We start from the raw sequence: 72089 nt of genomic DNA on the forward strand, positions 1-72089 counted from the left end.
ACTCTGTCACGTCTGTCACATGTGCTCAGTGTGAACCTGCTTTCATCTGTGAAGAGCACAGGGCGCCAGTGGCGAATTTGCCAATCTCGGTGGTCTCTGGCAAATGCCAAACGTCCTGCATGGTGTTGGGCTATAAGCACAACCCCCACCTGTGGACGTCGGGCCCTCATACCACCGTCATGGAGTCTGTTTCTGACCGTTTGAGCAGACACATGCACATTTGTGGCCTGCTGGAGGTCATTTTGCAGGGCTCTGGCAGTGCTCCTCTTGCTCCTCCTTGCACAAAGGTGGAGGTAGCGGTCCTGCTGCTGGGTTGTTGCCCTCCTACAGCCTCCTCCACGTCTCCTGATGGCCTGTCTCCTGGTAGCACCTCCATGCTCTGGACACTACGCTGACAGACACAGCAAACCTGCCATCCTGGATGAGCTGCACCACCTGAGACACTTGTGTGGGTGGTAGACTGCATCTCATGCTACCATTGCAGTGCAGAACCACTCCTTTATTGGGGGTGTCTTGCTAATTGCCTATAATTTCCACCTGTTGTCTATTCCAGTTTGATTTCACAGGAGTGTGATTGACTTGGAGTTACATTGTGTTGTTTAAGTGTTCCCCTTTATTTTTTTGAGCAGTGTAAATTCAACTAACTGTACTGATTAATCCAGTTAATATGTTATGTTAGCATTTTTGTGAAATCAGAATAGTTTATTTAATTTACAGTGTTTCTTGCTTATTAGCAGGGTCATGACACTCATGCAGCATGCTAGTTTTGTAGTACTCGAGACCGGTCTTAAGACCACTTTTTTATGGTCTTGGTCTCATCTCGGACTCGACCGCATTTGTACTCGGTCTTGTCTCTGTCTCGGACATTGAGAACTCTTATTTCAAGACCAGTCAAGACCATAGCTTTGTGAATATCAATAAATTGCACTGTCTGATTTATTTCTTAACATCCTAACTTTGATTGGATGTAAAATGTATTGCTTCAAATGCAACAAATAACCCTAATTAAAAATGTGTTGTTACCGTTATCCCCGCGATGGTAAACATGGAAAAGGAGTGTTGAATAAAGATGCTTACGTTGATTTCAGCTATTAGTGTTTGTATGTGGGTGTTTTAATGGGAATGTGGATCTTTCAGATCAATTTGAGAAGTACCTATGACCTCATTCCACATTTTATTGTGTGTCATATAATGTGGGGAACTGCTCTTTGTCTTGACTCAGTCTCGGCCTCCCTTGGTCTTGGTCTCGACTTGGTCTCAGCCCCTAGAAGTCTTGGACTTGTCTTTGTCTCTATAAACTCTGGTCTTGGTCTTGACTTGGTCTCGGTTTGGGCAGTCTTGACTACAACACTACAGCATGGCTTTACGAATGGAAATCTCAGTCTGACGGTTGATCAGTCGGTCACACTAATGTCTCCCTTAGGATTTGTTGTGATAACTTTAGTTATACCTGACTTTCCATACAGCATCATCATCTGGTGAAATACTTTGGTTCATAAGCAAATGCCATGCAAAACTAATGAAATTCCAATCAGCCCCAGCTGTACTTTGGGTGTAGTGCTAATTAGCAAATGTTAGTGTACTAATTTACAAAATTAATACGGTGAACATGGTAAACATCTCTTTAAGAAAGGAAGCAGTGCGTCTAATGAGTATTAATGCTGTTGGTGAAACCAATGTGTGACGCAGATTTTGAACAAGCTTCTAAAAAGCATAGGGAGGCGTCACATTGGCCCCTGTAAACGGGCACTGCACTAGTTACACCTAATATCAGTATATTAGCATTAGCATTTGACTCAATACACCACTGTTCCTAAGTACAGCCTTACAGAGCAGCTAGCATGGTTGTAGACTCTTGTTTTACCAGCTTCATGACTCCAAAGCTATTAAAGTGAATTATTCCAAGAAAGGAACATCACGCTTAAGTTGAAATGCTTACAGCTCATAGTCATCCAATACCTGTGGTGAGGCGTTGTGAATAGTACAAGCCAAAAGAGGTGGGGAAACAGTGCCTCAAGTCATGCAACGAAGCATGACACCCATTTTGATAGGCCAATAAACAGCTCTGTAAACATTATGCTTGATCAGTTTACATAAATTTCACATTTATTAAATAATTAAACTTGTGGTTTTCAAGCATTTCACGTCATAGGATTTATATGATGTAGTTTTTCCAAAAATATGCACATGCAATATCATAAATTAAAACAATCATTTGTCATCAGATGCAACCAGCGCTTTATGGAGGCAATTATTTTAGTCATAAGCAAAAATATAACCTGTTTTGACAGATGCACTTAGTTTGAAATTCTCATGCTGTATTTGCTGACGCTTTTGCTGTGTACCTTTTCTAGCTTTGTGGCGTGGTTCAGCTCATTTCACATTTTAGTTGTTTTTTAACTTATGTCAAAAAAACTTTCACACATCCATCTCTTTCTCCAGCATACTCTTGATTTTCCTTATTTTCCCCATTCTGTCTGCACCTTCCTTTGCTTCACTACATACACTCCATCCCTATACTTCTCTGTTTCTCTCCCACATACTGTTCATTCCCCATCCCTGTCCTCTGTCATACACCTCTCCATGTCCATGATTTTATTGATTGTAGTGTTTCTGCTATGCCTTGGGGATAACAGCAAGAGGTCACTGTTTATGATAGCAGGGAGGTCTTTGTGCATAGTAAAGTGTGTGTGTGTGGTTTGTGCGCGAAAGACCAAGGGAGTGAATGAGTGTGAGTTTTACGTGTATGTCGTTCATTGCAGTGTGTAGAGGTAGCTGTGGCTGACTGATTAGACCCTTTAGTGAGTGTACCCACCTCTCACCAGCAATCCTTCACACTGACAGCTGGGCTGTTGAAATGTATGCCTCCCTGCCTCCGAGTGTGTGTGCTGCTTCTTTATGAGCATTTGTAAGTGTTTGTGTGTGTGTGTGTTTGTGTGTGTACATACATTTTTATGCAACCTTTCACTGTTTTTTACTGTATAATTTTTACATGCGTTTGGATGAAACTGGATAATGAGAATGAGTCTGATTTGACTCCAACAGTCATCACTTAACTATATGTTTAATGTGGCAACTAGGTGAGTGTCTTAATGTCAGGCTAATGACTTCCACTAGACACTGAAATTTGCATGGTATACTGATTACTGTTCCATTAGGGTGTAAAATATTAATTATGTGGCTGGGTAAAACTTATTTACTATATAAGTAATAAGGAACTTATTAACTTGCTATTAGCAGTCCTAAAATATTAAGAAAGTGTTAATCCTCTAAGACAACTCTGAGACATCAGCAGAGACTGGAGAGAGATCTCAACACCAACACCAAAGATATGTGGCAGGAGATTAAAAATAACACAGGCTACAAAAGCAATGACACCACATTACCAGATAAGCTAAACACATTGTATCCCTGCTTTGATCCCTTCAACAAAGAGTCAGCTGAAAAGCCTACTCCACCTCCAGAGGACCAGCCACTGTCAGTATCCACAGCAGATGTGAGAAGAGTCCTGCTGAGAGCGAATATGAGTAAATCTGCTGGGCCTGAAAACATCCCTGGCAGTGTATTGAAAAAAGGTGCATTTCTGAGGGAAAAAGCCAAAAAGCATAATATGACCTGTTTAACACCTTTTATGCTCTCTTTGATCTCTGAGAGTTAATATATGGATCAAGCTGCTGGGCCTGACAACATCCCTGGCCGTGTACTAAAAACTTCAGTCAGCTAGTTGGTGTTATTACTGACATTTTCAGCATCTCACTGTCACAGCAAGCTGCTTCAAGACAACCACCATCGTTGCTGTACCTAAAAAGCCTGCAATGTCTAGTCTGAATGACTACCGCCCTGTGACACTCACCCTCATTCTGATGGTGCTTTGAGAAACTGTTTTTTCGGTACACAGACAACAACAACATTGCCAGCCTCAACCCTCACCAGTTTGCATTCAGAGCCAACAATCTGAACTATCAAAGACAGTTGGGATAGACTGGCGTCCACACCTCCTCCACTGCTGGAGGTGGTGTGCTCAACACCAGAGCTCCCCAGGGCTGTGTGCTCAGCTCCCTCCTGTTCACGCTGTACACCCACAACTGCAACCCCCAACATGAAGAGAACTCTGTTGTGAAGTTTGCAAATGACACCACCATCACCAGCCGGATTTCAAACAACAGACTTCATATCAGGAGGAAATTGATAATCTTGCAGTGGTGCACAGAGAACAACCGACTCATCAATGTCAGCAAAACCAAGGAGCTCATTGTTGATTTTAGGAAAAAGGAAGTGAGGATACACACTCCTGTCTACATCAGTGGAGCTGAGGTGGAGCAGGTGAACAGTTTTAGTTTCCTGGGAATCAGCATCACAGAGTACCTGACATGGTAATCTCACATCACCACGCTGTATTTCTTAAGAAAACTTTGCACTTTAAACTTAACAAAGGAGCAACAGAAAGCATCCTGACTGGAAACATCCGAACTGGCATGGGATGTGCACAGCCCAGCACAGGAGAGCTCTGCAGTGTGTGATTAAAACTACTCGTAAGATCACCGGTACCTAGCTACCGAGCAGTGACATGAGGGGCTTGTGCAGATCCCAAAGGACACAAAGACAGTACTCACCCAGCCTCAGCCTGTTAACCCTGCTGCCGTCTGAAAAGAGATACAGAAGTATCTGCACCACCAGACTGCAGAGCAACTTGTTCCCCCAGGCTGTGAGACTCTTTAAATTCATCCTCAGCACTGCACCATGAAAAATAGTTTTATTTCTGTATATATTTTACACATTTTTGTATGTGACGTTATTTGTAAGTAGTATAAAGGGAGCTACAAACAAATGACAAATAAATTGACCTTGCAGCTTGTACTATGCACCTGAAATAATGCATGTGTGTCAAGCTAATGCACTACATTCAATGCCAGTGCAGGGAATGATTGTGCCCTTAATGTAGAGAGATGGAAAGTAAGCATGTGGAGGTTGGGTAATGGATGGTTGTATAGTGCATCGGACTTTAATGTGAGAAATCACAGTGCACATCATGTCACAGACCAGCACTTAATGTTTGTTTTTGTTTTGTTTCTTTCCCTACCTTAACCATGCTATATAGTACTTACCATGTGCATTGAATTTGTGGTTTTGTTGAATCGTCCAATGTCAGCGTCTGCCAGAAAGGGGGGGACATCTGTGTCTTTGTGTGCATATTTCTGCCTATTTATTTAAATACTTAAATAAGCAATATTTAAATATAAATCTGGGCAAAATTTTGTATTACAGTCAATAGAGAGATGTAACAAAAGTCCCCATCCACTGGGAAAATGGCTGTTTATGGTCAGCATCATAACCTTTAAGACATGGGTGTAGTTGAAAGATAATTATAAGTAACAATCTTTGGTGTGACAACTAATGCAGAATAATGAAAAAGTCAGTGATGACCTGCTACAGTATTTCTTAGACTGGCTGAGAAATAAGGCTAGAGAGAGGGTAACGTACATATTAGCTACTTTTTACAGCTGAAAACTCAACACAACTGCTATAATCCCATGCTAAACAAGAAAATAACCAACCAATGTGTTGCCACATTTTATCACACTATATACATACTAGTATCCTTCACACTGACACCTACTCTGGGATCTTTGCATGTTTTTGTTATCACAGATAAAATCTGATGTGGTTTTGTTGCCGAGTGTTGTCTGGGCTATAGTCTGAAATAGTGCATGAATGTAACTCTGTATTTAGATATTTCTTTCAGACTCATGATGCTACTTCCTGAGGACAGATAAAGAATGAACAGATAGGTATCTTAAAAATAAGTAAATAAGAATGTTCAGGGGAATGGTAAAAGTGGTGATGGAGAAGGTTGATAAAGCAGTTCATTGTGTGTGTGTGTGTGTGTGTGTGTGTGTGTGTGTGTGTGTGCCTATATGTACAGTCTACACAGCAGAAATACTTTTCTTCCTCCATCTCTCTCACACATTCTTTTTCTCACTCGCACTCTTTGTATCTAAAGCACCTCTCCTACATAGTTTTATTTTCCAGATGAAACACCATCCTGTTATTCATCTCAGACTGCAGTTAATTTCCTCTTCATTAATGCATATCACATTGTTATGTATGACTTTCTGACTGGTAGGAGGTATAAGGAACCAAAATAAAACCACAGCAGCCTCACATGTTTTTCTCCCCCAGTACTGATTTGCTCTCACACCACTGCACATTTTTACTTTTAATTAGCCTCCTTCCCTTTGTACCCCATTAGTATTCCAATGTTAGTGGCTATTTCATATCCATTGCAGACTTTGCAAATTATGCTTTTTACTTCAGGCGGATTCAAAACAACAACAACCTTTAATCGGTACGGTATGGTGATGATAAGCCATTGTGTCTTACCATCATTCCACACTGGAGAAGGTGTGTCACTGTATCTTTTTTTTTTGTGGTCTTTTTCTATATTGTTACAACACAAAATTTAACACGAAGAAATAATGGTCAAGGTTCCAAAGGTGAAACTATGCATGTTAAACATATAAAAAATTCACATAAAACAGTTTTCAATCTCTTAAAGCCTGTACAACCACAACCAAACCATTTTTGGGGGATTTAAGTTATTTTGACACTGGACTGATTATGATGATGATTTAGTAAAACATCTTCATCCAAAGTAATGCCAATCGAAAAATCAGGAGAGAATGAGATTTAACCCTCACATCACTGTAAACTTTCTTTGGATTGGCACTCCAATTTGAAGACTCATCAGCAGACAGGTATAAGCTCATATTAGTCCCCAAACCACTCAAAGTGGTTAAGATTAAGCCTGCAAATCCTTCACACTTTCTGATAAGGTTTGCCAACAATCAGGATTTGTCAAGATGGTCAAATCCGATTTTAACTGGCTAAATAATCTTCTAGAGTGTCTCCAACCTTCGAAAGAAAGTCACCTAAAATTAAACTTTTTTTCCCACACAATTTTAAAATGGATTTTGCAGGAGACATTTTATTCTTGCATGACAGTGCATGTACACTTTGTGTGAACACATGCACTTGTGAAACCGGGTCTCCATGCTACAAATTTGTTTTGCCTTTTTGATTGTAAATGAAATTAAGTGTCAATTTTGATTTAAAATGTTTTTATACCACAGACAAGTTGTAGGGAGGTGGTTGGAGTGAATGGTTTTAAGATTTTGAGCCCTGTGTGTTGAATTTTTAGGCAAGAAAAGTACTTTGCACGGAAAAACCTCCAAATCCTAACATTACTTACTTCGTCGTTTATTGCTTCTTCCCCTTAAATGTGACCCAGTGGAAATCAAACTTGGCAAGTGCTCTACTTCTGCTTAAAAATTAACTCCCAATAATCAAATCAAATCATTTGGAGTGTCTGAAGAGGAATCAAGGACAAAGTTTTAAAAAGTGTGAGATGACAGTCCTCATAAAAGGCCTTCAAATAAAGGGTTTGAAATACCACAGATAAAACAACCACAATAGCTTTCTACAATATGAATCTGTAGCAAATAACATTTTAATGTGGTAAGCATAATTTTGCCCAAAATTAATACTAATTCATTAATAATACCATAATAGTGCAATGCCAGTGAAATGTCCAGATAATCCAGGGACAAACTTTGACATTGCCTGTGATGCAAAAACACTTTTTTCAGTCCATGGTACTAAAATGCCAGAATGATGCCGAGGAGAAAATATAACACTTTGATATTGCCGAAATGAAAGAGGCAGAGAATCAGTTTTGTTTGATAAGGCTCTCACAATTTTTTTTCCTTTTGAAGTAGAGGATCCATTTAGCAATGGATTATTTTCCTCTTTTGTCTGTGAAGCAAACACATTCTGTCACTTCTCATTCTGTCTCATTTAATGTCCCTGTGAAGGAGGCTTTTGCAGTGTGGCTGTTTGGCACATTGTCTGGTCATTTTTCAAATAGAATATGAGCTCGACATTACTCTCTGTATGCATGAGCAGGCATGCTTTTAGCAGCAATTAGGCAAGTTCACACTTCATGTTGTCTTTAATTATGACAATGTTTAACCCTGTCTCTTAAAAAGTACTTTCATGTACACCTAATTTGATTTTGAAAACACATTTTGGAGGAAATGTTATACCGTCTGGATTATGTGGTTTTATCAACATTGTGGGAAACCGCAAAACATTCATTCACATTGTATTTCGTAAAGGTACAGGGACGAACTCCAGATCTACGTCAATGTCTGGTCAAACGGCACTGACTGAAGAAACCTAACATGTTTTTGATGGTGAGGGAAACCGGAGCACCCGGATGAAAACCACACAGACACAGGGAGAACATGCAAACTCCACACAGAAAGGCCGGGGCAACCGGGGTTTGAACCCATGACCTGCTGTGCTATCCACTGGACCACCATGTCTCCCCATTTAATTAGTTTTTTCCTTCAATATCCACTCCTGCACAATAAAGAATCATTCAAAGTTTCATGGTGATATTTGGCAACTCAAAATACTTTAAGCTAGAAATTTAGAAAAAAGAATTTGGTCTTGGTTGAAAAAGTTTGGCTTCAAGCTGACTTCGTGGATGATATGGGACCCACTGACTTTTATGGAAACACTTAAAGGGATACTATGCAAGAGTTTGTTGATATTTGAGTCCAACTGCCAAACAAACATTCCCCTCTCTTCACTGCTCCTTCGGAAGCTCCTCCCCCGAAATCCATGGACACACATTGCCATGGTAACCAGTCCTACTCTGCTGAAATATAGCAGAATCCACAGCGTCTGCTGTCCAAGAGCACGTTAGCCTCAATAAGAGGGCATGTTTTGGCAGTACTGTAGAAGGTGTGACAACAAGCCTGTCAATGTTTAAATATGTATTAAAGCAAAATACTTTTCTAAGTCTAAGACACAGAGTCTAGTTTATTTATCGGTAGGATTATCGAGAGTAACTTCAGTAGTTACTAGTGAACAAACATCATCAAACAAACAACATGTAAGCTCACAAACGCAGCATCCAAAACACAACAGAGTAAAAATAGCAAGTTATTTGAAGTAGTTTTTTACAAAAATATAGTGACTGACAAGAGTTGGGAAGCACAGGGGAGAGTGTTTTTCTCCAGGGCCGAAGTCAGTGCTAACTTTGGGGCTAACCTCCTTCACGCTTCATTCAACAGTTGGCAAGCAACACACAGTAGCTCCTCTTTATTCTTGAGATGCTGCACTCTTTTCTCGCTGGCCACTGTAACTTCTACTGCACATTTACTGCTGAACAAGCCGTATTGCTGACCCATTTCTCTCTATTCACTGGGGCACCCATTCACACACGCCATCCGTCTATTCCTGCTCTACCACACACACACTGAGCTAAGCTAACAAAGCTAACCAGCTGGGATCATCACAAACATGACAACAGACAGATAAAACAGTATTACTGACCCTGTCGTTCATGTGGAACAGCAAAGTAGGGCTGAAACGATTAATCCATTAAATCGATTGATAAAATGCATCGACGCAAATTCTTTGCATCAATGCTTCGTTTAATCCATATAACTATCCAGCACACTGTTTCGCACGGACATTTATTACTATCGCACATTGCGCTCACGCTGTGAACACAACGTGATTATGATGCCGCTGTTTGCAAAGTGGAGGAAGAGAGAGAAAACAATGAGGGACAAAGAAGAAAGTGTCCAAAGTACGGGATTATTTCAAGCTAAAGAAAACAACAACTCTGTAATGTTAATGTCCGTCCACCATAAAACGAAACTTATGTCGCCTCGCAACAGCACAACAACACCTGATCATAAAGCAGCCGGTGTTCTGCCAGCGGACCACAGACAAGGTAACAGTAACTTTAGCATTTAACTGAAATCATGATTGATTGTTGAGTTGAAAGCTAGCCAAAGTAAGCTGCAGTCCTCAGCTGAAAATGTACAAACGTGTGTTTGTTGTTTTCCTTTTTGGACCGTGAGTTGTAATCTCACAGTCATGAGTTAACTGCGTGTCGGGGAGCTGCACCTTTATACTCACCTCCAGCTCTCTCTGTAGCTCAGACAATACCTGCCAGCTGTGTGTGCTAACCCATCCTTTCAACCATATTCTTTGTCTTTATAATTGCTATCTTTTTAATAACAAACAACAGCTTTTTTGTGTGCAGGATCGCTCATTTCGCGTTTCACATTTCACGTGTGTTTTCTTGACAAAACGTGGTTTGGAGACTAGCGTCGGGTGACACAGCCACTGTCAGTGTAGTGTGTGACCCCCTGTCACCGATCAGTCACGTAGTGTGAACACCACAAAGACTTCAAGACTCCCGTCACAAGACAGCAAGTTGTAGAGTCTGAACAGCACGGCCATAGGCCGACGCTGAATGTTGTGTAGTCTGCACGAGCCTTTATTATAACTTGTATAGCACTCGGGTGATGTTTGTGTTTGTAAAGCAGCTGTCTAGTTGTTGGTCAGATGTTTGTTTACACTATGAATTTCTGAAAGGACCAATAAATATCTATTACCTATAAACATGCACAGCTGATTCCATTACCGGGGGGGCGCCGCCAAGCAATAGTACTTCTTAAACGACTCATCGATGAATCGTTGAAATAATCTATAGAAGCTTCTGTTATGACCTGGCTCAAAAGGCCAGAACAAAAGGGAGACACACCATGGTAGAAGTTTAACAAAATATGTTTATTTAAACCAAAATAAACAAAATTAATAGGTATTTCAAAATAACATAATTAAAGTATGATGTATGTAGACTGTGGTTTCAGAAAGTATATGTGTGAAGGTGTTGTAGTATGCAAAAACAAGATAAATACCACAAAGCAGTCGTCCAAAACCAAAGAAAACCAAACTAAAGGGGAAACCGGGGAGTCGGCCCGCAGGGAGGTCTGACCTGGCCTTGACGGCAGCCTCCTGCAGAATGAGAAGACAAGGTTACAAATAGTCTACACTCAAAGACACTGGGCCCAGGTACTTTCAGTTACCATAATCAGCTCTTGATCTACAAGGGAGACAGAGATAGGAGATTGTAGATTTATCCAGCATTGAAACCCCTCACAGGTTAACACAAGTCATCCCCTCGCCTGGTCATATTACTTGTTTCACAATTCCTCAGACCTTGCCCTCTGTGGTTGTTTCTTAGCCATTTTTACAGCTATAGAGTCCCGCAAGAGTTCAGCATATTTAACTGTTACACTGTTTGTTTACGTTCTCTCTCCCCAGGGCTTAAAGTTCCGGCGCGGGGTGTTTTTATATTCGACAATATATAATTATGTCCGTGGAAAATATTCTTGCATATTTTTTTTAACTGTCACGTGATATGTGTGTGAAGCGCCAGTCCTCGGCACAATCTCTGCCGGTGTATGCACAAAAGAAGGAGACTGGCACTTCCTGACTACGTGGACGCTCATTGGCTATTGTAGGCCATAGACAGGGCATAGAATTTTCTATTGGGTCAATTAAAGTGTCACTCAGAAGGTTTTTTGTTTACATGCTAGTTAAATGATGTAACAGGTGTCCTTGTGTATTTATTGATATAAAAATGCTTTTTGGACTAAATATTTTACTGGACTGGATTGTCTGGACCTTTGCCAACATAACATGGCCAGTTTTGTTGGAATGTAATCCATCGATAGGCTACGGCTTTTCTGGTAACTGGCGTCAATTTTGATTGTCAGTAATACTTAAAGTGGGTCACCGGTACCATCGGTAGAAACAGAGATGAAAGAAGCTTGGGTGCCTTTCATGCAGTCGTGTGCGTAAAGTTGCTTATCAACGTAGCTTTTCATGAACTGACTAATCACAGCCTGGAGGTGACGGGACACTAAAATAAGTTTGATGTGTTACAGCAAACTTTAGAAATGTTGAACTTGTTGTTCTGCATGAATGATTATTGACGAGTAGTATTTAGCATTAACTAACATTGATTGGAAACTGACCACCATGTAGATAATTTTTTACACGAATTTAATAAATGGAAACAACCCACACAAATGAAACTGCTGTCCAACTGGAACTAATATTATACTAGTGGTAAGATATATAGTATCTGAAATTATATTGAATACACTAACATTAGCCATAATACCGGCCGATAAACAAGGCAACATGTAAATGGGGAGTACCAGCAGGGCTGGGCAATAAAACAATAATAATTATCTCAATGTAATTTTCCTCAATAACAATATAACAAATGTTCAATAAATGTTTAATTTAATTCATTTAGTTATTTATTTTGTTAAGGAAAAGGGACTGAAAACAGATTTTAACTAATGTTACTCATGCATATTTGTCGATAAAAGATTAAAATAATTGTCATTTAATGTTCTGCGCTTAGATTTGTGAAGTGTCCACTGTTCGGCATTAAGTGGCACAATTAACTGTCTGGTTTATGGGTTTCACTCAGGAGCAAAAATCAGCCATTGAACTTGAAAGAAACAATGATTTGACATTTATTGTGATAATTATCAATATCCAATGATATGAAATTTTTTATCGTGATAACATTTCTGGCCATATCGGCCAGCCCTTTTTCCACTTCAGGTATTGATTACAGGTGGTGGCAGAAATGTTTTACCAGAATGCAGGAAATTAAGTGTTTAATACAGGGGGAGGATCCCCAGACCCCCAGATTGAATATTTCTTCATAACATGTACAATTATTTTCTCGTTTTGGTCTTGCGAACCCAGTATCGTAATTCCTCATGTCTTGTGCGCCAAGTGTATCGTCAAACCCCTAATCTGAGCCACTATGTCCCCATCATTTTTCAACACAGAGTTACGCTTTTGCCCCTTACCTTGTAACCCCTGAACGCATTTCAGGCACAGAAAATGTTCTTGCTTTAAGCCCTGTCTCCCACTGCTTTGAGCGTGCTACCGCCACATGCTGCTCCATCCGAGCAGCTTTGTTTGTGCTCAATTTACAGACCCAGGGCTGTGTAGGAAAACTGGATTTCTTTTTCTGAGCACACGAAAAACACAGAGTTAGCGACCCATGAGGAAATATTCGCTTAATTTAACAAAAAGTGTGTTTGATTAGAACCTTTTGGTTACCGGTTACCTCAAAACATCAAAGTGAAGAACCCCCTTTCAGTCCTGACCCCCCGAAATGGCCCAAAGAGCCATTTGTCGCTTTTCCATTACCAGTTAACTGGTACTCGACTCGGTTTGGCTGTGCTCCGTTTTCCATTGCAGATAGTACCCAGAGATAGTAGCCCTCAATGTAGCTGGTCATCATAGCGAAGCCACACACAACTGCCTCGACGTAATGTTCAATGCGACTCACACACCAGCGACCCACACAGCTTTCTCTTAATTTAAGTGAAAATGTTTCAGCATTCCTCAGAATGTAAAGACAGATAAGCGGTATGAAAACCTTCCAGCTGTGTTTTCCTCAGCCGTTGTTGCTGCAGCGGTCTGTGTGACGGCGGGAGCAGAGGGCTCTGTGAGCGGGCGGCTGGCCGGCCTCGGAAGCTCCTCCTGTGGGTTGGCGCAGTCTTCCTCCACCGCCACTTGTGGAGCTCCTCAACTCCGAAAACCTTCAAGCACATTTTTGTTCCGCCATCACTTTTCGTAAAACTGTCAATATTCAAAATCTACACAGCTGATTTCTTACCTCAAAACTTCGAAGAAGTGGATTTAGTGATGAAATTACATACGAAAACTGTAAAATATAAAACATTATGTTGCTGGCCTCTGTCTGGCGCGCAATGATGATACAGTGAATAGTGACGATTCTCTCTGACCAATCAGTAGTCTGCCGTGTTTTCACATCACATTTTCATATCACCTCAGCTTGCTTGGAACCTTGACGGAGGTGATATGAAAAAAAGTACCTGGAAACAGGTATAACTTTTCCACAATGGAAAACCAAACAAAGGGGAGTCGAGTCGAGCCGAGTTGAGCTGGTACTGTGCAGTGGAAAAGGGGCTATAGACCCCCCCACACCACACACACACACACACCAAACATGAACAAAGAATGTCTTTGCCTATGAACTTGTTTTGTTGCTCTGTTTAGTTAAATAATCTTTAACAGTTACTTAGTAGTCCTCACCACTTCAATTTTGAATAGTTTATTACCATTTTGTTCTTGTTTAGAAACTAGGTTGAGAAGCTAAAGAATCAGAAGGAAAGTAATTTAAAGTGTTTTCCTCCTTATTATCCTGTCTGTTTAGTGTTTAACTAATGCTTTGTTTCAACACCTTCTCATATACTTTCTTATAAATAATATGGTACAGAAATATTATCCTGTGTTACCTAATTAATTTCCCCAGCTCCTGAGGGATAAATAAATAACCATTTCTTAAGTACACACACACACACACACACAGATGAATGGTGAGAGATGATTGATTCAACGAAGTGAGTGATATGAGTGACTGAAATTGTAACTTAAATTGTTACTTGCTGAACTTTAGCTAGGTTTAAAAGAGGTGTTTTAGTTGACTATGAAAAACACTAGTCTAGCTAGCGTGAACACTATTATTACCTATCTCTATAGCATTTCAAAACATTATCAGTCCCCATAGAATGTTGTTGTCAATGTTCAATTCATTGCCCAGATGGATGTTGGAAGATGTATTAGGAGATAGATAGAGTGAGAGAGAAGCCGGAGATTGGCAGGGCAAAAATGAGGTCAGTGGTGGTCTACAGGTCTCAGGAAATGTTGGGTAATTTGTTTTGTTTTTCTAACAATAGGCATTTGTTGGCTGTAATAAATTAAATAAATAGATGTTGCTTAAATGTAGGCTAGGCTATACATGAGCATATACCCACAGATATACACAAATTTAATAAAATTAATGTACATAAATACATGCATCTGTAAATGTAGCAATTGTTACTCCAAATATTTTATTCCTTCTGCCTTCAGGTTATTAAATTCAGACAGCCCCCATGCAGCTTTGATGTGTCTAAAAGCTAACATTACAGTAACTAACATTACAGTAACTTTTGTTAAACAGAGGAAAAATGGAGGAAGAGAATATGTATTGTCATTTATTACTTATTAACATCTTGGCTTGTTCACTGATTGTTAATGTAAGTGTAGTTCTAATACAGTAACAATGCGTATGCGAAGATTTTGCAAGCAAAAGTTATGCATGGCCAGGGGGCTAAGCCTCCCCATATTTCAATCCTAGTGATGTTCCTGCGATATGGAAACCCTAGTCACCCTTGCATGCTCTGAGGTCTTCGGCGGACAACAGAGCAGGTCTAACAATCTCCAATTAACTTCCTAGTGATTTTTCTTTTCCTTTTCTTTTCTATCCAAGTATGGATCCTGACATTTCTGATTATCATGGTAGTTTATTTATCATTATATAGCACAACACATGGTTGTACAATGAAATTAAAGTTTTTAGGCCCTTAATGCTACACACATAGAACTTAGCAGATAATTAAATGTATATCAGAATAGGGTAACATGAAAAATAAAACAATTAGTACTGAGCAAAGATTAAAAGTAGGGGGGTGTTACACACGGTAGCTCTGCTTTAATCTTGAGAAGCTGTCTTGTCTTTCTCTCTCTCTCGCCTGCCATTCTTTTACATGTTTATTTACAGCATTAAACATTGAAATGCATTTTGTAATAGACTATATATTAACTTATTGGGAGAAAACTGGTGGTTCTATGTAAAATCTGATGTTGAGCACCCCCATATCGCCCAAATGGCTTGATCCTTGTTTCGCTGCAAAGTTTCGACTGTGAGATTGACAGTCGAATCAGGCTCCGCCCATCGAAGCATCGAATCTTTGACTATTTGGGGTCAGCCCTAGTGGTTTGCAAACATTTTAAACAAATAAGGTGCTTTTTACCAGCAGTATTCCCTTTACACAGAAGCAATAAAATTTCAACTTAAACATTAATGTGATCCAGTCAAATCAAATCAAAAGCTTTTTAAAACAAGTTAGAGTCCAGAGCCACGATCATAACAGGCACCTTCTGAGCCACAGATTAACATATATAAATCTGTTTTCTTGTGTTTTTTTCTGAACAGGTATCAGCAGAAACATTTTTCTTTTATCAAGGAGTGGCAGAACAGTCTATGTTCAGCCTTTGCCGTTTACTCGCAGAGCGCTCGTCTCCTGTTCACCTGAGGAAAGAGCAACCCCACGGTGCAAAGCGACTATGTTGTGATTTTAAGAACATTCTTAAGATCGACATCTTCCCCATTACTAATCAGCATGCAGTGTGTAGCTATCCACTTCGCTATGGCATTTGATTTTGCTTTTGTTTATCTACTTCTCCCATATGTTGCAGCCAGCGTAGTCTGCCGAAGCCTCCCTCCACTGCTTGTTTGGGTGCTGATCAAAATGTGTGATGTGATAACACATCACACAGCCATTAATGTCTAAACCGCTGGCAACAAAAGTGAGTACAGTCCAAATGTCCAAATTGGGCCCAATTAGCCATTTTCCCTGCCCAGTGGCATGTGAGCCGTTAGTGTTACAAGGTCTCAGGTGTGAATGGGGAGCAGGTGTGTTAAATTTGGTGTTATCGCTCTCACACTCCCTCATACTGGTCACCGGAAGTTCAACATGGCACCTCATGCCACAGAACACTCTGAGGATCTGAAAAAAAGGTTGGTGTGGTTGCTCTTCATAAAGACGGCCTAGGCTATAAGAAGATTGCCAAGACCCTGAAACTGAGCTGCAGCACCGTGGCCAAGACCAACAGGACAGGTTCCACTGAGAACTGGCCTCGCCATGGTTGACCAAAGAAGTTGAGTGCACATGCTCAGTGTCACATCCAGAGGTTGTCTTTGGCAAATTAACGTATGAGTGCTGCCAGCATTGCTGCAGAGGTTGAAGTGGTGGGAGGTCAGCCTGTCAGTGCTCAGACCATAGGCTGCACACTGCATCAAATTAGTCTGCATGGCTGGTGTCCCAGAAGAAGAAGCCTCTATTAAAGATTATGCACAAGACAGCACGCAAACAGTTTGCTGAAGACAAGCAGACTAAGGACATGGATTACTGGAACCATGTCCTGTGGTCTGATGAGACCAAGATAAACGTTCAGATGGTGTCAAGCGTGTGTGGCGGAAACCAGGTGAGGAGTACAAAGACAAGTGTGTCTTGCCTACAGTCAAGCATGGTGGTGGGAGTGTCATGGTCTGGGGCTGCATGAGTGCTGCTGGCACTGGGGAGCAACAGTTCATTGAGGGAACTATGAATGCCAACATGTACTGTGACATACTGAAGCAGAGCATGATCCCATCCCTTCGGAGACTGGGCCACAGGGCATTATTCCAACATGATAACGACTCCAAACACACCTCCAAGATGACCACTGCCTTGCTAAAGAAGCTGAGGGTAAAGGTGATGGACTGGCCAAGCACGTCTCCAGACCTAAACCCTACTGAGTATTTGTGGGGCATCATCAAAAGGAAGGTGGAGGAGCGCAAGGTCTCTAACATCCACCAGCTCTGTGATGTCATCATGGAGGAGCGGAAGAGGACTCCAGTGGCAACCTGTGAAGATCTGGTGAACTCCACGCCCAAGAGGGTTAAGGCAGTTCTGGAAAATAATGGTGGCCACACAAAATATTGACACTTTGGGCCCAATTTGGACATTTTCACAAAGGGGTGTACTCAGCAAATTTACACTTTTATACAAGCTGTACTCTCACTACTTTACATTATAGCAAAGTGTAATTTCTTCAGTGTTGTCACATGAACAGATGTAATCAAATATTTACAAAAATGTGAGGGATGTATTTACTTTTGTGAGATACTGTACATACATATACGTATACACCCAGGAAATAATTCTGCAGTGCAGTAGTAGCAACAAGATAGTTGTAGTATGATAATATGGTTTTCATCTTCACATAAAAAGTCTGACATTTGATGGAACAGCCGCTTGGTATGTTCAGACTTTATTAACCACACAACAAAAAAACGTTGGACGGTGGTTCTGGGAAGACATGGCTGACGGCGGTGACCAAGCACTGAGGTGTAGTTGTGACATCACAACCTTACGGAAATCCTGACTGGCTTGTTTAAAGTCACATTTTCTGAATATGGGCTGAACACAATATTTATATAGCATCTAGACCAGCTTTATAATGACAAAAGACACAGACTTAACTTCTTTACTCTATATATCACTACCTTTGTATCACAAACACTAAACACCAGGCTGTCTTCGGGCCAGGGAACCTATTTAAAGCTCATTAGATAAACAGGCCTGTTTGAAAGGGAAAATGGCTCTCCAGCAACAACATAAAGCAAACCCCAAGCAAATAAACAGAGGTAAATGTTAACGTTAAATATTCATAGAATGAGAACAAGAATGTTGCAATAAAAGAAACACGGAGGAAAAGGGAAGAAAGATGGAATAGGATCTTAAAACCCAGATATGTAAGGTGCACAAAGGAGCTGGACGGAAGATGTTCGTCTCAGTTTAAATCCAAGCAGAAAAATATAATACCATTCTGATTTTTCATCATGCTAGTGGCTTTATGTATGGCAATGTTGGTCTGTTGGTCAGTCGGTTGATCCACCACTTTGGCTTACACTGGAATATCTTAAATACTGGATGTCATGGCAACCGGCAGCGCTTGTAGAAGCAGCAGCAAGGACCTCCTTCAGACTTCGCTACACTTTTGTTTTTCATCTGTTTTTTATGGCTTTATATCTGAAACGTGTTACCAATAAGAGAAATATAGTCATTGGACAGTTTTTTTGGATTAAAGAGCAGCGGATCACGATCCATCTGGCCCTATCAACCAGACCAGGCACCACGGCGGGTGTGGCAATCACTCAAAGGAGAGGAAAGAGTGCTGGTATAGGAGGCATGTTGGTCCTGCTTTGACTTAAGGCTGCTCCTAAAGGTCCAGTCTAGACATAAAAGAGAATGTTGTGCCCACATCTTTACAGAGATCTTCCCCATCAACGTCCCAGATCAAGCCCTCGTCGGGTGGTCCATATGGTGCTCAGACGCAGTTAAGATGGACACTGTTTTCCTGTCAGACCTTTTTATGTGAAGATAAAGCCATATCATCATCATCTTGTTGCTGCTGTTTGCAATCCCCCAGACACAAATTCAAAATACACACACACACACACGTTTTATTTTATATATTTGAAATGTTACCACAATTTAATACCCATTGAATTGTCAGTAGATAGTTTAATAGTTAAAAAGACAAAAACAGCAGTGACTTATGCCATGAGACACAAGATAAAATATAAGATTACATTCAGTAACACAAGTAAATGTATAATATAAATGAACTGGAAAAGGCAGAAGTAGTTGCTAAATATTACTGTTTGGAATGTAACATAGGGATGGATAGTAAAAGAAGAGAATTATGCTGATTGGTTTAATGGTAAGCATTTTGTAACCAACATGAATTCAAACTGACCACAATGCTAGTTTGTTCTGTGAAACAGCCACCTTCTTCAGCCCAAAACGGATGAGAATCTAAAACAACAAAGATGAGTTGAGCATCACTTCAGAATAATTCGTTTCACTGCCACTAATCAAGTGCTATTAAACCAAATGACCCTTCAAACAAGTGCAACATTTGTTCATTGACTCACTCAATCGGCATTAAATGGTCGAACAGACTCAGTGCTCCTGAATAACTGAGTGTTTCAACTCCAAGGAGAAATCAGCAAGCTCAGTATTTTGTTGCAATGATTATTAATGGCAGGAGAAGTGGATATTGCATTTTTACAATATTCACAAGTTAAAAGGCACATTTGTTGTACTGACAGAAGCTTGAAGCACAAAGAAAACAGAGTGGCAAGTAAAACGACTTTGTATGGAACCAGTACATGTAACATGTCTTCATCCCCAACGTCTGTGAAAGACTCTTTTGTGTTTCACAACGCCAATTGCACTGTTTTGAGCATTTCATAATCTGTGTTGTATGAATTTGACTTTGCACAGCCAAAACAACACAGAGTGGTGACACTTAAAAGAAAAGAGGCATAGAAGGGATTGACAGCATGCATACACCTACTACCATAAGCACTTACCAAACAGAGCAGCAGACTGACACCAGCACAAAGCTAGCACGGCTGAATTAACCTTTAGTTCCAGAGGAGGAAAACGACATTTTAGAAGATTTTAGATATGGTGTCTTGACAAACTTTTTCTATTGGATATGATGTTCTGACCCTCACCATTTACACACATTAGATTGTTTGTTTAAATCAGCAACTATGTACAACACATTCACTACATGGACTGTTGAAGATAGATAGAGCTTCCATATTAACTCTCTGAACAAATTAGTCTGTAAAGTCGAGCTCATATACTGTTACTTGTCCTAGGGAGTTGAGTGCTTAGCAGTTGTAAAGCTTCTTGATTTTGCCCTCCAACATATCACACTCTATTGTAAGGGCAGAATAAAATATTTCAAAAGCGGCACTGATGTAAACAAATCTTAATTAGCTCACTATTGAAGTAGTTGTTTGGTTGTTACTCTTCAAACATTATATCTTTTTAAGAACATTATGTGCTAGGAAAATGGAGATGTGGGCATTCTATATGCTTGAAAATGTCAGAGGATAATTTGCATGTCCTTGTTTGACATTTGTTGGTGAATATGCCAGCAGTTTTCTGTGGTGCACTGTTGCACCAGTGAAGTCTGCAGATGATAAATAGATAACACCAGCTCATGGAGCACGTACTGTACCACACAACAACTTTTGTAATCGGGGATACTTAACAAAATATTCTAGAGCAAAACTGCCATTAAGTCACAGGCACTGGAGCTGGTTTGGCCAATTGGATCACAATCCATCCTCAATGCATCTTGTATTTCATGACAACTGTACTTTCATGAGGTTTTAGATGCTCTACGATTCCAGTCCGATTACCCAAAATGCGTTTAAATGCCAGGTGTAAAAGAAGGCCAAAACATTTAAGCATTCATAATACATTTAGGGCATTATTTTATCTATATCCGAAGTCTGTGCATCTGGTTGTTTCTTTGTATTGTCTTCTGCCTATGCAACAACACCCTGCCAAGGAACAGCACCTTGAGCAGACAAGTAGGAGGATCATTCTCTGATACTAATCTCTTCACAGGTGGTGTTGCTGCTGCTCCCTCCATGTTTGCGTTTGCTAAAAGGCAGAACAGCCTCTCCCTTTTCCTCTGTCAGTCTTGCATCAATTGAGGGATTCTCCTTCTGTTCCTCTCGGCCTGTGTTTTCCTTCTCCGTCCCATTACCGCTAACTACTGAAGCCATTCATTCGCTGTAGAAACCAACATGAACTCATCTACCAGACACTGCCGTACAGCTCTGTTCAACTCCGAGTATCTTTGAGGTTGTGTTATGACCTACAGGTGAATGTCATACCACGGTAAGCCCTCAGAAGCAGTACTGCTGAAACAATTAGTCAATTACGTGCTAGAATCAGCTTTTTTCTCCATTATATATATCAGTGTAAAATGAATACCTCTGGGATTCGGACTGTTGGTCGGAGAAAATGAAACAATATAAAGATGTTACCTTGGGCTGGAATTAGCATTCCACATTCCACACTTTCCTGGCATTTTCGATCTGGAAAAAGCAATTTTGAGATTGGTTAATAATGAAACCTGTTACTATATGCAGCCCTAGTAGCAAGGGTTCTGCAAAATGAGCTATTATGCAATTTAATTGGGATTAAAACAATTTCATGTATTTGTGTCAATCCAAGAAGGGTTAAATCAAGGGCAACTGCTTCAGTTCTGAATAAACTGGAGAAGCCTCTTAGATTAGATGTGAAATATCCTCAAGTATCTTCGCTCCAGTCCAGTTGCCCTTGATTTGACCCTCCTTCAATAACTATGAGGTAATTTCCATCCCCATAAGCTATTGTAAAAACATCATAATTCTCTAGTAAAAGTGGTACTCACAACATCTAACATTCACAGCAGAGCAGGTATAGGTAATATGGTAGAAAAGGATTAAAAGGAGAGATGTAGGAAGAAAGATTACATGAGGAACAGAAGGTGAAAGAGAATGAGTGGGGAAGCAGACAAACGATAAGAGTGGGAGACAGAACAAGATAGAAAGAGTGGGATTCTTCTTCGCTCATCAGCGAAGGTCAACAGCCTGCCGTCCCCACAGAAAGCGGCACTCACTGCTGGTTCTCTCTGCACTTGTTTCTCAACATGAGCTTGGCTGAGTCTCTTTCTCTGCTTTGAAGTTGTACAATGACAAAAAAACCACAAGTGGCCGAAACCAAAGAGCTCAAACTTCTGAAAAGACAGTGTCGAAAGTAAGGTGAGTTTGTTAAAGTCCCTAGATGGGCATTTGTTAAATGTCAGTGCTGCAGCAAAACCTGGTGTGTGTGTGTGAGTGTGTGAGAGAGAGAGAGAGAAAGGGAGACAAAGAGAAATAGAGAATGCTAGAGCAATCAGCAAACTGAAGAGGAACACTGCAGCGGCAATAACAATAAGGCTTTTTCTTGTTTTTTGACATGGTATGTGAAACCACGCATGAATAATTTGCCTAAAGACACAGCGTAGAAACTGAAAAAGAAAAAAAAAAGATTTATTCAGATAAAAGAATAGATATGACGAGAAAGTTATTTGAATTCAAAGTGCTGCTCTGCTGGTTCTGCATTTTGGATGTTGCTTCCAATATAATGAATTATATTGCATGCCCCCTGGGCTTTTGTAATTGGAAACTTTTGGGGTTGTGTTCATCAGATGAAATTTGGTTATTTGATTTTGCCTACAACAAAGAGTTAAAGGATGATTCCATGTTATTATTTTTGTTGTTTTGGCTATCATATCGATTGGGTGCAATAACATTGTCCTCTCCATAGTAACTGATGTGTGAGAACATGCGTGCAATTGAAATGTCAGTAGTCCTTAAATGAACAGGCTTCAAGAGGTACCACAAGCATTAAAAGAAGCCGCAAGTGTGTTATATACTTTATTTAGTTATAATTTGACTTATTCTGATAGTTGTAAGGATGTAAAACAGAGCCTTTTTATTATTATTTATAAACAGCATATACAGGGTTCTTAACCCCTGAGTGTGCTAAATACATTTAACTTTATCACATTTCACATTAATTTAGTACAAAGAATTGATGAGGTAAACTGTGAGAAGAGGGAATCTTTTGGACTGGTGTAATTAAAGAGATATGGTCTCATTGTTACCAAATTCATTTTCATAGTTAATCATAATATTGATCATGGTATTTATTGTGATATTGAGCTTATCGTCATTTCGAGCCCTGTTAAGTTATGGATTTTAGTGCGACTTAAATGATGGCTGAAACTACGAAGATAAGTTGTAATAAACTATATTCTTTGATTAAAGAACACTGATTAGTTGTACTGCTTTCTTGTGTAGCTGTAAGTTATAAATGTTCAAACAAAGGTTTGCAGTTGCCTGATTATCTTGAAGTTTGGCGTTTAGGAGCTGCTTAAACCCAGCTCGATCTCCTAGGGTTACTCAAGTCCTAATTGGTTTTCTTCACCTCCTTTGTAGAACAGCCCAAAGGTGCTGCGGCTTTCCGGCTTTCAAATGCAATTTCTGGCCTCTTGCTGTGACTCAGAACAAAAATGTCCTGCTTGATGAATGTTTAAAACTAATAATTTTCTCCGAATGACATTACTGCATCACAAATTGCTCAGTAATGGAAGGGTTGTATTATGAACATGCAACGACTTAAAGCCAAAACAATAATTTTTGCTCCATATTAATGCATAAAATTGTGCTTTTATTACCTAGTCATTCGTTTTGATCTCTGCTATAATTACAAGCAGTCTGTTTTCCAAAAATGTTACATATACCAATCCGAGGGTAAGCCTGGGATTATGATTCCATTTCCATTCCAATTTTATATAAAACATTCTACATACAGAACTTTTAACATGATGTAGTACAGTATGTAATTACATGTTAGTGACTTCATAAGGTGGAAGAAATTTTCTCATGCCAGAATTTGGAGAACTAAATATTATGTTGTGTTCTGCTACTAAAATCACTGAATCACTCTGCAATAAATAGTTTCTGACAACAATGGTAACTATGGTTACAGAATAGGCAGGATAGGTACAAGAGCAGATACATAATCAGTGATCTGTGCTGACAACCAGGCTTGATGCAGGTAGAATTGTCAGGGTGTAAATTGTTTTTATTCTCTGATTAACCTCAGTGATGTGTGGCGAGAGAACAGGAAAATGCTGAGCTGAACCCATTAGGTTTTTTTTTTCCTGGTTTCGACTTATAAAAAAGCCCCCATAATAATAACATAGGAATAAGCGTAAGAATAAAATAATGTAGATAATGTAGAGTGAGTCAGAAGTCATGATTTATCATCATTACTGTGATTAACTTTATGACACTACTGGTGTTTTGAAATGAACTCTTTATATTGCCTTTGTGAGAGCTGATGTAGCTCATTTTCATATTTTTTTGAACAAAAAGACATTTAATTGAATGTGTAGTAATCAAGTCTGTGAAGTAGGGAATTTTAGTGTTTTAGAAAATTGGGGGCAGTGTTTTTCCCATGTAGCATTTGAATGAATTACATAAATAATAAGTGACAATGTTTTTATATATTATTTGTTTTTACAATTGGTCATACTGACAATTAAATTGTAAATTAAAATTGTTAATATGGCGATTTCTCAATAAACCATTTAGTAGTGTCATGTAGAGGGAAATAGATCCCTCACTGTGTTCATTATTGAATCTTCACTTGCCAAAATAGGGTTCGTTACACAGGTGGAAGGAAAACAATCCAATAAGGAATAGACAAAAGCTTACAATGTGATAAGGCAGGCAGAGATCCAAAAATGCGAAAGCAGTCCAACACAGGCAAAAAAATTCAAAAAGGAAAAGGCAAGAAACTTAATCCAAAGTCCAGGCAAGGTCCAAAAGCAAACAGAACAAAGCCAATAAAATACAGAGAGAACACTGGGAAATGGCTGAAATGTAAAGTCTGTAGAAAACAATGAAGAGAAAATAAGAGGGACCCATTGACTTAAATATACTAGAGATGTGAGGATAACAAGGGACAGAAAAAAAGAAAATACAGACAGGAAGTACACAAACCCAGGACCATTACAAGTTCAGAAAATACCTCGGGTATCAGAAAATGAAAAGAAATGCTAACAAGCTATTGATTATGCACCTCTGTCTATCAATGTGAGTGATAAAAAAACAGGAACTAAATAGAAACAATAAAGCAGTCATTGGCAGTGATTGCTGTCTACAAATGTTGTTCTGTTTATGATGTAACTTAGTTTGTGCCTGTATTTGGTGAGCTTGTTGTGCTGTTTATTTATGCTTGTTCGGTATAAGTTATGTAACGTTAAGTTACATCGAGAGCAATGTAAGACCAGACTCAAATTCCTCGTAACTTTATGTGTAAACATTCCTGGCCTTTAAAAGTTTTCTATCTCAGGCTCCCTATACAATGCTCAAAAATATAGAAATTAAGATTATCATACTTTAGCTGCACTAAAGGTGTTTCATTCTACGTAACTTACACACATCTTCATGCTTCGGTTGTCAGGCTTATCCACAGACTGTTGTTGAAACTTACGGTAACGTTAGCTGGTTAGCCTAAGCTAGCTAGTTTCGCTTGTTTAGGCACAGAACAAGGCCTGACAACCAAAACACGATGCAAGATTTGGATTTCCAGCAACAAACACTATATAAAATAGAAAAGAAGACTGCATCAGCATTTTCTTCAAACGGCCGGGGTTTTTTGCTAACGTTAACTAACCCACTGGCGCCAAACGTTTCATTTTGAAGAATTTTGAAGAATTGTAACTTACCTTATCAACTGCAGGCATTTCCTCTTCTCTTTCTTGTCACAAGGAAAATCGGTAAAATGACAATTGAAGGTCACTTGTTTTTTTTAACTCGATCTATTTAAACAACATGGGACACAGCACTGCAGCATAGTGGAAAAAGCGTCCGAACGCGGTAGGTTGGTAGGGCCCGGACTTTGGACCTGGAAACAGTATCATCGAGAGTTGTGACATCATGACTTAACAACCGGATTAGCCGTGTTCTAATCAAATTGTCAAGCAAATTTTGAAATGTTGCGAAAGAAAAAAAAAAGAACATGTAAGCTAAGCAAAGCGTAGTTTCATCAGAAGTTGACATTACGCATGGCTGTACTAAACAAAAAGTAGGATCTGAGAAAAATGGAGAGGTCTTCAAGAATGGCAATTCAGCTGAGCAAGTTGTAATTGTTCTTTCAGGTCAGCAAGTATTGGCCATGTTTCATGCTGTCCAGAGATGAAGACAAAGAAATGATTTTGCGCATTATGGGAATACCGTAAAACTTCAGTCGATTGAATTGTGGAGAATCTATCGATCTTACGATGTGTAGCATGTCCATACTGACAAAAGTTTAAACATTTTAATTTGTATTTGCAATCTAAGCAGCTTAGAAGGAGCTCAAGCAGGTGGGCTTCAAGATGTTTTATACATGCAAAGAACTTATATAGAAACCAGACCATGTGTCTGATTGAGACCTGCCTTTATTTGTCAAAACATGTTGCCACAGCAGGCCAGTTAAAGGGACAGGCATGTAACTGGGACAAGGCTTTTAATTGGTTTTATGGTATCAGTCATGTGAGTTCAATGTTCACAATGTCAGAAGTTTTTTGGCAAAGGTGTTTCCATCTCCCATTTAGCAGATTAGATTTAGCGAAAAAGGCAAATACTACCTCAAACGAGCATAAATTTAGGACGAATTGTGCCATTTTCAGCCTTTTCTATTGTTATACTTCAAAAATGCGCTAAACATTACTATTATCTCATTGATAACTATAGTGGCACCCAGTTCAAACTAAATTTACACTTTTCAGTCATTTAAATTGTCTTAGGAGTGTGTGTGTGTGTGTGTGTGTGTGTGTGTGTGTGTTGTGTCTGTCCCTGCGTGTTACTTGATCTATTTTGTGTGTGCATGTGTTTTCTAGGGTTTGTGTGTGTGTGTGTGTGTGTGTGCGCGCGTGTTGCCTGTCACTGTATATGTTCATATGAACATGTGTTGCATGGTTACACAACGGGAGTCGCTCACTTTACATATGTGTGTGGGTCGCCTGTGTTCTGGGAGTTCTGGGTCTGTTGTGGTTGCAGACGGAAAGCAGCTCTCTTTCGCGTCTGTGTGTGTCTTAACATGTCTGTGTGTGGTGTGGTCAAAGGCTGAAAAGAGCCTCACTTTACATGGGAACAAATGACAGGATCTGGTTTAGTGGGCCTATCTGTAAAAAGATGAAAGAAACCAAACTAGTAAAAATTAGAGCTGAGACCTTGCCAGACCTCCCACAGAGATTTTACTGTAGTGTCAGATGGACAGTTGATGGTCACCCCTTTTTTCTCTGCATATCTTCCACAGTCATGAGCCACCACTGCATCAAAACCTATTACACAGTCATGAACCCATCCATGCTGCCCAATGAAATGCATGTATCTCCCAAACTTTTGACATACAATAGTTTTTTGTACATACACTATTATATATACAGTGAGGAAAATAAGTATTTGAACACTCTGCTATTTTGCAAGTTCTCCCACTTAGAAATCATGGAGGGGTCTGAAATTGTCATCGTAGGTGCATGTCCACTGTGAGAGACATAATCTAAAAAAATTAAAATAAATCCAGAAATCACAATGTATGATTTTTTTAACTGTTTATTTGTATGATACAGCTGCAAATAAGTATTTGAACACCTGTCTATCAGCTAGAATTCTGACTCTCAAAGACCTGTTAGTCTGCCTTCAAAATGTCCACCTCCACTCCATTTATTATCCTAAATTAGATGCACCTGATTGAGGTCGTCAGCTGCATAAAGACACCTGTCCACCCCATACAATCAGTAAGAATCCAACTACTAACATGGCCAAGACCAAAGAGCTGTCCAAAGACACTAGAGACAAAATTGTACACCTCCACAAGGCTGGAAAGGGCTACGGGGAAATTGCCAAGCAGCTTGGTGAAAAAAGGTCCACTGTTGGAGCAATCATTAGAAAATGGAAGAAGCTAAACATGACTGTCAATCTCCCTCGGAGTGGGGTTCCATGCAAGATCTCACCTTGTGGGGTCTCAATGATCCTAAGAAAGGTGAGAAATCAGCCCAGAACTACACGGGAGGAGCTGGTCAATGACCTGAAAAGAGCTGGGACCACCGTTTCCAAGGTTACTGTTGGTAATACACTAAGACGTCATGGTTTGAAATCATGCATGGCACGGAAGGTTCCCCTGCTTAAACCAGCACATGTCAAGGCCCGTCTTCAGTTTGCCAATGACCATTTGGATGATCCAGAGGAGTCATGGGAGAAAGTCATGTGGTCAGATGAGACCAAAATAGAACTTTTTTGTCATAATTCCACTAACCGTGTTTGGAGGAAGAAGAATGATGAGTACCATCCCAAGAACAGCATCCCTACTGTGAAGCATGGGGGGGTAGCATCATGCTTTGGGGGTGTTTTTCTGCACATGGGACAGGGCGACTGCACTGTATTAAGGAGAGGATGACCGGGGCCATGTATTGCAAGATTTTGGGGAACAACCTCCTTCCCTCAGTTAGAGCATTGAAGATGGGTCGAGGCTGGGTCTTCCAACATGACAATGACACAGCCAGGATAACCAAGGAGTGGCTCTGTAAGAAGCATATCAAGGTTCTGGCGTGGCCTAGCCAGTCTCCAGACCTACACCCAATAGAGAATCTTTGGAGGGAGCTCAAACTCTGTGTTTCTCAGCGACAGCCCAGAAACCTGACTGATCTAGAGAAGATCTGTGTGGAGGAGTGGGCCAAAATCCCTCCTGCAGTGTGTGCAAACCTGGTGAAAAACTACAGGAAACGTTTGACCTCTGTAATTGCAAACAAAGGCTACTGTACCAAATATTAACATTGATTTTCTCAGGTGTTCAAATACTTATTTGCAGCTGTATCATACAAATAAATAGTTAAAAATCATACATTGTGATTTCTGGATTTTTTTTTTTTTTTTTTTTAGATTATGTCTCTCACAGTGGACATGCACCTACGATGACAATTTCAGACCCCTCCATGATTTCTAAGTGGGAGAACTTGCAAAATAGCAGGGTGTTCAAATACTTATTTTCCTCACTGTATTTAAAACGCAAATGCTTCTTTCCAAACGCATCTTTTCCCACCAACATTCAAATAGGAATATATACAACGCACATCATAACCAAAGTGGCCAAAACACTGTATCTATTGAGTAATGGGTGTTGCTGTAATTATAGACATAATGTAATTTAGAATGTAACTGAATGCACATAGATCTTTCAGGGTTATCGCAAGCAGGACTTGCCCTAAAGTTGCAATATGTTCCTTTCTATCCTACAATCTTATCCTACAACCCCCAGCCTTCTTCATTCCTACATCACCATGCCTATACACTTTACCCCTGAGAGTCACATTTGTGTCTTTGTCATGGTGCAACCTTCAAATGAAAAAAAAATATCAGGAAAAAAATTAAAGAAAACATTTTCGCATTTTAATCGAGATTCTGTGGTTGAAATGCTGATGCACAATAGAGCGCCCTTCCTGACTTCAGCTGCAGTGCTCCTGGCAGCGCAGTTAGTGGCCAGCAAAGGAGCAGAGTCAGTTCTGTTGTCTGCTACAGCTCATGAGAAGTCTGGCTGAACTCACAAGTGCTCTGCTAATGAGTTATGAGTTGAGTGCATGTTTTTAATTATCCTTCTGCATACTACTGACAGTTGCGCGTGGTACAGACATTAGGACTATAGTAGACATTGGGATATTCAAGATAATTACCAAAAAAGTGAATTACAATTCTCAATTTAGATGGAATCCATTTAAAACCTGCGTATACATGGCCGCCCATAAGGGCAGAAAAAGGGGAAAGTATTCTAGGGCCCAGCTGCTAGGGGGGCACATGCAGTCCCGCACTAATAATGTTAATTCTAAATATATATTTAAAAAAAAACTCACCATTACTTATTAAAATTAGTAAAAAAAAAAAATGTTACTTTAGTAAAATATAGCCTGTTTCATAATGAAAACTCCCTAGTAAATGTATAATTGTCAGGCTTGTGACCAGTCAGAGTCAGTGATGAAATAAAGTGATATTTTATTAATAAACAACAACAGAACTGAATCAGGGCTAACATCAGGGGCCTGTACCACAAAGAGAGTTCAACATTCCCAGGATATCTTTCAGTTATCTGGCTTAACTAACAATCGCGATCGGGATAAGCGGCACCACGAAGCTGGTTGTCAACTCGGTAACTCAACCCAGGGTCTCCCAATCCAACCGTGAGTGCGTTCACATAAAAGAGGCGGTGTTAGCAGCAATCACAGACATGAACAAGTCCACTGTCAGCAGAGCGTCATATTTTACAAACAAGCAAACTGTAACACTACAGAAATGCAACATAGGCCTAGTCTAAATAGCACGGCTGCAGCTGACACATGCATTCGCCGACAGTGTGAATGCCTAAATGAACAGGCGTAGTCTATAATAATGCGTTGATTTTATTTGTTGTTATGAGCTGTATAAAAATATCAGCCTTATTCTGTGTCGGCGTTTCCACATCAAAAGGCACTGAAGTGATCATTTCACCTCACTTTAAAAAAAAACTTAATTTATTTAACACACTCAGAAGTGTTCCAAACGTTGTTCTAAATTAGCTTCATAAAGCAATGAAATGAAAAATACATTTATGCCATAAAATGTGTTCAAATAGTGGTAGAAAGACTGAATCTAAACATTTAGGCTGCTGAAGACTCACCTCATTACCTTCGCCCACATCGCAAAAGCTGGGGAGTGACCAGTCTCTGTAGTAGGCCTATAAGAAAGCTACTAACCTAAAATAAATAGCCTACATTCATATTAAAATTTAGTATTTTAATATCCATACCAAACTGCTCATAATATTCAGCCTAACATTAGAAAAATTAAACCCATTTATTTTAACGGCTGTGACAGGCTGTGTGAAACGGACTGGGGAGCAAATAAAAAATATTAAACACATTTCAAAGCAGTAAGTAGGCTTACTGTAAAAACATGTAGGCAACAATAGCCTAAGGCTTTTAATCAGTCTCTGTAGGATGATTTCACTTTAGCCTGTATCACTGCAGCAAACATAAAGACGCCTATAAAACAGTCTGTGGGATCTTCTACAGATGGTGATGCCATTTTACAAGAGAGCTGATTGTTCAGTAGGCGGCGTTTTCATAGAGTTGATCTCATCTCTGCTCCGGAGCAGTGGCCTGTACTATGAAGGGAGTTCAACCTACTCAGAGTTAACTCGGGGTTATCAGGCAAACTCAGGGTTAACAAACTCTGACCACCTACACTGGAGTTAAACGGAACTACGACGGTGGATAAGAGGTTGGTTAGCTGAGTCCATGCTAACCCATTGTTAACTTAATTGGAGTTGGTGCGTGTTTGCATAAAAGGGGTGTGTTCGGCGGTGCATGCTCCGTAGAGGAATGCACGTTGGTAGTGTCAGGAAATTATGAATGTAAAGACATGTTAACGGCTAAATCTACTATCGTGGCAGACGACAAAGCCAGGGCGGCTTGTTGGAGTAAATTTATAGCCTAATTATCTTCCCAGTGTTCTTATTGTAGTTCAAATCTCTATTATGTATTTTATTGGCTCTTCTTTTATGTGTAATATGATTAAGATGTAAAGGTACAACTGCACATAAGGTCCATTGTAATAAAGTAAAAATAAAATAAAGGAGCTACAGCTGCCGTGTAGTGTGTGATGTTGCAGCCTTGCATGCATTGGAAAGTTATATTAAGTGACGAAATACTCGTGAGTTTAGCCCACAATCACTATCATGCACCTTAGAGTCTTTGCCGTGGTTTGGGCATATTCAGAAGACAACACCAGAGTGATTTGCGATTGTTTATGACATGAACAAAACCTGCTCGGAGCAGTTTAGAGATGCTGTGTAACTTGCCATGGCAACAGACCTTGGGTAACACCTATCCACCTTTCGTAGTACGGGTTGATCTGGAAGTTATACCCAACGTCACAAAGTTACTCCTGAAGTTACCTGGACAAGCCAGTTACCTCGCTTCATAGTACAGGCCACCGGTTAGCCGTTAAGCATAAGTCACCAGAGCGATCTAAGAAGTGAACCACCTTCATGGTACTGAAAACCCAGGGTTTACCCCGAAGTTACCTGGATGAGCTCAAATCCTGCTTCGTGGTACAGGCAGGATGAGGAAAAGGTGTGCAGAATGGTAGATGGAGCCAGGTGTGAGAAGATGCAGACATGGGAACACAGGAACCACACACCCACCAACTCCCTCCAGAGCATATGGAGGGAAACAAAACACAGAGAAACAGAAACCATAACACACCAAGCACACAGCAGACATCCCAAAATGCAGAAAAAAATCATTCACATACCAAACGTCACTCACCTGCAGTCACAGCAGGAGGGCCGTGACATTAATTGCATGTTGGCTCAGATGTGCCTTCTCATGGAAGAATGTATAAGCTGATAAAATAACTACATGAAATGAAAACAAAACAATAGAACTGCAAATTTAGACAAATAATTTTTTTTCTAATTCTGAAAATGTTACCTTTTTTGAATCCTCATCCAATGTATACTGTAGATTTTTTTTTTGTATTTTGCTTGATTTTATTGTCTTTGTGGCACTTTTAATTTATTTTACATGAATTTATTTTTACCTTATTCTATTTTTTTTATGTAATAGCATTTTTTTATTTAGCAATATTTTTGTTTATTTGCTCTTAATATGGTTGTTTTTAATTTGTTGCATATGAAGGGAGGGTCTTTCACTCCCCACTGTAAGATCAGCAAGGCACATCTACATTCATGTGCAGATGGTCTTGGAGCTGCTCTATTGGAGCACTCGGGGGTTAACTTTGTTGTTAAAGGGCACCTTCATGGTAAGCACTCGGGGAGGAGGAATCCTGAGTCTTTTCTTCCTTTTGAACAGATTTTTCCCTGTTGGTTTTCAGCTGGTAACCTTATGGTCGAGAGGTCTGCACACGCCTTAAGGCAGCTTCACTTCTGTTCGGCGATTTGGACCATGTATGATCTCAATGACACATCACTTCCAAATTAAAGCACCGGGGCAGCAATGGAACAGAGGGGATACAGCCCAAAGTCAGCAGTGTCAGATTTAATCATCGTCACTCACTGAAGATGAACATTGTTCAAGATTGCTGCCTGCTATCTACCATCTAAATGTGAATGCAGCTTTTGTGAAGGGCTTTTACAGTGTTTGACCTTGCGGTTATAGAGAGGAGAGGCTCAGAGAGAAGAAAACATAATGACAGTTTATTCCACAGCTCTTCAAATGGTAATTGTTCTGACAAAGAGAAATGTACAAGAGTGATGAGGAAGAAGGTGCTGAAGCAGAGATTAACTGAAATATATGAGGGAATAAAGAAAAGAAATTCACTCCACGTCTGATTAGGTGTTTACATACATGCTGGAAAGTGGGAAGAAAAAAAAGAGGGATTTAAAAGTAGTAGTTCTGCATCTGTTAACAACGAAAGTACTGTAAATGTACCACACTGAGAAAGACGGCAATTAAAAATGCACAAAAATATGACTTGATCCAGGAGTCCTCTGAAATTTGCCATGCATGCAATTATTTTGAAAAGTTAAACATTTTACATTTTACATTATACATTTTACATTTACTCATTTGGCAGACACTTTTATCCAAAGTGACTTACATTTGAGGAACAACATACAAACATCTGTAAAGTAAGATCTATGAGCAACAATAGATCCTAGTAAAAGCAGCAATAATACTGATAAGAGCTATTAACGCATACGGCATCAATAGGATAAATACCTTGGGGAAGCAATAAGAGTTGACAAGCGAATTATAAGGAGATAGAAGAAGAAGAAGGACACCCTGTAGTGCATGTCAAATGTTAGGGTTTAGAGGTGTTATAAGAGGAAGTGTTCTCAGAAGAGATGAGTTTTCAAGAGCTTCTTGAAGTTACAGAGGGACGATCCTGCTCTGATGCCATGGTAGCTTGTTCTGCCATCGTGGTGTCACAAATGTTCAAGACAAAGGAACGTAGGCTTGTAGTCCAGTCCCAGTAGTCCAGTCCCAGTAGTCCAGACCCAGTAGTCACTCTGTACATGTTGTCCATTCAGTTTACCTTTTTTGTCTAATTTGGAGGATAACTGAGTTAACAGACAACGCTGGCATTTCAATTCAATGTAGCTTTTGTTAGCATCGTAGCACTCATGTGATTTATGCTTGTCTGTATGACATTATGATAAAGATTCAAAGCAAAGAAACTATTCTAGTCTATTAAACTATTAAGATTCTAAAAGTTTATAGAAAAAGGTGTTGTTAACGTTTTGAATTAAATAAACTCTTGAAAAAGGTTTACAACATAAAATGCAAAGAGATTTATTTAGTTGCACCAACTATGTACCAGTGTTAGTTTTACAAAGTCATCATCCAGCAGGGATTAGAAGTTAATTACAGGGGGAAATAATCTCAGTCATGTTATGCAGCTGATTTAGGCCACTTGACACATCCAGGCTCCTCTGACGACAGGAAAATCTTTTCACACCATGAATAATTTAGCTGTTATGGACTTAGTGTGATTAATATTTTCTTCATATATCCACAGTCAAAGTCTGTTAGATCATTTTCCAGGCAGTTTACTCACTCTGTGTGAGTCAGCCTTTTGTGTATGAGTTGTAAACAATTCACCAATCCTTAACCACAGTTGTGGTTGATGAGAAAATGGCCATCTAAATGTGTTTTGACATTGACAAATCCTATTTTGTTTAGTTTTGGGATACAAATCAACACATTTTTAACGAAGTGTTTCGTACATTTTTTTTTACAAAGTTCCTTTCCATTGCCCTTATGAAAGCTGTCCAGAGTGCTGATCCTGGTGCAGTCACAGGAATTTGCTGTCATTCAGGCCAGTAAATTAGACTCCCAGCCCTGTCTGGGACTAATGGCCAATAATTAGCCTGACTCACTGGTCTGATAATTAACTATTACCTGTCTACCTCTTGAGCTATTGTTTTCAAAACAATTTCAATTTCAAAACAACGGTCAATTTAACCGTGCTATTATGTTTAAAAATATGACATCCATTATGTTATGGGTCAAACTGACTTGCACTGTGTACACTCACAAACATGCAAATAATCACTAAAATGTTATTATGGTTTATCAGAGAATTCAAAATGAGGGAATAAACTGTCAAACTGGAATTATGTTAATCGTCAAAGATACACGTTAACATCTATGCAAACATAGAAAGTTAAAGTAACTGTAGGTCTCAAAGGCCAATTCTTAATCAAGCTGATTTGTTGATCTACATCTACGTTGATTTACATTATACATAATTAATTTACAAGTTGCATATTATACAACCTACAAGTACAAAGCATGCGGGTCAATTGAGGCACAATATCATTGTTGTAAACAACTTTGATACAGACCTTCCACAACACACCAGCCTGTCCATATTTCACACCTGAGGTCATGACCCTAATGAGGCAGAGACAAATTTCAGGGAGGAAAAGTCTATATAACTCAAGACGTTGTAGATTACAGTCTTCCTCTTTTCCCCTGTCTCCCGTTCTGCCTGAATCATACTTTATTAGAAACCAACAAACCCCTGCCAATTGTATCATGATTTTCTATACTCTGACTGCAGAATGAGACAGGGTGACTGAGAGAAGCACACAGTTCCCATGAGTGTGTATAATACTCCAAATTAGCTTTTGGCTGATGCTCAGACCAAGAAATTAATTTGGCACACAGTGGCAGGCTTTTGCACTGTTCTGTCAGGCACTTGGCGGCGGGATGCTGAGTGACTGAAGTGCATTCTTACCCACATACATGGGCATGCAGGTACAGAGAGCGACAGACACAGAAAAAGAGAGTGAAATATACTGTTTTTGGAAAGAGACACAAACTCTATGTGTGACAAAGGATGCATGAACCAGTAGTTGTTTGTACCATGAAGAAATGCAAAAGTGTGATGGGATGTGAGAGATTTAGTGAGTGACCACCAGAATGTCATACAACAGAATAAATCCCATGTCGCCTGGCCAGTTGTGCTTTGGCGCTCTTGAAATGTCTGCATATCAGTCTCTGTTTTTTGGAAATACCACATTATCATGAGCAGAATGGCAGCACAGCAAGAAAAAACAAAAGGGCTTTCAGAGGACACCCTTGCAACAGCTAAAAGAAAGTGATGCTATGTTTAGGTACGGTAGCCAAATATACGGCTAGTAACTATACTATGTAATGCATCACACAATGCAGGTAGATTGTCGTGGAATTAGAACGATTTTTATCATTATTTCAATTTTAGATCTTTCACCCCCATAGTTATGATAATTTCCATTTTTTCAGCTTCAATCTCTCATTCCACTTCTTAATTATTGAAGATATATATATTTCACTTATTGTAACATGTAATAACATACATACATGTACTTTCAGTTGATATATAGAGTCAATTTCTGTTGCCTTATTTTAATCGCAACAGTTTATTTTGTTAAATTACTAAATTGAACTAATAATTGACATTACAGGACCATGCGGGTTGAAATATAATTAAATTTTATTTAATGATTGCAAAGCCATTTAACATTATGACGCAGAAGATAAGGGTTTAATTTATCTTTGTGATAAATCAGAAAGTCACTGTCCCTCCTTTAGTTCCAACATATACATATCCCAAAAAAGACTGTCGCATTCTACAGACATCTTAACACTAGAACCACCTGGTTTTAACAGCAGCCAGCATCTTCTTAGCTAACTGAGTTGGGTAACGATACCATTAATTACTTGCGAATATGACCTGTGTCCATACGGCTCTTACATTTACTGAGCAATGAAAAACAAGCAGAATGACTTATTGTTTAGCAGCATAAATTGATTTTGGCAAAGGCATTGAATTAATTTATTTATGTGATTATGAAGAAGAGTTGCCAGGGAGACAAAAGCTAACCCAGGAAGAATGGAAACAGGTGGACCAACACAGGAGACGGTCTTTGGCAGGTGAGACACCCTTGGCTAAAGCTTTCAGATACATGGTTGTGCAACTGACCACACACACACACACACACACACACACACACACACACACACACAGCTCCTCTCTGACAGGCTGCTTGCATTCAGCATGCATTGAAAGGACAGGGCATTACAAAAGGAGTCCCATACTAAGCGATGAATGTTGATATTGTGGTTGTTTAACAGATAAACAAATATTAAAAAAGACCTGATTCTCATTTAAAGAATAATAGAAAATAAGTGTTCATGGTGTTTATATATGTTGTTTGTTACTGATATTCTAAGAAAAGAGACTTAGAGTTAAGAGCAAGACAATATGATAGGAGTGTTTAGTGGAGGGAAGAGTGTGAATGGAATGATGGAGAAGTGAGACTAGAAAAATGCCACATAGAATGCAAGCTGTGATGCTGTATTGGTGCCAAGCTCGCACACACACGTACATATATTAACACTAGGGCTGAAACGATTGTTATGGCTGTATGTGTTTCCCTTTGCTGTGTCCATGTTCTTTTCTGTTCTCCAGTTCTGCTCTGGGAGTGCTCCAGCTAATTACTGAACAAGGTCCACCTGGCCTTGGAAGGCGGGCTTTAAAAGTTTCTGTGCAAGCATCAGAAGAGAGGCTTCTTGATTTGGGACTGCTGGACTTGCTGCCTCTCAGCTGGGGCATTTTTGTGTTATGTTCTTGTGTTTTTGGTGTTCTTAATTTATCGTCTTGTGATGTCAATAAATTCTCTTGATTTGGTTGTTTTAAAGATGTTTGTTTGTTAAGTTTGGGTCCGTCTTGGGGTGTTGTTCGCCCCATGTTGCCACCACAGGGTGGGGCGTAACACGATTCATAGATTAAATCGATTAAAATGATTCTTTGCGTCGATGCAAAGAATTCTTCGTTTACTCTTTTACTATCGTTTACTATCCAGCACACTGTTTCGCACGGATATTTATTATTATCGCACATTGCGCTCACGCTGTGAACACAATGTGATTATGATGCCGCTGTTTGCAAAGTGGAGGAAGAGAGAGAAAACAGCGAGGGACAAAGAAGAAAGTGTCCAAAGTATGGGATTATTTCAAGTTAAAGAAAACAACAACTTTGTAATGTTACCGTCTGTCCACCGTAAAATGAAATTTATTTCGCCTTGGTAACAGCATGACAGCATCTGATCAGAAAGCAGCCGGTGTTCTGCCAGCGGACCACAGACAAGGTAACAGTAATAGCAACTTTAGCATTTCACTGAAATCATGATTGATTGTTGAGTTGAAGGCTTGCCAAAGTAAGCTGCAGTCCTCAGCTGAAAATATACAAACGTGCATTTGTTGTTCACAATTCTGGGCCATGAGTTGTAACCTCACAGTCATGAATTTACTGAGCTACACCTTTTTAACTCTTCTCCAGCTCTCTCTGTAGCTCAGACAATACCTGCTACCTGTGTGTGTGTGTGTGTGTGTGCTAATCCATCCTTTCACCCATATTCTTTGTCTTTATAATTGCTATCTTTTTAATAACAAACAATTGCTTTTTCGTGTGCAGGATCACTCATTTCGCGTTTCATATTTCAGGTGTTATTTTCTTGACAAAACGTGGTTTGGAGACACAGGTGACACAGCCGCTGTCAGCTCGTGTAGTGTGTGACCCCCTGTCACCGATCAGTCACGTAGTGTGAACACCACAAAGACTTCAAGACTCCCGTCACAAGACAGCAAGTTGTGTATTGTGAACGGCACGAGCCTTTAGTATAACTTGTATAGCACTCGGGTGCTGTTTGTGTTTGTAAAGCAGCTCTCTGGTTGTTGGTCTGTTGATGTTATTGGTCTGATGTTTGCTGTATGACACACTATGAATTTCCGAAAGGACCAATAAATATCTATCGCCTAGAAACGTGCACAGCTGATCCCGTTACCACCGCCAAGCAAAAGTACTTAAACTACGCGTCGATGAATTGTTGAAATAATCTATAGAAGATTCGAATACTAAAATCATCGTTAGCTGCAGACCTAGTCCAAAGCATGGGATTATTTCAAGCTAAAAGAAAACAAGTCTGTAATGTCTCTCCACCGTAAAACAAAACTTATGTCGCCTACCGCAACAGCACTGCGGCGCAATGTTAAAGTCCGTCCACGGTAAAACGAAACTTATGCCGCCGCCGCCGCCAAGCGGATGTACTTAAATGATGCAAAGATGAATCGATAAAATAATCTGTAGAAGCTTCGAGTACTAAAATCATCGTTAGCACTCTTCTTTTTTTATTTTAATTTGTACATTCCTTTTCTTGTGAAGGGCATACAGTGAGCAATGACAGTAAAGATAAGGAGGCAAGGTAACATGTAATACTTTTGTACAAGACTTGGTACAGTATGTGTCATTCTATTATGCATTTCTCTGCATTTATGAAAAAAAGATATGCCAAATTGTAAGCCTTAGCACTAGAAAGACCTCCAAATAGTTTGAACCTTATTTTGTAATTCTAGCATATTCCTGTATTTCCTTTCAGCAAAAAGCTGCATAACATGCTGAACTTCTGGGTGAAAAGTGAGTCTTTAAAAAGCAGAACATATGGCAGAAAGATAAAAACATGAATTATTTCTAATGCATTTGATTTTCAGCTTCTGAGTGGGTATGGCCAGGAAGGCACTTTGTGTCTTATCATGTGTCTTCAGTCATTAGGCACAGCCGGGCTGCAATTCACTAGCTGAGCACTCGCACTTCAGAGAGTAACAAAGCCACCAGGTCCAACCAGGTTCTTTTTGCTGAACTTGTTGTGTGAGCTGTAAATATTCATGGATATGGCACAATGGGGATGCAGAATAGCAGTGTGGCTGACTGTGCTGAGATTGTGAATGTGACTGTGCATGTTAAACTAGTCCAACAAACTGAAAACATACCATATTACCCATTGGCACCATTTTCAAAATGGTTGAGGTAATTAGTTAACTCCTAGCTCCAATATCATCGAGTTAATATCAGAACAAAAATGTTCAGATCACGAATCTCCCTTGTAAATCAGGTTTCTCAGATCAAAAACACATTTTTAAATAAGTACAGTAATGAGTTGCCTAGTGAAACAGAAGGTGGTTCTGGTTCACCACGGCTGTTGCACACCTTTTCCCCGTCATGATCAAGCACCTTGTCTGGTATTGCCTCATCACCACTCCCTACTTAACCCTGGCCAGCTCTCCAATCCTTGCCCGATTACTGCAGCATGCTTCACACCAGCCTCTGATCACTTTAAGTCTAAGTCTAGTTAGTTCTATGTTTCCCGTTTGTCCGCTGAATCACTGTTTCTCGCCTTCAGGAAACTCACCCTGTTCCCCTGGATCACCAGTCCTCCCCACCAGCCTGCACCGTCATCAGGAGAAATCTCCGCCTTGCCTGCCTGCTCCCACAGCTTCACCCTCCCCTACAGAACCCGGACCTTGCCCTGATCCCTCTCAGCTTACTCTTTCCCTCAGTTGTTCTTTCATAAACCTCTTTTATTCACCCCCGGCTCCAGTCTGCTTATGGGTTCAGTTACGAGACCTGACAAATAATAGAAAATGAGATTTCAGATAATTGATAGGGTAGGCTTATCAACACTGGACTGTGTCTTGCACAGACGTAATCTGAGGATGTAGCAGGTTAACAGGGTGCCATTTGAATGCAATTCACAATGAGTCAAAGAACTGCGACATAACTATGCACAAGTTAGTCCTATACAATCCCACAATTGATGCATACACTCAACACTGTATAAATTATACATTTCAGTATTGTAATCATAATGATTGTGCTTCCCAATAGTGACCACTCGATGTCTATTTCTGATATTGTCATGTGTGTTTCAGAGAGTCCTTGAGCTGGAGGTGGCTGCAGTGGAGCACCAGTTCATCTTCAATGATGAGGTTGGGTTCAACCTCACAAAAAGACGAAAGCGATTACAATGTGTGAAGCGATTACCCACCACGGCGTCATCCATCACCATGCTACCCTTGGCCCCTACAACACTGCCCATCTGATCACATTCCTGGACACCCTACACAACACACTCATTCCACCAGATCAGATAGACGGCCCAGAGCAGCTCAGGTACGTTGTTATTTGGGACAACTGAAGTTTCCATCAGGCTGCTCTGGTTTGTAACTGGTTCACTGCCCACCCACGCTTTTTAGTTTATCTCCCTCCATATTCTCCATTTTTTTTCTGCTTGGAGATGGAAAGTGTATGACCAAAATCCACAAACGCGTATACCCCTTCTCCAAGCTATGGAAGACGCAGGTTGAGATATAGCAGTTGATGCTTTTCATGGCTGGAATCGCCATGCTAGGCGATATTTTCTCCGCTGCTTGGCCAGGGAAAACATTGCTTGTGATGTCGATGAGGTTCTGTGGCCAGACCGCAACAGAAGAGAGGATGCAGCATAGTTTTTCATTTTTTTTTACTGTAACTATATACAGTAATATCTTCTTTGTATGTGCAACTTTGTGTTTGTTGGGATGTACACTGTGTACATTGTATTTGTGGGAAAAATAAAATATTTGTTACTGTGTAAAAAAAAAAGGCCTAAGTCATGTGATGAATGGAGAAGAAGTGTTTTCCATTCATCAGTGTTTTACATTGAGAACATATGTGTTCAACTGTTTCCTATAGATAGTCCATCCATATGATGGTTTGTGTTTGTCATTTGAAAATAAAATACCATTTTGAGAAGAGATAATATTGCTTTGAATGTAAAGTTTCATTTTGCAAGAGAATTAAGGGATTTTGCCTATTGTGTGTTTTGATTTGTGTGTAGGGTTCTGTGAATGAGGCATGCTTTCAGAAAATGTGTGTAAACAATAGAGAAAAACTGTAACATTCCTTTGCATTATCCATCCATTCATTTTCCCCACCCTTTCTCCTAGAAATTACATTGATATACAACAGCAAATATGTTTTGTAAGTAACGTAATGCTGCCTGGATTATGTTTCACTATAATGATGTTTAAGACTGCGGTGACTTGAAGTACCAGACGCAACATGTTAACTTTATTAATAAGCGGAAACCAGGATGTCTCCCCAACCTTAATGCCTAAACCTAACCACACACAGGATGTGAATGCCTAGCTCCTGTGTCAAAGTCAGGTTTCTACAATCAGGATCTCTTAAAACCTGGTCATAACTCGTTACACTTGCATGGCTGTAAATGTAGAGTACTGCCAGCATCTGCATAATATATCAAACCACATTAGAGGCCAAATAAACCTAAGAACAGAACATTTGAAATGCCATGTAAGGAGGAAGTAATGAGTAAATTATGTTCATTCATTCAATATTATATTCTCTTCTATGTTTAGATCTACAGTAGGTCTGAGCAGGACAAAATGTCAGAGATTCTCTACCAGTTGTTTTCCATGGTTTACTGTAAGAATTGCTAGAACACATGTATTTTGATCTGCCGTTATAGACAGCAGCAGCACCACACATCCATACAGTACTTTACAGTATCTGTGGGTTTTTTTACTAGGATGAAAAGTGGCTCAGAGCTGGGCTGGCTTTTCTTTCCACATCAACCTTTAAATCTTTATACAAAATCTGACAGTTGATCTCAGCCTTTCAAGAAACTTACTCCCCTGACACCTGCTTCAAACCTGTATATTTTACAGATGATAGTGAAAAGGAAGCACCCCCACCCCCCCTTTATATTGTAAGGTGGCTTTATTTTGTTATTTATAGAAAGCTTTTGATACAGTCAAAATTAAAAGCCACTGGCCTTCCCAAAGCTGTGGCCAAGATGGATGAGTTCATATTACAAAACAGGACACAAGTTATGGATTTTGTGAGTCTCTGTCTCACCTAAAACATATAAAATATGAGTTCCCATTATAGGAAAAGCACTGTACAATTCTTTGTACAGTGCAGTCAAACATTAGCAGGACAGCAACACATTTGTCATTGTTTTGGCTTTGGACACATGGGATTTGAAATGAAACAGTGACTCAGGTTAAACTGCTGACTTTTACTTTAAGACTGTTTGAGGCTGTTCACGTCTATATTGAGAGAACAGTGTAGAAATCGTAACCATTGTTTCCCTAATTTTAGGATAATGCAACAAGACACTGCTTAAACACACAATGTGACAAAGAAGATTGATTTTTATGACCATACAGAGAAATGTTATTGATGGCTTACTTGAATCTGACCGATCATGGGTTTCACTGCTGAAAACCAGACTAAAGGCAAAATAAATGGGGTGGACAAAATATTAGAAGCACCTCAGACTTAATATGATACGCAGTTAAGTTGAATCAACACCTCTCTACAATCAACGATTAAACAAAAATTTTACATCATACATAAACCTTCATGAAGGTAGGCTTTATTTCTGGTATATTACTGTATTAAACTGCATTTGTTTTAGCTACAGTAGGTTGAACTAATGAACTGGCAACTGAGTGTAATTTGCTTACTTTTTACCTCCTTCAAGATTTCATCACAATTTCACACTGTAATTCAGCTTCTAACACTTTAAAACAACACATTTCAAGAAAGACAACAGTCAGCTGTTCTAATGATAATACAAAACAGCATGCTTCATAATTTTTGGATACAAGTAATCTGCTAATGAGTCTTATAGGATGCATACAGAGACTGCATGCCTGCTATCAGTGAGAGGATTAGGGAGGATTTTGTCCAGCCTCACTTATTTTGGGATACTTTTGTGAGCAGATGGCTACAGATTTCAGAGCAAGGCAACTGTAAAATCTATTAGTTTTGGTCATTTGTGACCAGATGACCACAAAGCCACATGCATAAGAACTTTTCTTTTTTTCCTCCATTTTTTTTACCATTAGGCAATATATTTAATGACTTAATACTGATGTCACATACTTCATTAATGAAAGAGCCTTTATTTTAAATTGATAAAATATTGATAATCTTCCATAATATCCTCTTTATTTAGATAATTATATTGGGCATCCTGTAAACAATTTATAGGGGGAAAAATGTTTTTAGCTGAGCCATGTTACTCCTTGAACTAGATACTTCAAAGTTACCTAATTGCCCCCAACTTCCAAATGTTTTCTTTTTGAAACATTTGTTATGAAAAATTCTAGGTGCAAAAGGCAGCATGGCTGAAACATTACTGTAAACTTTTGATTATGCACCGGAAATTTACTTTTTATGCTGTTAACCTTACTTTAGGTTACAGTTTATATTCTACAAGGTACAAGAAAATTTTGTCAAGTTTGTAGTTCGCTTTTGCTACAAAGCAGACAATGTATACAATAATCATATAATGGTAAACAGAAATAAACTATATTGCGTGAAGCAGTGCTGAGGATGAATTTAAATTTAAGAGTCTCACAGCTTGGGGGGAAAAGCTGCTCTGTAGTATGGTGGTGCGACAGCAGATACTTTTGTAACTCTTTCCAGAAGGCAGTAGGGTGAGCAGGCTGTGGCTGTGGTAGGTACTGTCCTTTAGTATCCTTTGGGCTCTGCATAGGCCCCTTACCTCACCGAGATCCCTGATGCTCGGGAGATCGATACAAATGTTCTGAGCAGTTTTAATCACCTGCTACAGAGCCCTCTGGTCCTGGGCGGTGCATATCCCATGCCAGTTTGATTGTTCCAGTCAGGATGCTTTCTATTGTTCCTCTGTAAAAGTTGACTAGAACTTGGCATGGGAATTTAGCCTTCTTAGGTTTCCTTAAGAAATTCAGCTGTTTCTGAGCTTTCTTCACCATTGTGGAGATGTGAGATGACCATGTCAGGTTCTCTGTGATGTTGATTCCCAGGAACTGAGAACCTAAAACTACTATCACATTTATACACTCACTGGACACTATTAGGTACACCTGGCTAGTAACAGGTTGGGCCCCTTTTACCTTCAGAACTACTTTAATTCTTCATGGCATACTTTCAACAAGGTGTTGAAAACATTCCTCGGAGACTTTGGTCCATATTGACATGATAGCATCACGCAGTTGCTGCAGATTTGTCGGCTGCACATCCATGATGTGAATCTTCTGTTCCACCACATTCCAAAGGTGCTCTATTGGATTGAGATCTGGAGAGATCATGTTCAAGAAACCAGTTTGAGATGATTTGAGCATGGTGACATGGTGCATTATCTAGCTGGAAGTATTCACCAGAAGATAGGTACACTGTGGTCATAAAGGGATGGACATGGTCAGCAACAATACTCAGGCTGTCATGTTATGCAACAATGAAGCCTGAAGCGTTGATACAAGGCAGGATGGATCCATGCTTTCATGCTGTTTAAACCAAATTCTGATCCTACCATCTGAATGTCACAGCTGAAATCCAGACTCATCAGACGAGGCAATGTTTTTACAGTCTTCTAATGTCCAATCTTGGTGAGCCTGTGCAAACTGTAGCCTCAGTTTCCTGTTCTTAGCCAACAGGTGTGGCACCTGGTGTGGGCTTCTGCTGCTGCAGCCCATCTCCTTCAAGGTCGACATGTTGTGCGTTCAGAGATGGTATTCTGCATACCTTGGTTGTAACGAGTGGTTATTTGAGTTAGTGTTGTCTTTCTGTCATCTTGAACCAGTCTGCCTATTCTCCTCTGACCTCTGACATCAACAAGGCATTTTCATCCACACAACTGCCGCTCACTGGATATTTTCTCTTTCTCGGACCATTCTCTGTAAACCCTAGAGATGGTTGTGCGTGAAAATCCCAGTAGATCAGCAGTTTCTGAAATACTCAGACCAGCCCGTCTGGCACCAACAACCATGCCACATTCAAAGTCTCTTAAATCCCCTTTCTTCTCCATTTCTGATGCTCGGTTTGAACTTCAGCAAGTTGTCTTGACAATGTCAACATGCCTAAATGCATTGAGTTGCTACCAGGTGACTGGCTGATTTAGCTTTTTGTGTAGACAAGCAATTGAACAGGTGTACCTAATAATAAAGTGTCAGGTGAGTGTAATTTTCAGTCATTTGACATATCTGGTTGTTTAGAACATTAAACTCCTTTAAAGAATAAAACTTTTCAAATTATACCAACACAGTTACATTTTGACTTGTGGCAGTAAAGTCTGTTTAAACGCAAACCTCTTGAGGGTCATCTCAGTACCTCTACTGACAAAATAGTTTTGCTTATGAGGATGAAAATAGGCTTTCCATTAATGGATGACATCAAGGTAAATTTATGTCCACAAAAGTGTACTGTATCCTTCTTATAAGGTAAAAACAAAACTGAATCTTTAAGCTGCAGGCTTCATTTTACTCTATAGTGTGCCTTTGAAACTAGCTGCCTTTTCTTGAACTCCTCAGGGTCATAAATTACACAGTGGCCATTAAAAAAACGCTTAACAGAATGGTCAAACATAGCTCGTCCCTAGAATATCAATGGTTGACTCAGACAGTATTGTTTTACTGCATATTTTCTATGGATGGTTTATTTTGTGACATTCTGTGTGTTGTTTTCAAACCTTTATACCTGTGTTAATGCAATTTCAAATATTACTTTGTCATCACAACTGGCATTTCATGCAAATTGTTGTTAGATTAAAAGTTGAATTTGATCTATTGTTTATTTAATTGACCTTTTCAACTGGTTAATGCAGTCATCAGCGAATTTGAAGGTCATTTCTACAGCTCGCTCGCTCTTGCTCTCTCTCTCTCTATTTAGCTTTATTGGCATGAATGTGTAACAACAATATTGCCAAAGCATCATACAAACTACACAAGAACAATCAACCTCATACATTTCATTAAACAAGTAATTAAAGTGTAAAGTAAGTCTCTCTCTCTCTCTCTCTCTCTCTCTCTCTCGTCATCAGGTTCAGGTATTATCATTAGAAATGTCTGACTTCTTCTCTAAAGTCAGCTTAAGTAATAATAGGGTGAGAAACCATGTCAGTCCAGTGTTTAATTTTAATGAAAACAATAAAAAACAAACGATGTTCATCAATGATATTTTTTCCGTGACTTAGACGAGATGTTGATGGACTAAAAATAGATCTTTAATTATAAAAACTATGACAAAATGTTTTGTTTTCGTTGACAAGACGGGAATAAAATGTAAGTGGTGGTCAGCCATCTGACATTTTAAAGATGCATATTTTCCCCCAATTGTGAATCTAGTCTGTCAAAATCAATAATGCATCCCTGAGAGGTCATTATATATATCTGCTCATCCAGCAACATAATCTGTCTCTTTATATGTAATCAGATATAGGGCCAAAACTGGGTGTGGTTTATACCGAAAGTCATGTTCAATTGGGCACTTGTTGTATTTTTTAACCAAATATTCACTAGAATTTGTTCTGTTTTGCAGACTGATTTAATACATACTGAACTTTTAATCTCTTTTTTAAAATTTGTAACTAGTTGACAGTTTTATAAACTGTCTGAACTCCACCACCACCCAACCTTTAACTAGGGGATATTGAACAATCAAAAATTGAAAAATAGTTATATAAATTGAAAGAATTTTTTTTTTAAAGAATCTTTTTTGTATGAAAATTTTGAAAGGGTACTCAAAGGCATTAGAATTAGAAACTAGTATTTTATATTATATAAACAGTAAAGACATATCCTTCAGTTGAAGGGAATAATCTCAAATTCCAACACAGTTGTATTAAATGTACAATCCAACAGCACTGGTGGAACAACATCATGTCACCAAGCCCTGATAATAATAACCAAGCCACTAATAATAAATTCCATTTGTCTCTAGAGAGATTTTGCAGTCTGTGCAACTATAATGCCGTTTTTCCATTACCAGTACCGGCTCAACTCGACTGTAATAATAATAATAATAATAATGATAATAATAATAGAATTTTAATCATGTATTAAAACATGCGATTATTCGCGATTAACTATTGAAATTCAGCGATTAATCTCGATAAAAAAATCGTTTGACAGCCCTAGTTTTAACATTACTCAGAATGTAACGACAGATAAGCGGTATGAAAACCTTCCCAGCTGTGTTTTCCTCTGCTGTTGTTGCTGCAGCGGTCTGTGTGATGGTGGGATCAGAGGGCTCTGTGAGCGGGCGGCTGGCCGGCCTCGCAAGCTCCTCCCAAGGATTGGCACAGGCTTCCCCCGCCACCACTTGATGAGCTCCTCATCTTCCGCCATTACTTCTCGTAAAACTGTCAACATTTGAAATCTAAAAAGTTGATTTCTCACCTCCAAACTTCTCAGAGTTGGATTTAGTGTTGAATTAACGTAAATTGTAAAATATAAAACTTTCTGTTGCTGGCCTCTGTCTGGCACGCGCAATGATGATTCAGTGAATAGTGACGATTCTCTCTGACCAATCAGTAGTCTGCTGTGTTTTCACATCACATTTTAGTATCGCCTCAGCTCGCTTGGAACCTTGACGGAGGTGATACGAAAAAACGTACCTGGTAGCAGGTACAGGTACAATTTTTACACAATGGAAAACCAAAAAAAGGCGAGGAGGAGAGGCGAGGCGAGGCGAGCTGGTACCATGCAGTGGATTAAGGGGCTTAAAAATACAATGGCCTTCCTAACTAGTCCTCTGAGCTGTCCCACTATAACCAGTCCACTTAACCTGTGTCCCAATATAACCAGACCACTGCACTGAAAGAAGCTCCACAGTCAAAGCGACAGAAAACCCTCTGAAGGTAGAAGTTCCTCAACAATGTAGCAAATGTAAAAATGGCCGCTGGAGGATCCACAGCGAGCATTTTACCATTTAGCCATGGATTTGTGTCAGTGTGCTCGGAGGGTGGTGCATTAAATCAGAGATTAATAAAGGTAGATTAAACTGTTTTTTTTAACTATGCCCCGCTAGGCTTGACCTGGGTGAGACTGCAGGCATCCCGCGAACGCTTGGAGCTCCAGCCTCCTGCAGCAGCACACAGACAGATAAACAGACGAGACATGAGAAGCTTCTTCTGTGCTGCAGCTGCTGATTTAACAGCCTTCCATACTGACACGGTTTATCACATTCATGGGCTGATTTTTTTCCCCCAAAATAACGAGCAACTTCGGGTTGAAGAAATATCCATTTCCATTGCATTATTTGTGCTTTTCCGAATAACAGATTTGGATTCGAGTACATCCCTAGTGTGCAGATTGATGTGACCTGTATAGATTCCCAGAGTCCCAGGTGATGCTGTCCCAGACAGACAGTGAGTAAATGACAACACCAACATTTTCAAATTGCAGTAGCAAATTAATAAATGAATGAGCCTGGTTTCCAGACTAACGTTGGCTGGGTGTTAGCTAACACCAGTTCACTAGATTCAAAGCTTGTGAGTGCAACAGGTATGGTTTGACCATTAACTTTTCCAGGACGAACTTTTTTTGTTGGGCAGGTGGAAAGGTTTATCATACGTTGTCCAATCCTTTGAGCAAAACACATGGAGAAAAACCATGCTGACTTTCCCGGCCTGTTCCCCAATGTGTCTAAACATGCATCACATGTAGCCTGCAAGTTTATTCATTTATATAAGTGAACAAGCAACTTCTAATTGTGCTTGATCAGTTGATCCGAAAAAAGCTAAATGGCAAGCCGTGAACATGCATTTCAATTGCTAGCAAACAGTTTCTTTGTTTAGGCATATAAATCAACTAATTGTTGAAGCTCTGGTGTGATTTTAATGGTATGTATGTTTAATGTATTGTAATTACTTGTCAGTACAACCTACGCAACAGCCTGACATGTTGAACAAATCTGAAAACATGGGGCTACTGATGATGCAGAGTCTTCATGTCTTTTCAGATGGAAAGCAGTATGCTGTCTGCAGACCTGCACAGCCTCTATACAACACTGGCTGCCCTTGTTGCTTTATGAATTCTTTACTTGATACTGTCATCTTGATTCCAACTTCTGATACCTGTATTAACTGAAATAGTTTAGAGAGAAAACATTTTGACTAAAAGCTGACTAAAATGTAACAACTCTTTGTCGACTAAAACTGGACTAAGGAGTTGTCGGCAACTAAAACAAAACTAAAACTAGTAATCATTTTCATCTGATGACCAAGACTAAATCTAAAATAGTGGCCAAAATTAATATATATATATATATATAATATATATGTTTCTGTCTACCTCTGTTTGACATCTAACCTGGCGTAAATGTTTCTGCTTACTGACTGAACCTGTCTCCAATTAACAACAAGTGTTGCGTTGGGCAATTTTTGGGTAATTTTATACTTTGAAAGGGCGGTAAGTATTTTTATTCCAGGCATCAGGCTATCAAGGGGCTGTTTCAGGATTAAGACTTGGTTTTAGGGTGAAGAATACATTAGAATTAGGTTAGGGTATGGGTTTTTAATAATTTATCAGTAAGGATCCTAAAAAATATAGATGCAAAAATGTGAGTGCAAATGTCTTGAATGGAATTGGAGAAAAAAGAAATGAATGGAACTTCTTAAATTCAACATTAACAAGCAGTAAAAGGTGATTTAACATTAGAGGTATTGTACCTTTTTAAAATCCCTGAAAGACTACGTTTGACCCAGACAGTTATTCCACTGCAGTTAAATGTGCACGTTACAAATAAACCTAAATGAAACAGACTCTGACCGTGTCAACAGTGTCTGACTGGCAAAGATATGCACTAATTAAGGGCTAATATATAACTGTTTTTCATGGCGATGGTTACATTTTTCATATGAACGGGCACAAAATTAGGTAAATTACATCAGCAAAGACAGCTCATTAGTCTCAGTGAATGATGAGAGCACTGCTCAGGGCTACTGCTGAGAAAATGCTCTACTAAGTGGACAATATTGACATCAAATGAAAATAGCCCCTTCAGAGCTGGGGACAACAGGTACATTTCACAGTTGTTGCATTTCCTCAACATCTTATAAACATGTTTCAGCGTGCATTCATATTTCACTACCACAAGTTTTTTTTTTTGCGTTATAGGATTGCACAGATCATGTTACTCATGACTGTATTGTAATTCATAAAAAAATAGTTTATTTTAACATTTTCAATTGCCTTAATAACTATTTCCATCACATATGTCTAATGTGTCCCTAGAATTTTATAAATGTAGCGACTGTGATCCGATGTGACTAACCAAGGATGTTTGGCACTGACGTGTTGGCTGTTGCTGCTACAACTGAAAATGTTAAATGGTACATACAAATGACATGATTTCTTTGTTGATTCCAGCAACGGTATAGATGGGAGAAGAAGAAAACGAATGATATAGCCTACAGTCATTGTCAAGAATGAAAAGGGAGCCGATTAAATGTAAAACTAAAGACTGCAATCAACCCAAAGGGCATTCATCAATTAAGAAATGAATACAGGTGAATAGGACCCAAATGTATTCAAATTTATGCACAGACTGTAATTGCATGTACCAGGACTTTGACATGGCGGCTGGTGACAAAATGAGTCACAAAAGGGAGCTACAGAACATTAGGTGGTGTCAGTCACTCAGTTTTGTGTGTATGTTTGTGTACTAGGCCTTTCTGTCTTTTCTCAACACTGTCCCTGTCATCTCCCGTTCTTATTTAGTCTCTTTCACTATTTATCCTTTCCATCTGCCTGTGTAGTCTTTGGGTGCTTTCACACCTAACCTGTTTGGTTCAAAGGAACCCTGGTACCTTTACCTGGTTAGTACAGTTTGTTTTTTAAGTTTTTAACATTTGGGCTGTTGTGGAAGCTGTTAATTGAACACTGGTGCAGACCAGCTGCACCGAGACCAGGCAAACAAACCAACCACAGAATTTTGTGATAGCAGATCTGTATAAGCCATGTCGATATTTATGCAAATCATTTGGTAACCATGGTAACACGTATGCACGTCACAGTGGGTATTTTCTCTGATTAATAGGTCGTGTACTTTGTCAGTTCGTTAAAAAAAGTCAGTTGCTACGTTTGTGCCAGCGATTCCACATTAATAAGCCCTGAATCCTTACTGTTTAAGCAGGGCTTGACATTAACTTTTTTGCTCACTAGCCAATGTGGCTAGTGGTTTTCCAAAGTTACTAGCCACACAGCATTTTCACTAGCTACATTTAAGTTGGTGGAAAATTATGTTTTATATGATTAAAGTTGACTATGATATATTCAGACTGTTGTGCTAAAATGTACTAAAATTATCATTAGCTCCGATAATGTTATGTGTAAAGCTCCTTTTTTTAAAAAAAAAACATGTAGTCTATTAAGATAAGCACATAAAAGAGTAGCTTCTTATTGTATGTAAGTGCAGCATGGGTGTAAAAGATGAATTGAAAAGATAAAAACTAAACTGATTTTTTTTTTTCAGAAACACTGTTTATTTATAACAGCTGTAAATACTGTAATACAGAGTAGAAAATGATCTGAATTAGAAACAAGAGCAAAGAATAACAAATTATTTTTGTCTAATCAAAAATCCACAACATGAATAAACCTTTATGTATAGGCGTATATCATTTTTGTGCACGTTTGGATTGTTTTGCATCTGCAAGGGCGGCTGTGGCTCAGGAGGTAGAGCGGGTTGGCTGTTAATCGGAAGGTCGGCGGTTCAATCCCTGGCTCCCCCTGGTTGCGTGTCGAAGTGTCCTTGGGCAAGATACTGAACCCCGATTTGCCCCGGGTGGCTGTTCCGCCAGTGTATTAGTGAGTGTGAATGTTAGTTTCCGTTTGGCTCAGTGTTTGAATGTGTGTGACTGGTGAATACAGATGTAGTGTAAAAGCGCTTTGAGTGGTCAAAAAGACTAGAAAGGCGCTATACAAGTACAGAGCATTTACATTTGCATTTCCTCAGCGCTCTGACTGGATTTATGTTTATCATCATGAAGCTCTGGTAGCTCTGAGTAACTGGAGATACGTCCACCTGAAACGAGTACACAGGTCTTTATTTTCCAGATTATCCTCTTACAAACATATGTTCTGCTTTCCTATGGCATGAGTACTTTGGCTATAATAAAACAGAATCAACTCTGGAAAGGTAGCCTAGTTGTAATATGACGATATGATGTGACGTACGGGCAGCCCTGCTAATAGTTTATTTTCTTTATTAGACACCACTATTTCCCTTGATCATAAAGACAAGTGTAATTTTACAGCATTTAACGGCTCTTCTCCTGGCTTTTCTCCATCAGAGCTCTGCCTTTTCTCTTTCTCTCGTTCTCCTGTGCATTTTTTCTATGCACACTCATGCACTGACTGACCGCTGCGTTGATGTGTGTGTGTGCATGCGCCCAGTCGCGTGTGATGACAGAGATCATACCATCAGGTTAAAACAAGAAGGGAGGCTGACAGTCATTGGTCTGAGGGACTGGCTGCCCTGTGACAGATTCAACATTTTTAGGCCTATTCTTGTTTGACAAAAGTCTGGATGTCATATTTGGTGCACCTGAAGCGGGGGCACTGCAGGAGAGAGTGAGACGCGCCTGTTGTGTGGATTCTCCTGCTATTAAAAAAGCTTGCTATTGCTGCCGCTGGACAAGATGATAATTAACAGCAGGCTAAATCAGCCCTCAGTCCGACAGGCAGTCTGCTAGTTTATTCTCCACAGCGTCAACCTGTTTACAGTGTTGTCGGTCAAGACAATAGGCTTCACGAATGGACCAATGAGCAAACACTATGTGCAGGTAGTACTCATGTGAGTTGTAGTGTCAAATTGCAATTCGTTTGTTATTTCACATTCATTTTGACAAGATTACAATTTTTCGACATGCCAAAGTGGCTAATGGCATTGACTGTGTTACCCGACACGGCTAAAATCCACCTGCATATGGCGGGTTGGCGGGTGTTAATGTCAAGCCCTGTGTATAAGACATGTCCTTTTCGTCCCATTTCTATATCATTATTCATAACATGCAGCCAATTTGCAGTCTAATATTAATAATGCTTATAATCAGTTACTACTTCATGAGCTCTTTGTGACACCAAAGAACATGAATACACACATCAGAAGCATTCAACTGCTGCATAAACCTCTGTCAGTCTGATGATGCAGTATGACAATTGTCAAAACTGTCCAATCAGCACGATACTTTTACAAACTGGTTCGTTTGTAAAAAAGTCTGTGTGAACAGGAACCAGACTAGAACTAAAATGCAACAATGATTAATTTTCTCTTGACCCGGACCAAATTAACTGACAAGTGTCAAAGCTCCCTTATCTTCTGCAAAGCGATACAAACATTAATGCATAATATGAGCAAAAAAACATAGAGGATGACAGTGACTGAATGAAAGCCAGGGAATATGAAGGAGATAAGGCAGTGAGGGAGAAGGGTGGTTAAAAGAGCAGGAGCAAAACGTGATTTGAAGGGTCAATATTTATGGAAAGAAAATAGGAAGTGGAATAGTCCAAAAGGAAGGGAAGGGAATGAGATATCCGAAGATGACTGAAAGAGGACACTTAGCGAGAAAAAGAGACTAGCAAAGAAAAGGCTAAGTAGAAACAAGAGTAATACCAAGAGTGTAAGCTTGGAATGACAAGAACAACTTCCAAACAGAATAACGAAGGAGTAGTATACAACAGTCTGCTGAAGAGTAGCCATATAGCTTTAACTTGTCTGAATCTCGTTAGTGTTAATTGGGCCGAGTCTATCACCTAGGCAGAAGGGCTTGGAAGCAACCATCGCTTGGACATATGGCCAGCAGCGTGATACAAAAAGCTGCCAAAAAGAGGGATTACCTTCACAGTTATATGGGTAATCACAGAGGATCCTCTCATAATAACAGTAAGGACACACTGGAGCTAAGGAATTACAGCCCAGGGAAATGTACGTTAAACAATATTACATTGTATAATTCGCTATAGAATTCAACTTTTACAATATTGCAGCAGAATAGGGTTTAATAATATAGAATACAGGATACGCATCACATACATTACCTTCATTGTCAGAATATGTTAAGAATTGTCTTACACAAAAAGAGGAAAATCTGCAGCATTTCATATGTTTTCAGAGCATAGTCAAAAGCTGAAAAAAAATAAAACAAAAAGAGAAAAAATGATAAAATAGCTGCAGCTGCACCATATAGGGACCTGAGGTTAAAGCAATAGTTTGACATTTTGGTGTCTCCGCTGGTTGCCTGGCAAACTCACAGTGACGACCAGACTCCAGGAAGTTACTGTACCTGGCCAAGAAATAGTCCAGCACATAAACCCATAAAGGCAAAAGATGTTCTTTTTACTCTGGTTTTTGTACATATTAAACAAATGAGATGTAAATTGTTACTGAGCTTAAGAGGTGCTGATAGGTGGGGTTTTTTTTAAACTGAACAGAGCCAGGCTAGCTGTTCACCCCTGTTTCCAGTTTTTATGTTTTTGTTTTTTTACGTTTACTTGTTAAGATAATTTGCTGCTGATATATATATATATATATATATATATATATATATATATATATATAGCTTCATATTTAACCAACAGATAGATGTGCAATATCGATGTTCTCATTCAACTCAATCAAGCAAGTAAGTACGTTTCCTAAAATGTCAACCTTTAGTTTGGTGGAATGTCAAAAAGCATGAATTAGACATGTTTTGTGTATTGACCAAGGCCAAAGCAATTACCAAATAAAAGTGTAACAAAGTTATTTAGCTGGTTAGGGTCACCTAAAGCTCCTTTCTAGCTCCATGCTGCTTCAATGTCAAACCCCTGCCTCTTTCTGGCAATGTCTCTTCCACATAATCCTAGTTGTGTGATATAATCAGGTCTAAAAAATATTTTTTAGGGATTTGGGAAGGACTACCAGTTTGCTCTGGCCCACCATGATTTAGGGTTAATGTGGTTGTCGTGTCTCTCTATGTAATTTACTTCCCCCACACATTTCAATTTCTATGCTGTTTATTGTATAGTAAATGTTAAATATACCGACTTTTTCAAAAGCACAGTCCTGGCCTCTCACAGTGAAAGTTTATTTAGATTTGCATCTCGTGGACTATGTCTTGATCACACAGAATAAAAATGGCTAACTGCAATGAAGATGTCGTAAGTAGATGAAACTTTACTTTTTTTGCTCTATTCAAGGCTGTGGCATAAGAATCAAGGTTTTCACAGTCACTCCTATTTCTATGTTTAGATTTGGTTTTATGGGAGGAACATGAAGTGCATATCATGACACACACAGTGGGAGAGTTATGGAGAGGAGGTGTCTTATTTACAAACAGATGCTACTCCATAATGACTGTGGTGGTCCTTGGCGGTCACGTGTGTGTGTGTGTGTGTGTGTGTGTGTGTGTGTGTGTCCAACCTGTGGTTCTCTTACTTTGTAGGCCACATATTGGAGTCGTCTGTCACTGATTGCTAGGTTGAAAACCATGGGCCACACAAGATTAGAAGGTGTGTGTGTGTGTGTGTTTGTGCCAGTGCTATGCTATATATATATATATATATATATATATATATATATATATATATATATATATATATATATGAGCTGGGCATCTATCCATTAATTAATGCCGACAATTATTTTATCTCATGTTAACGCAGTTTTTATTATTATTAGTTTGAAAGTCCCTTGCTCATTGGCTCTGAATACATATACAGTAAAACCATGGGTCACAGGAGGGGCGGGATGTTAATCAGCCTGCAAATCACCACGCAAACAAGCAGTGGACGGAGGCTTTGGCAGACTACTTGGATGCAGCGTGTGGGAGAAGTAGATAAACAAAAGCAAGACAAGCAAACAAATGCCACAGCAAAGTGGATAGCTACACACGGCATGCTAATTAGTATTGGGGAAGATGTCGGTCTTAGGAACGTTCTTAAAATCAGTTGCTTGGCCACGTGGGGTTGCTCTTTCCTCAGGTGATCAGACAGACAGGGAGACAGCGCTCCGTGAGTAAACGGCAGGTGCTCTTTGGATAGTAACCATGGCAATGGCTTCTGTGCACTACACAGCTGTGGTCTATTTAACTTAAGTTAAAATTGTAGGCTATATAACTTTAACTGATAGGCCTTCATCTAGTTTTGTGGGGATGCTCTGCCATGTGAGCTCATGTTGATGTCCTATTTAGTAAACAGTAATAGATTCTGGAAACTCACAAACAGCGAGGATCAGTCTCTCTTCCAGTGATTTGTGCTCCACGTCACGTACAAAAAGTTCAAGCCAACTCAACTTCTGCAGCGGGCAGAAGTGAACATAGACTGTTTATGCTGCTCCTTGATAAAAGAAAAATGTTTCTGCTGATACCTGTTCAGAAAAAAAAACAAAAACAAGGAAACAGATGTTAACCTGTTGCTCAGAAGGTGCCTGTTATGATGTTATGATTTAACTTGTTTGAACAAGCTAGATAAAAGGTAATGCCCTGGCAGTGGCAATAGCTTTGGTTTTATATTTGATTTGATCACAGTAATGTTTAAGTTGAGTTATTGTTTACAAGAAATATTTTATTGCTACTGTATAAGGGGAATACTGCTGGTAAAAAGCACCTTATTTGTTTAAAGTGTTTGCAATCCACATGTTATTGCACTTTTGTGTATATAGCAGCAATACACTACTTTAGAATTCATTATTCAACTTTGCGCATAACTATGCAATTATCGCAGAAAATCATGTGATTAATTGAGATTAAAATATATATAAAGCAAGTACAAAATGACAACTGCATCAAATTTAAACACTGAACAACTGATTAAAGACATCCATTATCTGCACTACCATGTACCATGTAGTAACATGTTAAAAATACCTTACATTTGGTAAGAGTATTTCTATCTAGAAAACCTTTAAAAGGAACCAGTGAAACAGACTGTTTTTCTTTAGCGTTTCAGCAGGTGTCAAGCAGACACTGTTATCAGCTCATTATTTCAGTTGAGCTTTGAAGAAAGATAGCATGAATATGAGAGGGGAGAGTGAGAAAAGAGGCGATTTTGTTTTCGCAAGCTATTTTCCCAGCTAATGAATTCTGACCTTTTGAATGTTTACTTGTCCCTTTCTCTGAGATGAGCTGGGTTTAGAGTTAAAATATATATATATTTATATAAAAAGAAAGAAATAAAAGTGGGTTTTGAAACTGAACCGGGATCTTGTGTAAAGTTTTAAATAAGTTGTGTTTTTGGGCTCTTACTGAAAACGTATCATTACTCAGAAAAGGTTTTTTTTCCCCTGCGTGAATGTCTCTTTTCACTCTCCCTCTTTTATCTCTCTTCTCTATCTATCCCCTTCATCTTTTCATTTGCTCCCCATTTCGCTCAACTTTTTTTTCCAAGCCTGGCCACCAGATGGGAGAAATTGTAATTTATCTATCTGGCAATGATTGAAAGAAAACTCTAAACACACATGCTGCACATACCGTCTACAAGAGAGACTTAACCTTTGTTTAACACTAATTAATCACCTCACCCAAAAAATGATTTCCTCTTAATGTCCTTGATGTCCATCAGTAGCACTTCTCCTTTATTTAGAGTTTTAATTTACTCTTAATGTGCTTAACTTACCTTGAACTACAATTAACTGCATTGTTTCTCTTTTTCTTTCAACTATGAAGACATTATATAAGAGCTGCAATTAACTGTACAGTTTTTTTTCTAGATGGCTTTGGTCTATGTTTAGATGCAGGTAATGAGAGGAACACTAACAAGTTACTTTTAGCTCTTTCTAACAATGAGGTCTTCTTCCAGGAGCAAAAAAAACAACAACGCTGCATTAAGAAGACAGCTGATTTGCTGTTGAGCTCAGGTGGAAGTGGTCCACTCTTAATGGAGCGACTCTTTTCTGAATCCCAGAATATGAATGAGGTGGCACATAATGTTCTGTGCATGGACCTTTTAACCTTACTGCCACACACACTGACAGCCTGCAAAGCTTTTAAACTGCCCACTCAACTAAACACAACATCCACACTAAGCACATTCCGTGTGGATCTGTCATCATGTACAGGAGCGTAAGTTTGTGTATTATACAAATAATACAAGTGTCACACAAGCTTGGTTGGCATAAAATATAACAAACTGAATATAAAGGCACATGTATGCATGGGAAAAAGTTCAAAAGTCTCGTAAATGTAAAGCGCAGATTCACAGATGGAAGACTAATTGGGTCAAGTGGTAGGCGAGGAAGTCCGTTTGAACCTCTTCAACACTCTACTGGCTTTTGTACAATTCCTTTATCCAGTGGGCATTACTTTAGTGCGTGCTATTGTTCACTGTATGTGTCTCTGCAAGACATCTGTTTGTGTGCGTGTAGATCAAACGCCACCCCGAGGAAGCACTTGTGGTGAAGAACAATATGGCAGTTGATCTGCACACATACAATATCCAGTTGTGCCTGATTGTTTTAATCCCCATCCCCCATTGCTTTCTCCATTCAAAACTCAAAACTTTGACTCATAATTTTTCTTAGTCAATCTGCAGGTTGCTAGTTGCAATGTGCCTTTATACAAATTAATAAAGAAAAAAGTATTGAATCTTTTTCACATCTGCCCTGAGAATACAGATGAAAATTCCACTTCTATGCTTTGAGCTCACAGTAGCTTGGCAGTCATGAGCGTGGATGCAAAGAGGGTTGGAAGTGGGGCATTATTTTGATTATAGTGAATCCCAGTGTTTGACTTGTGCATCAGTACCATTTTCAGTGACTGGCATTGCTCACAGCACTTTTTCATCCTAAAGTAGGCTCATGTTTTGGACCACACATGTCACTTCTACAGAAGAGCTGTTATGGCCCACAACCAGGTAGGAGAAGCTCCTCTGGCTTCCTTGGCGGACGACCCCTTGCAAACATACAGCAGGTGCAGGGGGTTTATGGTACATGTGTCCTGGTGAGATTGTGAAGAGCATCTGAATGAGCTCTGGTCTTCCCTGGGGTGAACTTAAGCTTGCAGGGTTATTCTGACTGAGTCATCCCCCTCATCTTTACAGATGGTGGGACCTGTGCTCTGTGCCAAAGTGCCAGAGCATGTTCAGAGCCTTGTGGTCCATGAGGAGAATGAGGTGTCAGCTTTAAAGGTAGTAATGCCATATAGCCAATGGCCTCAAATTCTGCCTCCTTCCCACAGCAGTGTTAAGTAAGAAGCAATGACAAGAGGTATTTAAGACCTGACAGTAAGGCAGAGTCAGTAAACAAAAATACACGTCAGAGGACTCTACTTGGAAGATAGTAAACTATTTTAATTTACCGTTACATTGCCAAATGTTTTTTTTTGACTGCCATTTATTTGTAATTTTTTCCATTTATGCTTACTTCCCTGTTCTTGCAGCTGCTGACTTTCTCTGACAGTCATGTTTCACCTGTTCTAGTACTAGGAATGGACCTGAAGCACATAATGACTCCATATTCACAGTGTATGACACACTCATTGAACCGTAAATATCATCAGACAGCCAATAAATTAGCACTTGATACCTAATTAGCACTAGCTCAGACTAGCAGCATCTGACAAAGGAAAAGGCAATGGGACGTGTGGACATCACTCATTAGGCATCACTCGATAGGATGAATTTCATCCAAATCAAACTGGCAAATGTATTCTGCACAAAAAGGCTTGGAAGGCTTTTGAATCAGATCTGATCCTGTGCACATGAGTCAGTTAACCAAAGCACATCGTGTACAATACCTGTGCTTTGGACATGGTTTGCAAGAGAAAGCAAACACCTTGGTAGTGGTGGCAAAATTGCAGACCCACCTACAATGCTTCTCCTCCCACTGTAGGCCTTTTAGATACAGCACACAGGCACCCACAAGGACAGTCTACAATAATTTGCCTTTCTTCATAAAACTGTATCTGTGAGGATTAAGTGTGAAAGTACTAAATACCAATATTTCCCACAATATTTGCGCATGCTGTGCAGCTTCGGTTCACCATGAAATATGGCATGGTGTGAAACTGGCACTACCAGATCATGCTGAGTACAACTTAGTCTCACTTCGCCAACTCAAAGCCCCACCATCTGCCGTGCTCTGTCGCATTAATATTAGAGCCCATTAACTTTTGTTCCTTTAGTTTTGTGAGCATATTCATCATTCACACTAAAGTTGTGTTTTTTATCCTTAAATGTATATATTTTTATATTATCATCTTTTATTCTAAATCCACAGTGATCTCAAAGCTCTCTTTGTTGACCGGTGTGGTGCCAGGCAAAAGCCTGCAGGCTGTGTAGACCAAGCAGGTGTATACGAAGTTTAAAAAAGGAAACCTTTCTATTTGATGCAAGATCAAGCGCATGCCAGTCAGACAGCCAGCCAGCCAGGCAGGCATGGGGGTGTCAATGGAAGAAAAACAAAGAGAAAAGGAGCTGCTGTTGCAGCTTTTCCCTAAAAGCTCGTTAATCCCAATTTAGCTGTCACAGGGATGAGGTAGGTAGGAGTTTGTGTGGTTGTGTGTGTAGACGTATGTGTGAGGGGAGGGAGAATGTGAAGCAGAGAATAAAGTCATCTTGCAGCCCTTACACCCTTGCTTTGTAAGCTGTCAAATCAACCAGCCAATTAGCCTGATGGCCAGAGAAAAGTTAATTTTCCACCAGCAATACTATGTGTTTCTTAGGGTTGGTATGATAAAGCTCTAAGGCATGCTTGAAAAGAGTTCATTGTAATAGTACGGAACAGTGGTTAGAGATGTTAAATCTTAGAGAGCATAATTGTTAATGAATGTCAAGTCAAACACCAGATTTCACCAAGTCATATGTAAAAGCGAGAATATCAAAATTTCTTGTGTTTAAAAACCATTCAATAGTATATAAACTGCTCCAATATAAGGGAACACTTCATCATCACAGACAATTGCTCTCTCCTTATCCTTCCTGACTGATTGTTCTGTAGTGTTGTCTTTTTCTAGTGTCCTTGCCACTATTGGTAGCAGGAGGCAGCCCTTCAGGTTGCACAGGGAGTCCAGCTCCTCCAGAATGACACATCCATATGTGCCATTACAAGAAGGTTTGCTATGTCTCCCATTACAAAGTCAAGAGCACGTAGGAGATACCAGGAAGATGGGCCATTACACAAAGAGAGCTGGGCAGGGTCATAGAACCCAGCCACAGAACCATTATCTGCTCCTGGTGAAAGTAGGAACAGGAGGAGCACTGCCAGAGAGCTACAAAATGACCTCCTGTGGACTACTGGTGTGCATGTTTCTGACCAAACTGTCAGATACAGACTCCATGAGGGTGGCATGAGGGTCCTACATCCTCTAGTGGGATCTGTGCTCACAGCCCAGCACCGTGCAGCTTGATTGGCATTTGCTAGAGAACACCAGATCTGGCAGCCTTTCACACTCCATTCTCTTCATAGCTGAGAGCAGGTTCACACTGAGCACATGTGACAGTCGTGAAAGAGTCTGAGACGCTGTGGTCTACCTGCATCATCATCCAGCATGAACTGTTTGGCAGTTAGTCAGTGATAGTCTAAGGAGGTATATATAAACATGTGCTAGCCAACAGTACTCTGACTGCTGATAGGTATCGGGATGAAATCCTCAGAGCCATTTAGCCACTTAAGCTGGTGCCGTTCCTGGATGACAGTTCCTGGTCGTTATGTATCCATGCATCCAACAAGTAGTGCCACAAACCGTTCAGGAGCTCATTGAGTCCATGATCCAGATCTGGGTAGAGATCCCTCAAGTGATTTATTTTACTTTGTGATGTATTTGTTCCCTTACGTTTTTTTGAGCCGTGTATATAGAGCATGTAAAAGTCAAAGTTTGGTTCGATCAGGTCATTAAGTCAAACGAAGACTTTCACATCTATGACATAACTCACCCTGAAATTACAATTTGTATTTTTTATATTTATTTATATATTATTGTACAGGTTTAGCAAACATAATGCATGTGTAAATAAGACAGATTTGAAGGTGTTTGTAGGCATATATGTAGCCTACTGAGCAGGGCTAGTTATTGTCTCCAACCTCTATGTTAAGCTACGCAAAACAGGTTCCGACCTAATATCGATCTCACTTTCAGAAAAAGGCAAACAAGCACATTCCCCAATATCTTCCTTTTAGAACAACATGTAAACCTGCTCACTCACAATTGTCCAGTTATCTAGTTTTTTTTTTTTAAATTCAGAGTTAGACAGTGAAACAGACAAATCTGTGAGCCTATGTTTTATTTACTCTGACAGATGCGTCTCAAAATGCACTCTTTTAGCTCTGTTTTGGTGTCCAGCAATGCTACAAAATGCTTTGCTATGTTTACTAGCTAGTCGATAACATTTGTCCTTACATTCAGTTTATCTGAGTTAATCTTTTTTTTCCGTTCTGCACATTTTCGAGTGCCCTTTCATTGTGGCCAGCTTAAGACACACCTGTGCAATACCCATGCTGTATTCATTCAGCATCTTGATATGCCACACCTGTCAGGTGGATGGATTATCTCAGTTTAGGAGAGACAGATTTTGACAGATTTGTGAACAATAGAGAGAGAAATAGGCCTTTTGTGTACATAGAGAAAGTCTTAGATCTTTGAGTTCAGCTCATGATGAATGGGGGCAAATACATGTACAATACAAGTGTCGCGTTTATAATTTTGTTCAGTATAGAAATCACGACTGGACGCATTTTTTTAGGTCCCAAAACGAGGACATGTCTGGGGAAAAAGAGAACGTATGGTCACCCTTGCTAAAAACTCTCTGCAGAACTGAGGTGAACTGCAGAGTCAGGTAAAACAAATCCTGGGTTTCCAACAACTGGACTTGGTGTACCAAGTCCAGTTGCCCTTCATTTTAACCTTCGTTGGATAACTATGACCTGGATGACTGAGAATCTTCATAGACAAATCCTGGGTTTGTCAATCATCCCCTTTCACATTACACATAGTGATTTAATCTGTTGTTACATATTGATTGACGCATCTTTAACATAATCATCATTATCATCATCATCAAATAATACAATCCAAAAACCACTTATATGTGAAAAGTCAACTGGGGTAAGTATTAAATCCTGAGCCAGTCAGCAGCATGTCGGTTAAAAGATGGTGGCAGACTGTTAATGTTCTCATTATGTGCAGGCTAATGTATCTATCTAGATGCAATGCCTGCCTAGACCAATTATATTCCATTCACCATGCACTCTGTGAGAATGTGCATATACATGTGTCTGTGTGTGTAAGAAAGAAAGAAAGAGACAGAGAGGTCTGACTCTGCATCCTTCTCTCAGCTCTTAATTAGTGGTGAAGGTAAAGCGATTCAAACATTGTGAGGCATGCAACATATTCACACACCTGCAAAGATTTAATCCTCAAGATTTACGAGGAAGGCCAGGGGCAGGAAAAATGACCTCTTTTACTCTCATCACCTGTGTCAGCACACACACCCACACATACATTCATCCGCTATTTCTCCAGTATTCCAAGACCCATCATTTTTTGTTATTGTTTCAAAGGCTCTTCCTCACTTGCCCAACATTACTTAAAGGGAAATTTGAACAAAAGTTCAACACACACAGATTTTAGACTGTACTGACTCAACACAAAATGGATATGGATTGCTGTATATGAGGTGCTGGAGGGGACAGTCTACATAATGACTTGAAGAGCAAAATTTGACAACGGAAACCACAAAAGTGATAATTGAAAAGTTGTGGAACTACAATATAATTACTAATTAAAGGGAAAGTGATTCTGCTGTAAGACTGTTGATGTGTGAACTCAACTGCCAAACAAATACACCCATCCTTTCAGTGCTCCCTCAGAAGCTCCGCACCCCCACATTTCAAATTTCTGAGACATGGCCATAACCAGCTATGCAGTCACCGATGCCCAGACAATTTATATGTAGGCTATAGCCTACCAATAAAATAATTTGAATAAAAACCATGCATAACAAGATCAATTTAAATGAAGGCTTTAGGACCATTAGCTTAAAAATGTCCACACTTGAGGAAGCACATTAAAACCTTGTGCGAGCAATAACTGAGAGCACCACTGTTTGCGGAAAGAGTTTTGGGCGATACGTTATGCGAATTTCCAGGTGGGTGAAATAGGGTGAAGCGTCTCCCTATAAAGAGAGATGCTGTTCCTGTGCCGATCCACGCATCACACCAGCGTAGCTCCTATAATTGTGACAAAACAGTGCATTGTCATAATTTTTCTAATTGTTAGGCTGTTACATCAACCAGAGCATCATCTGAATTCAGCACTAACCTGCTGTATTTTATGTTGTCATATAGTAACAATAGTGCCCATTATGTAGTATGCCTATGTAATTCCAACTGTATAGTCTAGATAGTATATAGTATAGTTGACAGTTGTAGGCTACATTTCAGATACATTTAGCCTAATGCTTGTTGTGAAGATTAGTATACCAAGGTCTCCCTGTTTGCACAACCTGATCATATCTTGTGTGTCTGTATCTCTTATCTTATGCAATTTTATTGAGCCAAGCAGTGGGGAGAAGGACCATGATGAACAGCCTATAGTTAAGTGTGTCCACTGCGCGGTTTAAGCCTTCACTGAGCACGGACACACACACACACATACACACACACACACACACACAGAAGAAGAGAGGAAAATTTAGCTTTAATACAAGTATTTTTTTGCAAACAGGTCTCTATGAGTGTATTTCCTCATAGATCGTAAGTTTGTGTGACTGTAGTGTATAACTTTGGTCGTGTTTAGGTATGAATTACTATAAATAAGCCTGTCATATAACTTTCTTCTCTGTTTATACTCTTCAGATCTTTCCTCTTTGGCTGTTTCTTGGCTACCTCTCCTCACAGTGCCTGGAGTCCAGCAGGTTAATATGTTTTGGTGTACGGAACTCTCTCTCCCACTGCCCTCTTCCCACCATCACTCCTGTGCATGGGCACTAACGCAACCTATTGTTGATTGGCTGGAACAATGTTGTGTGGCAAGGTTCACACCACTTTCTTTGTTTTCCATTTACAGAGCCGGGGCTGTATGGGAAAACTAGAGCACACACAAAATGGAGAGCAAGCATACTGTGAGGAAATATTCGCTGAATTTAATAAAAAGTGTATTGGATTTTAATGCGTTTGTTCATGAAAAACAGCAGTATTGTTGTCCTGATATTACTGTTACAGGGGCACAAACAATGTCAAGCCATGCCAAATCACAAGAAGTTGTCTGGCACCATTGTGTTGGCATCTACAGAATCAGAGACTGATGCAATCCACAGTTTCATAGGTAACTGGTAATTGAACACTGAAGATGGCAGAATTGTTGGGTATGAACGTAACGTCATTTGAATCAGCCTTTGCAAAAACACCACTTACTTACTTTTTGATATTAATACATGAAAATACAAGTGTGGGAAACCTGTCACTTCCGCAGCACCAGCTCCTCATTTAAATAGAATTTACTGGTGCGCTCAACCGGGACAGGTGCGACCTGAGAGGCTAATTAACATTTCTCAGTAGCACAATATGTCTCCAGCCATAGTAATCATGGCAGCATTTGAGTTTTACCAATATACCACCATATAGACAGATGTTTTAATAATATATATAACCAATTTCAAGGCAGGTGGAGCACCCTATACTTACTGCATAGTCACACACAATTGCCCAATTAATTCAATCCCAGTTGGTTTTGTCAGGTGGCTGAATTTTCACATTCTTGGTCACATTACAGTCCCAATTTCTGTCATAATTTTTTCTTTTCTCTAACTGCTGACTTAAGTCACTTTGTATCTGCTGTTTACTGTGTTTTTTTTCTATCCAAGACTACACTGAATAGCCCTAATAAGCATAGCAACACATTGACTGAACATGTTCCTGATTCAGAATTGGTTGATGTTCCACATCTGACTGATGTTGGCTTCAATCCATTACCTTTCCATAACAATTACATAACACACTCGAGTTAAAACTGTAAAGGTTGATCAAATGTGACATGGTCAGATTCGTGAGAAAATAGTCACAACAAGATTTGGGTCAGAAGAGAGATAAACAACTTTTTTTGTGTCTCTTGAGATTAAAAAAGGCAAAAAAAAATCAGTACAGAAAACAGCAGGGAACTTCCTGTCCAATCAAATGTCTTATTTTTCACAATATTAAAATAAAATGTAGAATGTATTCCACAACAAGGCTTCTTCAGTCCCACATGTCTCTGCTGGATGCTGTCATTCTATTATATCTATTTATTTTCAGTTTTTTTTGGAGTCTCTCTTGTGTGGCTTCACACCTTGACTTTTTTAAAATCCCTTCATTGCTTTTGAAATTCAATTGACTTTTTTCTCCTTTTGAGTCCTTCCCACTTACGTCCGCTCAATTCTGCCTTTCATTACATATAACTATTTTATCGCAGTCTGCATTTGGAATCAGTCTGGTCCCAAAAGCTGAATACTAATAGTGGTTCAACTAATAATTCCATCATTAAATATTAACAGAATGAAACAAGTGTCCTGAGCTGAGTGGTAAAGTAGCTCTTGGGGGTCTAATGAAAATGTAATATTTCTGTAATAGTGTTTTGAGTGATATTTTCATTATTCCATAATGACACTGGAAAGTCTCAGAGGTTGGTAATTAGCCCCCCTACCCATATAACAATTCTGTCTTTCACAGTTTTTTTGTTTCTCCGTCTCCTTTCTCTATCAAATGTCATAATTCAGCATATCCGTCTTACTTTGGGAAATCAAACCCCCTTTAAGCAATTCTTTTTCTTTGCTCTGCGACAGCATATGTGCTTTTTGGCAAGCCTATCTGCCAGTGTTCCCTGATCTGACTACCTGAATATAAAGAGTCCCGAAACAGAAAGTACACATTCCTCGAGCGGACGCTGCCAGAGAGAGAGGTTCACTGTTCATCGAGTCATGTCAAGGTGATCCAGCCAGAAAATGAAAATGTAAACGTGGGGTTTGAGCTCAGTGCTTCCAGTTTTGAACAGCAATTGAATATTTTCTGCTGAGATAGATACTATTAGGTTGCATGTCTTATTTTAAAAATTACAGTGTTATTCTGCTGTAAATGAAGGACGCAACCTTGGACTTTTTAAAGTTTGTATGAAAGAGGGAGTCTACGTTATACAGTATATTTATATTTATTCTTTGTGATTTACTTCTTTCAAGTTGTAACAGCAACAAGTCAGCCTGCACACGTGCCATGTTGGTGACATCCTTACTGAATGACAGTGACATTGTATGTCAGCTTTTAAAAGGACAGCAGCGTTCAAGCAGGGACCCAGACCATTTATAACACTGACAAGCTGTTGACAGCCGAACACAGCTTTTTTTGGGCCAAGCAGGAAGGTGTGGCATAAAGATCTCCAGGCAGGTCCAAGTACATTACAAGACGGACCAGAGGGCGTCCAAGATACTCAATAAAATTACTTTTTTATCTGCTTCAAACACAACTCAAGCATCATGTAAATTAAATGTCCTTTGTTCACTAACGATTGTAGCCACTTAACCTCACAACCAGGGCTCATGCATGTAATGCAACTTTTTGACCAAAGAGTAGTCACTGGGATATTGTGGGTAACCAGGTTTGATGTAAAACGGTTAGCCTGTGGGATTTCACGGACTATAAAAGGAAATCCCCTCTTGTGCAAAGGACGAACTACCAGCTGACAAGACTACCAACTGAACAACAACCAGTTTGAGCTGCAGCTCTGCAGGCTGTTTCCGTACCTGGCTCACCCCAACTCTCAAACAACCATTTCACACTTCGACCCCAGCCATCTGCTCACCTCACGCTTGCGAAATGTTAAGAGGTATGCCCAAAATTCAGCTCGTGGGCTAGGCCTTGTCTCTCCTGCCTCTCTCCAACACTGTGCTACATAATTAGGCCCTACTTTCACTGATATGTTCAGTCAGTGCGTTTACTTGTACAGTACATGCATAATCAGTTTGCTGTGGGCCTTTAACAGTAACCTGATTTCAAAATGTCATGGCAACAAGCAATCCAATTTCTGAAATCAGGGTTTAAGTAATTGGAGAAACCAGATTACCGCGGCTAGATTTCTGCTGAAGTAACCCCAGTTTCTAACAGGGGTTTAACAAGTGACCCGCACAAACCCTGTAAGAAACTTTCCATGACAGGGAATGACAAAGAGTTCAAATACATAAAGCTTAATTCTGACGGTGCCTTACATCAGTATAATTATGCCAGCCATGGTCCAAATGTTAGAAAAGGGAAAAGATGTGATCGCTGATAAAGTTATCAGGTTACAGTGGATATAAACATGTCCACCTCATGTCTCCTGATTTCTTATGAACATGTAAAGATGTTGAATCTGTCACTACATATGTTCACTGTCCTTAACAACTAGAGCCCCATTGCCTTGACATATTCAGTCTCTGAAAGACTCAGGCTGGCCCACACTGAAACAGTCAAAAGCCCTCAGCTGGACCCTTTGCAGTTCACCAACCACGCTAACAGTGAAGGATGCAGCCAGCAGGAGACTGCACTTCACCCTCCAGCATCTACAGTGAGGATTTAGTTTGCGTAGTGCTCACATTCCAAGCTTTCTCAGCTGATAGTACCAGTATCTGTCTGTTGGTAGATCTCCTCACTTCCTGACAGAAAGAAAGCACCGTGCAATTCCAGAAGACAGCTTCACTGACTCTCAGCACAGATGTAACTGTGCTTGCAGCTTATAATAACTGAAGAGATGTTCAAGTGGGGCTATATACAGTATGCGTGTGAGTGTACTTGAGCATGTGTTTGAAACAAAGAGAGAGGGGCGGGGAATTTGGAGTGGTGGTGCAATGTGATTCCTGTAAGACTAAAATAGTTGATGTATAGGGGAGAGCGGGGTATGTTGTCACGCTTTTCACACCATCTAATATTTACTGAGCACTGTACATCACAATGGTACAAATGTCATACCAAATGAAATAATGAAGTCTTGGGGAGAAGTTTTGTATTCATTACATCTTCAGCGCTTATCTCATTATGGAGCTGTAGACTGTTGAATAGAGAGTGTGCACTTGTGACAATTTGCCCCATTGGCAGGTAAGTTGTCACACTGCATAGGGTAAGTTGTCACACTGGATTATCAAACAGTTAATTGTGAATATTGATTTCAATTTCAAATTGTAACCAGAACTAAAAGTAAAATCAATCAACAATCAAGCCTAGAGAGCTTGGAAAATAAATAATTTAATTCAAAACAAAAATGTTGGCGGAGCAGACATTAAGTGGGACAACCTCTTTCTTTGAACTTTAAAATCAAATGTTCTCTGGAGTGCAAATAGATCTATGGTAACTGAATGTAATGCTGCAGATAACTTGCTTAAATGTATAAGTTCATCTAACAGATGTGGTGTTTAAACACACTAATGCAACAATGTGAATTTTTGTACGACCTACTACTGTCTGACTAATCAGACATGAGGTGCGAGCATCGCAGGCCCATTTGTTGCATTTCGCACACTTAAACCACATCTCCTTTGGAATACTGTAAATGGTTCCACATAGATGAGGCCAAAAGAGATGTCAGTGGCTTACTTCAAAATCCTTAGCTGTAATTCTGATTGATTTATTCTTCAACTTCACCTGCCTGACTGCCCTTAACATTATGTCAGGTGGTGTACTTACATTCTTCTGTTGATAATTTCCTTCCTTCCTTCAAAAACACATTCCTCCTTGCAATTACAAGCTTATTTGTTTATTATTATTATATTATATTATTACCCTTGTTGCCTAACTAAATTAATAACTGGATCATGTAGTGTGTGTGTTTGTATCTACTAACACACTACATGCCTATGGTATAAGTCTACAGAGTATAATATTCTATTTACAGTATCATTTAATACTAGTGTCAGAGGTTATTACACAATACTACACAATAATTTGAGCATGTTCTATGTGTTCATTTGTACTGAGGCAAGTAATCAGATGTGACGACTTGCCCCAAAGTCATTGAGACAACTTGCCCCAAACTAACATGTGTGCTAATGTTGGCTAAATCTCAAGGTTAGCTTAAAATAGCACTTCAGCTGAAGTATCAAAAGACACGTTATTGTCTCCTCTACTTTGTGCAAAGTTATCATTTTGAACATTCATACCTAATAAGGTTGGAATACTTAAAATGTAATGCAAATGTTTTACTTTTGAAGCAAAAAAAAATAAAATTGTGCTCACCTCAGAATAGAGTGACCTTGACCACATGTGAACAGGAAGTTGAACATAGAAAAATAAGTCACACAAAATGGCTATTTGATTTTTGACATAAAGCCTCTAGTGTTGGAGTTATGAGCAGTGTGACAACTTACACACCAGACAACTTACCCCGCTCTCCCCTACTCTGTTGCCACATTATTGGTGCACTTGTACAATCCAATACAACAGCTCGGTCATGAATTCTAACTTTGTAAAGCTCATAATGTTCAGAGACTGGACAGCATTAGACTGAGTGGTGGTTCTAATATTTTGTTTACTCCATTTACATACATGGTGCACGACATATGAACTTGGATACACCTTTCTTCAAATTTTGATTAGAGATCAGACTTAAATCTGCAACCTTTCCTAGCACGCAGGAGAAGCTACAGAGGCCAACATGCTCTGTTGGCATTATAATACGTGTGGGCCTCAGTCGATTAATACTGTAACACTGCTGCTACTACTACTACTACTACTACTACTACTACTACTACTACCATTAATTCTTCTACTTCTTCTTTGTATATGTTCAACATAGTGACAAAACGCGCTCTGTAGAGACTTTTGTCCGTTTGGGCTACTGTAGAAACATGGCGGCGCAACATGCCGACTTCCATGTAAGGGAAGCTGCGGTGTATGTAGATAGAAATGGCTCATTCTACGGTTCATTCTGTAAGGTCTTTATACACCACCTAAAACATAGTTAGGTATATTATATTGCATTTCTGTCCATAGATCCTCCTAAATATTACACACTGAACCTTTAAATTTCAAAACAAGAAATTAAGAATACACTCAAAGAATATAAAAGACAAAGAAAACTTCTCAAATTCCTGCTTTGAGATGAGATGCTGCTGGCATAATTCTGTTTTTTCTGACTGTGATTAAAGACAGATGCTTTTCTGATTGCTCAAACATGCACTAATGACGCTGGAGTTATTTACCGCTTACTAATCCACTGCTTGTAATTATTGAAAACATGACCCATCCTCATCCTTCTCAGAGAATCGCTGAATACAGTGGGGGTATTAGAAAGGGAATGTTAAAGCTGTGGAGTAGCCTACAGGGTGGGTGTTGGTGAACAGAGCATTTTGTGGGACATAGACATGATTAACAGTTCAGTTTGGAAGTATTTATGATGTACTTAACACATGCATTCACACATTGAGTTGTAAGACAGAAAGGCAAGTAGAACAGTATTTAAAGAACTATGAATCTCTAAAATGTACCCTTTTATGTC

This window comes from Micropterus salmoides, unplaced genomic scaffold (genome assembly GCF_014851395.1).
Source record: "Micropterus salmoides isolate LMB-PRFRI ecotype aquatic unplaced genomic scaffold, ASM1485139v1 Ms_hic_scaffold_20, whole genome shotgun sequence".
NCBI classification, from domain to species: domain Eukaryota; kingdom Metazoa; phylum Chordata; class Actinopteri; order Centrarchiformes; family Centrarchidae; genus Micropterus; species Micropterus salmoides.